The sequence below is a fragment of the Chionomys nivalis genome, chromosome 17, assembly GCF_950005125.1.
Source record: "Chionomys nivalis chromosome 17, mChiNiv1.1, whole genome shotgun sequence".
In the NCBI taxonomy this organism is placed as follows: domain Eukaryota; kingdom Metazoa; phylum Chordata; class Mammalia; order Rodentia; family Cricetidae; genus Chionomys; species Chionomys nivalis.
The window spans coordinates 59,452,302-59,522,668 of record NC_080102.1 but is presented as its reverse complement, the minus strand read 5'-3'; the positions used below and the strand labels follow the sequence as shown (position 1 = coordinate 59,522,668).

The 70,367-nt window shown below is 48.6% G+C and overlaps 2 protein-coding genes, 1 long non-coding RNA gene and 1 pseudogene across 3 annotated transcripts in view; 3 read left to right on the top strand and 1 right to left on the bottom strand.

The window, feature by feature from the left end:
• The first annotated feature begins 525 nt into the window (after nt 1–525).
• LOC130888448 (Y-box-binding protein 1-like) lies at nt 526–27,413 on the top strand (annotated as a pseudogene).
• Nucleotides 27,414–39,846: 12,433 nt separating this feature from the next.
• On the bottom strand, nt 39,847–43,460 carry Krt18 (keratin 18). The gene is made up of 7 exons (XM_057792186.1): nt 42,979–43,460; nt 42,108–42,190; nt 41,685–41,841; nt 40,993–41,157; nt 40,776–40,901; nt 40,307–40,530; nt 39,847–39,982 (listed from the first exon to the last, which is right to left on the bottom strand). The coding sequence occupies exons 1-7, from the start codon at nt 43,378–43,380 to the stop codon at nt 39,862–39,864; spliced, it is 1,278 nt and encodes a 425-aa protein (XP_057648169.1). The 5' UTR covers nt 43,381–43,460; the 3' UTR covers nt 39,847–39,861.
• A 10,004-nt stretch (nt 43,461–53,464) lies between these two features.
• LOC130889204 (uncharacterized) lies at nt 53,465–59,362 on the top strand. The gene is made up of 3 exons (XR_009058501.1): nt 53,465–53,511; nt 53,841–54,099; nt 58,928–59,362. It is a non-coding gene; the product is annotated as an uncharacterized LOC130889204 (long non-coding RNA).
• A 7,200-nt stretch (nt 59,363–66,562) lies between these two features.
• The window catches only part of Krt8 (keratin 8), a 7,303-nt gene continuing 3,498 nt past the window's right edge, over nt 66,563–70,367 (top strand). Inside the window, exons 1-3 of the mRNA XM_057791509.1 lie at nt 66,563–66,983; nt 69,134–69,342; nt 70,130–70,190. Coding sequence (XP_057647492.1) covers nt 66,642–66,983; nt 69,134–69,342; nt 70,130–70,190 — 612 coding nt within the window. The 5' untranslated portion in view covers nt 66,563–66,641. The remainder of the gene's footprint in view (nt 66,984–69,133; nt 69,343–70,129; nt 70,191–70,367) is intronic.

The window sequence follows — 70,367 nt, the reverse complement described above, 5'->3', positions numbered from 1 at the left end:
TAGTATACAACCTGAGCATCTGGACTCAGATCAGTGTATAGACAGCTTTTGAGTTCGGGCTAGGCGGTTTTGACCCCTGCTGTTGTGGGACCTTTCTTCTCCTTTGGGAGGTGAGAACAGGCACGTCACATCGTCACCTCGTGACACCAATACAATGTTCATTCAAATAACTGATGTCCTTGATAACAAGCTAAGGGTCGTGTCACCTGCCCGCTGTGAGGCCAGGCTCCCCAAGTGATAGAACAACCTCCCCCAGTGGGGCCAGAGCAGAAGAGGTGTCCGTGTGGAGGAGAAGAAAGCCCAGGAGCTGGAATTTACAGGGTGTGGGTGTGGGGGAGGAGGAGAATGTGGGCTGTGGAAAAGCAGTGGGAAGAAGTCCTGGCAGAAGCTGCTGTAGGCAGCGCTGTTTGGGGTGCAGAAGGCTCAAAGGGGACTGGGAGAATTACGGAAGGAGCCAAAAATGGGGGCAGGGGAGATGGAATGTGGGGATAAGATTAGCTTTTATGTTTTTAACTATGCGAAGCTATGAAGATGTTTACAGAGCTGGAAGGGAGTGGAGACAGAAGGTGCGGGGGGGGGGGGGGGGGGTTTAAAGATAACCCTAGGAGCACATTGTGGACTTTAATCAGCATAGGGCAGAGGTGAAAGGTCATACACTGATCTTCCCGCTCCTTGCTCTCAGTGGTCATCACTGCCCACCACAGCTTTGAGGCGCCTTGCGTGAGGACCAGGATGAGATACTCCCTCCTCCTCTCAGTCACGGGACTAGCCTCAGCCACTTGTTCACACTTCCATACTGGAGCTGGGTCCTAAAGCCCTTCCTGCCTCCCAGAGAACACAGGACAAAGTGAACTGTTCTGGGCTGGAGGATTTGGCACCTTCCGGGCACGGGTTGTCTTGTCTCGGTGCTGCGGGCTCCTGCGTACTCACCCCAACCTGTTCAAGGCTGGTGGGAGCAGAGAGCACAAAAGCTGGACGGTCGCCATTTGAGCAAAGAGGATGCTGGCCTGGCCTGTGGGGACATCCCAAGTCTCGGAGGCTCCCAGTGCTGCTTTTCTGTCACGTGATTGGCCCTCAGACCACCATGGCCTCACTAATTTTGACCCCAAATCACAGAAGTGAGGTTCTAGGGAGAGGCACCCAGGAGTGTAGGCCCATGCTGGCCTGAAGGCAGAAGGGTACAAGGGAACAAAGGCTCTGGAGACGGGCGCAGGGACGGCTGCAATGTTTCTCACGGTCATTTCTGTGACTGTTGAGAGAGAGATGGCTCCAGGAGCTGGGCCTGGGCTGTTTGTTGCCACTGTTTCAGGAATGGAGATAAAATCGAGTCTAACTACTGGAGTCCTCCCATCTGTCTCAGGGCAGTGGCAGGACCTTTATCCACCTCCCACATGCCCAGGTTCTTCTTCTCGACAGGACTGGAGTGGTGAGGGATGCCTCAGGGTCGGTTCACATGGGTGTGACGTGGGGCACATTGAAGGAGGGGGTACTCACAACACAAAGAAGGCATAAATACACTTACCTACAGGGCACGCAGTTTTGGGGCTTGTTATTTGGTCTGTGGCTCATGAACCACAAGTGTTTCCCATTATTTATTCATTTAACGGTGGTGGGAGGGTGGGGAGCCAGGGTGTGCACATGGAAGTGACCAGAAACTTTTCAGGAGACAGCACTCACCTTCCACCATGTGGGTTCTAGGAACTGAACTCAGGCCACCAGCTTGGTGGCAAGAACTTTTTATTTTTTATTTTTGGTTTTTCGAGACAGGATTTTCTGTGTAGTTTGGGAGCCTGTTCTGGAACTTGCCCTGTAGATCATTCTGGCCTCAAACTCACAGAGATCCTCCTGCCTCTGCCTCCCAAGTGCTAGGGTTAAAAGCATGCACCACCACCGCTCAGAGGTGGCTAGCACTTTTATTCACTGAGCTATTTTGCCGGCACAGACACCTGCTTATATAATTATGTGTATCATGCTTCTAAATGTGGAGAGAGGAAATTCTATATTTTTAAACCAACATTTCCACATTTCCCCTTCATAACATCTGCCCCCTCTAAAATGGCACCCACTTTAGTCCTGGAAAGGAAGTTCTGCTGGACCCAGCCAGATGACTTTGGGAGCTTCCATGGCACCTGGCCTTGCCCCCCCCCCCCCCCCCCGCCGCCTCTGTTGTACTTGCCTACTGGCCTGTTGCCCACCACCTACAGGAAGCCTCTCCCCTTCCTCTTCCCAGTGACCCTCCAACTCTGTAACGCTGGGCACAACCCTTTCTCCGGTGACAGAGCAGAGTTGATACCCAGCCTCCTGGTGTGTCCTGTGGGCAAGTCTGCCTGGGGTTTCCAGAGGCACTCAGAAAGCAAGGCTGCACCTCCTCCATAGGGCTTTGCCTATAGGAAAGGGGAAGGAGAGCTTGTGTTAGGGACCCAAATGAGCAAAGAGTCGTGTGCTTGTGTGTGTGTGTGTGTGTGTGTGTGTGTGTGAGAGAGAGAGAGAGAGAGAGAGAGAGAGAGAGAGAGAGAGATCTTGTTCCACTTGTCTAATAAAGCTGCCTGACCTGGACCTAGTCCTCCTACTGTGGCCCAGAGCACTTTTCTTTTTGCCCAAAATGTTTCCCCCCAGGTCAGCCTCTCCCCAGAAACTGCTCTAGTCTCCCTGGTCTGATTTGCTTGTATTTATCTGTGCACACCCTGCTGTCTTCTTTGAGCTCCTTGAGGCTGTCAGTCAAGTTGCCCACCGCGCACAGGTGCTATCTCACTCGTGGGCCTCACACACGGTCAGGAATCACTCCCTGGGTGAAGTGTGCACCACGTGTAATTCTGTCATCTGCACGGGTGCTGGGGGTGGGGGTGTCCTTCAAAAGCTAGGAAGCTCCACTGGGGCGGTGCGTGGTGCTCCGGGTGTGGCTACAGCAAGAGCTAGGCAAGGCCAAGGCTGCTGAGCAAGGGTCTGCTCTTGGGCATGCTGGTGAGAGCATACAGACACTGGCAACTCTGTGCCTGTGTGCCAGCTGCAGACGGCCCCTGTCCTGTGCGGTCCAGGTCCCCACCCTCGTCTTTCTCTGCCGTCATTCTTCTCCTCTTCAGCTCTGAGAATCTCCAGGCCCAGAAGGCATGTAAGATCCTAGACTCTAAACGTAAGCCTGGATCTTGGTTACACGTCCGCCGATCCTCAGAGGAGCCCTGGAGCCAAGCTGATACTGTGAAGTCAGAATTGTCTTGGTTTTAGAAAGGACATGTGATATATTAACATTTAATAATAAAACACCATAGTAAGCTTTGAGGTGACACTCGGGATCACAGAATTAGCCACACTTAATATTTCTGTGATTAGACACACGGAAGTCTGTAAGACACAGGACGTGCGCAACTGTAGTCACAATGACAGCTCTTACATGTGAGTCACCACGAGCTTTCTGGAACTTGTAATGTTTGCTTAAGAGACAGAATAAGGGCTGGAGGGATGGCTCTGCGGTTAAGAAATCTTCCTGCTCTTCAGGGGACCAGAGTTTGGTTCCTAACATCCACATCTGGTGGCCTACAACGACTACAGCTGCACTCCAGGGAGCCCAATCTCCTCTTATGGTCTCTGCGGAGAACTCTAGTCATGTTCAATTCACACACACAGACACACACTTATACACGTAATTAAAAACTAGAATAAATCTTCCAAAAAGAGCTTGGATAATAGTGTGATACCCTCCGTGTTGTGCGGCAGAAAGAACCTAGAGCCTCCTGCATGCTGGGCAAACACACTCTGAGCTGTGTCTCTAAGTTTACTGTGCTGTTTAAAGATGGTTTGGTATTCCTTAAAAGGGGCTTGAATGGCTGGAGAACTTGCTAGGAAGACCTGGGATGGGTGATAAATGCCAGAAATGAGGTAGATGAGAGCTGACTCCAGAAAAAATCAGGAAGCCTTCATTTGATCAGAGTTGGATTGACCAACCAAAAGACAGGCTTCAAAGGCCTCAAGAGTGCCCTGTGACTGGTTCTGAAGATACCTCATGGGCAGCAGGGCTCTGAGAGCTCACCTGGGCAGAGCCACATTCTTCAGGCAGATGCTATCCCTTGTCCAGGGCCAGGCCTGTGCAGCTGGAAGGTTAATATTCCCTGATAATGGTTGCAGGGACAAGACCCTTTTGTTAGTGCTCTTGGCTCAGCTTGGCCCCCCTGCACGACTGGCTGCTCCTGCTAGCTCAAGGTTATCTGCCTGGTGATGTACTGCCTGGGGCTTGGCATTTGCCTGCCCTGATCTCTTGCTACTGCTGCAGCCAAGAGCAAGGATTTAGTTTCTGGGACCCTACTCATACCTCTGAGCAAAGCCAGTGAACTTGTATTTATTGAGAAGCTGTGATGTACCAGACAAACGGTTCCATATCGAGAGTTCTGTTCCCTTTGTTTTCACCTGGAGCATGCACCTCTGTCCTTGCTGAAGTACCTCAGGTTCCCCTTCTACCATAAATCATGAGCGCCATCTTCCCCTGAGCATCCCCGTGCAGCCTTTGCTGCTGGGCTGGCTCTTGGCTGTGAATTAAACCTATAGACTTTGTTGTATTTTTGCCCTGTGTTTTGTTGCTTGAGCTTTTGGTTGAAGGCTCTGATTTGAATGAGGGCTGAAACCCAGGGGCTGACACTGGGGCCAAGCTGTTCCTCTGCTAGACACCAGCTTTTCCTTCCTTGAACAAGTAGAGAATGTGGACATGATCTCAGGAGCAAAGGAGAGATGTTAAGTGGTGCCTGGGGCCTATAAATGTTTGTATTGAGCCAATAGAAGACCACAAGATTTATGTTTGGAGCAATTAAAAGACTATTTGATGACTGAGAAACACCAGGGGATAGCCATACGTAGAAAACCACTCCATCTCCTAAGTGCTTGGATTGTAGGCAGGAGTCACTGTGCCCCGCATACCTGTTTAGGCTTTAATGTTCTCTCAGTAGCTTTCATAATACAAGGATCTTTTTTTCTGGTTGCAGTGACAGAGGCTGAGACCTGTTACCAGGCTTTCGGGGGTTCTGCAAGCTGAGGTATATAAAAGGAGGGTGTTACAGCTTGAGGAAACTCAAACCTTCTCCCACCAGGTTCTGCTTGTTGGGACACAGAGGAGTGGCGGATGTGGGAAGGAGCTGGGCGTTTGGAACACACGCTTAACTTCATCACTGAGAAGGCAGAGGCAGGGGGACTGGTGCAAGCTCAAAGCCAGACTGGTCTATACAGTGAGACTCTGTCTCAGAGACCAAAACAAAGCAAGCCAGGCACAGCGGCACACACCTTTAGTCCCAGCACTTGGGAGGCAGAGACAAGGGGATCTCTGAGTTTGAGGCCAGGCTGGTCTACAGGGTGACACAGAGAAACCCTGTCTCGAAAAACCAAAACAAAGGTCTGGAGAGCTGGCTCAGTGGTAAGAATGCTAGCTGCTTTTCCAGAGGACCCAGGTTTAATTTCTACATGGCAGCTCACAACTGTCTGTTACTTCAATTGCAAGTGATCCAATGGCACCTTTGCCTTTGGTGGGTGCTTCATGCATATGGCTCACAGGCATACACGAAGGCAAAACTTACCCATACATATAAAAAATAAAATAAAATAAATAAAATAAAATGAAAGAACAAAGCAAAACAAAGATAGAAGAGATGACACCAACAGTAAAGTTCCCCCCGTGGCTCAACCTCTGCAACCTGCCTGGTGGGAGAAAAGAAACAAGTGGAGTGGTGGCGCACGCCTTTAGTCCCAGCCCTCGGAGGCAGAGGCAGGAGGGTCTCTGTCTATAGAGTTTAGCCTGGTCTACAAAGTGAGTTCCAGATAGCCAGGGTTACACAGAGAAATCCTGTCTAGAAAAATCAAAAGGGGGAAAAAAAAAAGAAAGAAAAAGAACCAACTCTGACACACTGTGGTTGGCTTTCATTCCACACAAACAAGCACACAAAATTTGTGGTTTTGAGACACAGTCTCTATGTATCCCAGGTTGTCCTTGAACTCATAGATCAGGTTGGGCTCAAATTGAGCATGAAATAAATAAAAAATTTTAAAAGCAGTAAAACAGTCTTCCTTTTAAACTTAAAACACAAACAACAACAACAAACCAAAGTTAGAAGACTATTGATGTTTAAATCTTGTTTAGGGGATAGGGGTGGGTCTCGCTGTATAGCCTTGGCTGGTCTGAAACTTGCTGTATATACCAGGCTGACCTCAAATTCCTGGGTGAGGCTTCCTGCCTCTGCCTCCTGCCCGCTGGCATGCAAGCATGTACCAGCATCCCTGATCAACATCTAAACAAGCCTCTGCTTTTGTTCTGCCTGTTTTCCTTGGCTGTTTAGCTGCTGAGCCCCGTCGCAGCAGGCAGGCAGCCTCACTATTCATATACTCATCCACAAAAGCAAAGTTGGCAGGGGAAGACTGGCAAAAGCAGAAATTTCACTTGCAGTAATTAAGGCAAAAGAGCTTGAATCAGCCACGGAATACTTGTACTGTAGAAACTGGCAGACTCTACGGGCCAGGGCTGCCTTTTACAATTTTTTTTAGACGCTTGTAATCCTAGCAATTGAGGAGCAATAGGGCAGGAAGACCATCACAAGTTCAAGGCTGGCCTGGTCTACACAGAGAAACACAGTCTCAAAAGAGTTAAGACACAACCAAAAGAACCAAAACCACTCAAAACTAAAATACTAAAATCCTACTGCTTGTTGGTGACTTAACACAGTTGGGAATGAAGCGAAGTCGAGCGTGTGGCACTGAGCAAGCCCATCTCTGCTCACAGGAGCTCACAACCCTGAGCAAGCCCATCTCTGCTCACGGGAGCTCACAACCCTGAGCAAGCCCATCTCTGCTCACGGGAGCTCACAACCCTGAGCAAGCCCATCTCTGCTCACGGAAGCTCACAACCCGGAGCAGCACTGCATTACTTAACATAGTGATTATCAGCTCCTAGCTACTGACGTGCATGTTAAAATTTAGAGCAAATGACATTCTAAAATCGTCCCCTCGGTCGTAAGCCTCAGTGTAAGCCATATATGGTTAGTGACTGTGGAACAACACAAAATCCATTCATACGGAAGTTTCCAGTGGAGGCGGTGTGTGTGTGTGTATGTGTGTGTCTGTGTGTGTGTATATATGTGTATGTGTGTGTGTTTGTGTGTGTCTGTGTGTATATGTGTGTCTGTGTGTGTCTCTGTGTATGTGTGTGTCTGTGTGTGTGTCTGTGTGTGTGTGACGCCTAGGAGGGAGAGGAAGAACAGGTTTGGTAGATGGGCCAAGTGCCCTGATTCAGATTAGACCTAACAAACTCAGATGGCTGCCCCACAGCACTGCCCTGCCACGGTCGGGTGGAACCCAGGACCGTGAACACAAGTCTACCACGGAGCTGCACTTCCACCCTTCATTGCGGAGTCTAAATGTTTTAAAATTAGAATACACATACGTGGGGCTGGAGAGATAGTGCCATGGTTAAGAGCACTTGTTTTTGTAGAGGACTTGGGTTTGGCTCCTAGCGTCCACACAGTGGTTTATAATCATCTGGAACTCCAGCTTCAGGGGAGCTGACCCCCTCTTCTGACCTTTGTCGGGAGCCAGATGCTCATGCGATGCAGATACATATGCAGGCAAACACTCACACGTATATGTATGTATAATACACATCTATGTGTCTTTTCATAGAACGGAATAACAATATTTATTTTGTCATACAGGATGTATTCTGGTATATCTTACTTTATCATATGCTTTTTTACTGAAAACATAATTTTTATTTCATTTTTTCCATGTGTGTGCATGTTGTTTGGAGGTCAGAGGTCAATCTCAAACTTTGTTCCCCAGGATCCACCCTCTCTTTTTAAGATTTTCTTATTTTATTTTGTGTGTATGGATGTTTTGCATGCATGTATGTTATATGTAGCACATGGAGGTCAGAAGAGGGTGTCAGATCCCCTGGACCTGGAGTTATGGATGGAACTAAAGCCTGGGCCCTCTGCAAGGGCAGCAAGTGCTCTAGGCCCAGAGCCATCTTTACAGTCCCATTTATCTTGTCATTTTTGAGACAGGGTCTCACTGGCCTGGAGCTGACTGAATTGTGGGCTGACCAGGTAGGAAGCCCCAGAGATTTACTTGTCTCTGTCTGCAGTGCTGGAATTACAAGCGGGTGCTACCGTGCTGGCTTCTTACATAGGATCCGGGATCAAACTCAGGACTGTGTGCTTGTGTGGCAAGTACTTGACCAGCTGAGCCAAGTTCCCAGGCCCTGGAAAACATACTTTAGCATGCGCCTTTACCTACTGAGCCGTCCTGCTGGCCCACAAAAGCATGCACATACAGCCTACTCTTTTGGTATGCTCATCAGTTTGGAAAAAATTCTGCTTTAAAAAGGAGATAAAGGAAAACCAAACCAAAACACTGTTTTAGGAGCACATAAATGGGGCTGGACAGGGGATGCTTCCTGCGGGGAGGAGTAGTGTTCAGGAGGAGAAGGTGGGGAAAAGTGTGTAAGATGTCGGGGAAGGGAGCTAAAGGGGTGGGGGGAACCCCCTTGTACCACAGGGTTACTCTCTATACCTGGTGGTTTCTATGGCTCTGCCTTTCCCTCGCTCACCTACCTGGGCTGCCTAGCCCTTTAGTATGGCCTTGAGTATAAATCATTTATCTCTAGCAGAGGCGCTGAAAGGCCTCAGCTGCGGAAGTGTGTGGGAAGGGCTGGGAGATCTTTAGGCCTTCAGAAAGTGGGCCAGGGGAGAAGGCTGTCAGCCTGGCAGGGGTCTGTAGGCCTAGAGCAACGCACTGTGCTCTGTCATCAGGTGATCCACCTGAGGCGTCCTCAGCTGCAGAACCAGCTACATCAGCTGGTCCTCACCAGGCCTTCAGCAGAACAGCCCACCTGGGACCCGGGAGTTCTGCAGTTCTAATCTCTCTGCTCCAGGGCACAGTGTGCTCTCCTGGCTCACGCAGGCCTGCAAGGAACTTGTCCCCACACAGGTGCCAGAAAGGGGCGCTAACTCCTGGGACATGCTTGGGGCTTCTTCCACATGGGTTAGATTTGATTTTGACACCCCTTGTAAAAGAAATCTCTGGGGAGGGAACTCTGCTCCGCTCTAGTGGGAACCTCGTTGGAGGCTTCCTACAGACCAGGAGGCGTCTTTTTTGTTTGTTTGTTTCGTTGGTTGGTTGGTTTTTTTCGAGACAGGGTTTCGCTGTAGTTTTAGAGCCTGTCCTGGAACTACCTCTTGTAGACCGACCAGGCTGGCCTCGAACTCACAGAGATCACCTGCCTCTGCCTCCTGAGTGCTGGGATTAAAGCGTGCGCCCCCACTGCCCCGCAGGAAATGTCGTTTTTATGGAAATTACAGTGTCCAACGGGGCCTGCACTAAAATGAACTTCCTATTGAGGACGAATATATACCTTCTTTGTGGAAGGCCAGAAAGAGGGTGTATACTCGGAGAGGCCAAACTCGAACCATTCATCCGTTAATTTGGCACATATTAATGACAACTTCCTGTTGCCAGTATGCTAGATGGAATCACGTGTGAGGATGATGTATACAAAAATTCATTGTCACCATGGCCTGATCAGATGGAACCTCTCACTAGCCTCAACCTTGGCTGGCCACTGCCAAGACTAAAGCAGGATAGGAGGGGGCGCTGAGCGCAAGCTGAGCTTGACTCTACTGGAGTGAGGCAGTGGGGCTGGAAGGTCACCTTGCTTAAGAAGCAGCCAGGGAGCCGGGCGGTGGTGGCCCACGCCTTTAATCCCAGCACTTGGGAGGCAGAGGCAGGCAGATCTCTGTGAGTTCGAGACCAGCCTGATCTACAAGAGCTAGTTCCAGGACAGGCTCCAAAACCACAGAGAAACCCTGTCTCGAAAAAGAAAAAAAAAAAAAAAAAGAAGCAACCCGGGCTCTGCGCCACCCGCCCTCCCGACCGCTACCCCAGCAAACCGCGTGGGGAAGCCGCGTCCCTGCCCGTGACCTCTTTTAAAATCCTCGGACCTTAGCAACTGTGTGCACCGTGGACCCGCTGCTGAGCTGAGCTGCTCCGGCGTCAGCAGGTGGCGCCCGGACGCTCCATCCCTGGGTCCCAAGGAGGCCGCTGCTCAGCTACCCGAGGTCCCAGGTTTCTCTTGAGGCTACTGAAGCTCTGAAGCTCCCAATACAGGTTCTGAGCCTCCTTGGCTTCCCGGAAGCCCCTAACTGGAAGACTCTCCAGATAGCTCTTGTACTCGAACATTTATGGCGAGTCCCTGAGCCCACACGACCCCACTCCAATTTCCCAAGGAAAGATCGTGCTAACTCTTTTCCACGATTCCCAAAAGGAACAAAAAAATTGTAGAAGTGTGTGCTCATGTAAGGATTATTTAAAAAAAAAAAATCAATCTTATGACATATTACTGAAAATCTCCTTCGCCCCCACGCCAGGCATGTGGAGCAAGGAGGATAGGTTCTGGGTCATTATGGCTATATAGCCAGTTCAAGGCCAGCCTAGGCAACCAGATATCCAGTCTCAAAAGCAAATTCTGTTTTAGTTTGGCAAGGGCTGTGAGTTTGAGAATCTGAAGCTGGGGGTACAGTATGAACAGAAAATATTTATACACTTTCATTTTTTAAGTTTGAATTTTATTATTAAAATTTTAAATTACATTTTATCTGTGTGTGTCCATGGAGGTCAAGAGGGCCTCACATCCTCTGGAGCTGAAGTTACAGGCAATTGTGAGCCACCTGAAGTGCTGGGAATCTAATTCAGGTCTTAACACAAGTTAAGAGCAAGTGCTTTTAACTCTCCTTCTCTGGTGCTAGCATCCTGGAAAATTACAATACAATATCGCAGGCTATTGACATGGATAAGGATTTCAACATTCAGGCCAGGTGTGGCAGAACATATCGATAATCTCAGCACTTAGTAGGCAGAGGCAGGTGGATCTCTGAGTTCAAGGCCAGCATTGGTTTACACACCCAGTTCCAAGGCAACACAGTGAGACCCTGTCTCAAAAAGAACAAAAGACCCAAACACTCCCATTACCACAAGGACCTCACTGTTGGCCCTGTATAAGGAAGGGCACACACTTTTCTGACCCTGTCTCCTGGCGGTGACCAATTATTTGTTTCCATTTCAAGACTGTTACCTAAATGCAGCATGCAGACTTTGGAAGCTGGCTTTTTTTCAATCAGCTAATTCTCTCGAGGTTTACCCAGGCTCTCGCATATATCAATAGTTCATTTCTTTTCATTGTTGAGTATTTCACAGAATGGATGGATCCAGTTTGTTTAACTATTTGCCCATTGGGGGACATGTGGATTCGCTCTGGTGTTTACTTGGAGTAAAGCTGTTACTCTTGTAGAGGGTTTGTGTGTGTGCGTGTGTATGTGTGTGTATATATATGTGTGTGTATGTGTGTGTATGTGTACGTGTGTGTATTGTGTGTATGTATGTGCGTATGTGTGTGTATATATGTGTGTGTATATGTGTATGTATGTGTGTATGTGTGTGTGCATGTGTGTGTATGTGTGTATATATGTGTGTGCATATGTGTGTATGTGTGCGTGCATGTGTGTGTATGTGTGTGTGTGTGTGAGAGAGAGAGAGAGAGAGAGAGAGAGAGAGAGAGAGAGAGAGAGAGAATGTTTTTGTTTGTCTAGGATAAATGCCCAGAAATACAACTGTTGTGTTGTATATCTGGTTTTGAAGGAGCTGCCAAGTCATTTCCCACAATGACTGGGCCACTTTACATCTGAACTGTGATGTTATAAGGGATTCAGTCTTTCCACATTTTCTCCAGAATTTGCTGTTTCTTTATTTTTTAAATTTTTATTTTCTACGTATGTGTTTTTTACCCGTGCGTATGTCGGAAGGCAGAAGAGAGCACTGGATTCCCCGGAACTGAAGTTGCAGACTACTGCTTTTGATGATGGACTGTGAGTGAAATCAACTCTCTCCTCCTCAAGTTGCTTTTTTCATGGTGTTTCATTGCAGCAGTAGTGGCCCTGATTAGGACAAATCGGTACTGGGGTTGTAGGGCATGGCTGTGACAGGTCTGACCAGGTTTTCAGAGGACTTCGTTGTGGGAGAACTTTGGGTTAGAAAAGCCATTGAGTGTTAAGAGCTCAAAGAGCTGACCTGTGGGAGCCTGGAAGGTGGCAGGTGTGGAGCAGTGCGGACAGGGCCGGGCTGGTGGGGTTTCAGAAGGTTTAAAGACTCGAACAGGACTGTTCGCTATTTTAAATTTAGTCTGTCCTTCTGGTCAGCTGGGGCTGAAGAGTTGGCCATGATTAACAAGAGACCAGCAGCCGGACGGTGGTGGCGCACGCCTTTAATCCCAGCACTTGGGAGGCAGAGGCAGGCGGATCTCTGTGAGTTCGAGACCAGCCTGGTCTACAGAGCTAGTTCCAGGACAGGCTCCAAAACCACAGAGAAACCCTGTCTTGAAAAACCAAAAAAAAAAAAAAAAACAAAACAAACAACAAAAAAAAAAAAAAACAAGAGACCAGCACCAGTGAAGTGTAACCTTTGTATTACTGGGACAATTGATGCAGGTTAGCTGGAGCTAAGACGTTAGTGGTGATTAAGAAGGGACCGAAATCACTCAGAGTCAGCGCGCAGAAGCTGCGTTCCAGAAGGGACTGAGGTGGTACTTCGTGCTGGCAGCTGAACTTGGTACTGTAAGAGTCACCCTGCCAGCGTTGGTTTTGAAGGTGTAAAGGGGGCATTGGAGAGCAGCTGGGGTTTGGCACTATCTGGCAGGGCCGGAGTTCCTGAAGAGAGCCCAGGAGGCTGTTGGTGGCAGAGCAGCTCAGTTGCGGCCAGGGAACCCAGCAATTTTGGAGATGCCAGTGCCGTGGGAGGACCCCGAAAAACAGCGGCAGGGATGGAGGGAGCCAGCCGGAGCCTAGAAGACAAGCTGTGTGTGCAGCCGGGAGCAGAGCCAGAGAAGTGGCCCAAGTCCTTTGGAGGAGGCTAGAAGACAGCGCGTGAATCCCAGACAACTGTACGTGTTGGAGTTTAGTTTGCTTTGTTCAGATTGTGACTTTGCTCTGGGTCTCCTCTCTTGAAGAAAGTATTTAATTAATTTTTATTTTTACAGAAACCCACATCTAAAAAGACTTTGAGACTTTGAGTGTTTATAAGAGAGTTTGGATTTTTTAAAAGATTGAATATTTTAAGTTATTATTTTTATTTTATGTGGAGGTGTTTTGCCTGCATGTTTGCCTTGTAGTGTGTGCATGCAGTGCATACAGAGCCCAGATCCCCTGGAACTGGAGTTACAGACCATTATTAGCTGTCTTGTAGGTGCTGAGAATTCCTGGGTCCTCTGGAAGAGCAACCAGTGCTCTTAACCACTAATCCATCTCTTTAGCCCCAAGAGTGGATATTTTAAAGAGACTGAAGTTTTGATGCGTTTGAATTTGTAAGAACTGGGATTTTAAAAGCTATTTACGTCTTATATTGTGATAGTAATATTAATACTCCATCTTGGGGGTAAGTGAGAAAGGAAAGGTTCTAATGGAAAAGTGATGTGTGTGTCAGGCTGACATAGGGCCAGCTGGACTGGCAAGCTTTAAGTCAACTTGATACAAGCTGGAGAAAACAGAGGAGGGAGTCTCGATGCAGAAAATGTCTTTCTAAGATCGGGCTGTAAGGAATTTCTTAATTAGTGATCAATGAAGGTGGGGTCCAGTCATTGTGGGTGATGCCACCCCTGGCTGGTGACTCTGGGTCTATAAGAAAGCAGACTAAGCAAGCCAAGGGCAGCCACCCAGTAAGCAGCTCCCTTCCATGGTCTCTGCATCAGCCCCTGCCTTAGGCTCCTGCCCTGCTTGAGTTCCTGTCCTCACTGCTTTTGACTGTTGTATGGAACCGTGAGTCCCCAGGTTACTTTGGGTCACGGTGTTTATCAAAGCAGCAGAAACCCTAACAAAGACAGATTTTACGCTTCGTCAACTTTCTAGTTGGATGATTTCGCTGCTGAGTTTTGGAGTCCTGCATGAGTTCTAGATAGTTGTTATCCTTGGAAGGTTTGCAAACCTGCTCTCCCCTTCTGTGGCCTGCTCACACCCACGTTTGTAGCCTGCTCAAACCCATGCTTGTGGCACACTCACACCCACGCTTGTGGCATGCTCACACCCATGCTTGTGGTATGCTCACACCCATGCTTGTGGCCTGCTCACACCCACGTTTGTGGCCTGTTCATACTCATGCATGTGGCCTGCTCACACCCACACTGTGGTGCACTCGCACCCATGCTTGTGACCTGCTCACACCCATGCTTGTAGCCTGCTCACACCCACACTTGTGGCATGCTCACACCCATGTTTGTGGCCTACTCACACCCATGCTTGTGACCTGCTCACACCCACGCTTGTAGCCTGCTCACACCCACACTTGTGGCATGCTCACACCCACGCTTGTGGCGTGCTCACACCCACGCTTGTGGCGTGCTCACACCCACACTTGCATTCCCTCTGCGACCCTCTTCATTCCCTCCTCCCCTCTTCCCTTCTGTTACACCAGAGACTGAACCCAGAGCCCCACAAATCTAACCAAGCTTTCTATCACTGAGCCATATCCCTTGTCATTTTTGTATTTTTTTGAGGCAGGTCTCACTAAATTGTATAGGTTGTCCTTTAACTCATTCAGTAACCTTGGATGTTTGAGCCTCTGCCTCAGCCTTGGAGTACCAGGCTATTTTTAATGTTTTTAATTTAAGTAACTTACCAAGTTTTGTTTCTATGAGGTTATGCTATGACTGGTCTAAGAACTCTGCCTGACTGGAGATTCCCAAAGATTTTTCTCCTATTTTATTTTCCCCTAAAAGTCCTATAGATTTACATTTTGTTTTTCTTTTTGTTTATTTGTTGGTTTTTTTTTAACTTAAATTTGTGATCAATTTTGAGTCAATGTTTGTATGAGGTTGTGGGAAGGATCAGGACCATCGTCCATTGCCTGCATACCTCCAGCTTCTTTAGCACCATTTGTTTAAGAGGCCATACTATTTCTGTTGAATTACATCAACACCTTGGTCAAAAACGAGCTGAGCAAAGACAGGTGTGTGTGACCCAGCACTGCAGAGGCCGAGTTGGGGGGAGGGCAAGTTTGAGGCCAGCCTGGGCAACATAAGATTCTCTCAAAGCAAAAGTAAGTTGGGTATCTTTGTGTGAGTGTGTTTTCTGGGCTCCTCACAGTGTTCTGTTGGTGGAGGTGTCTGGTATCTGTTGTCCTTCTGTCAGGACGACATGCAGTTTGAGTTTCTATACAATGACTTCACATTGTAAAGTGTCTCAGTGATCCTTCCACCTTTCCTAACTGTGTCAGCTCTCCCAGCTCATTTACATTGCCAACGTTTAGAGTAATCTTGGAATCTATATCTAAAAAATTGTTTAGGCCGTGTGCATAGCAGGTATCTGCCTATAGTCCTAGCACTCTGGGAGACAGAAGCAGGAGCATCTGGAGCCCCGCAATTCAAGGTCACTTAGTGAGTTGTAGGCTAGCCTGGGCTACATGAGACCTTGCCTCAGAAAAGCAAAATCCCATTTTATTTGCTGCTTTGGATTGCTTGTCTCCTCTCTCTTTAAATTTGCCAGTCTTATTGTCAATTTTCTTGGTATTTTCAAAGTAAGTAGTTCTTTTTTAAGGATGGGGTGAAGTTCTGTGGTAGAATTGCTTGGTTTGCATTCCCAAGACCCTGAGTTCAGTATCCAGCATGGAAAACTAGTTTTTTGTTGTTGTTGTTGTTGTTTGCTTCATTGACCCCCCCCCACATTTCTCTGTTTTTACCTTAGTTACTTATTGTTTATTTTTGTTTGCTTGAGACAAGGTCTTGTTATATAGAACAGGCAGGCCTTGAACTTGACAGTTGTCTTGGCTTGGTCTCCCAAGTGCTAGGATTACAGACATACCTCACTACAATGACGTATCCCTATTTAAAATATGAATTTTTGGTGGGCGGTGGGAATGCATGCCTGTAATTCCAGCACTTGGGAGCCAGAGGCAGGCGGATCTCTATGAGTTAGAGACCAGCCTGGTCTACAGAATTACTTCCAGGATAGCACAGAGAAACCCCGTCTCAAAAACCAAAAGACAAACAAAAAAGTGATTTTTTTTTTTTTTTTTGGTAGACAGCATGTAATTGAGTCATGCATTGTGAATCTGGGGTTTGGTTTGCTGTTGTTTGTTTTGAGACAGATATATGCAGACTGGCTTCAAAATCGCTTTGCAACTGAGAACGATCTTGAACTTCTGATCCCCTTGCCTCTGCTTCATGAACGCTAGAAGTACATTCATAGACCACAGCATATTTTATGTGGAGCTGTGGATGGAACCCAGAGTTTATGCTAAGCAAGCACTCTCCTGCAGGTGGAGACTGCTGGTTTGTCTCCTGGATGCCCAGACCCGAATAATAACACAGAAACCATATTAATTACAACACTCTTTGGTCAATAGCTTATGTATATTTCTAGCTAACTCTTCCATCTTGAATTAACCCATTTCTAGTAATCTATGTATCGCCATGAGGCTTGTGATTTACTGGTGAGGTTCTCTGGTGTCTGTCTCCATCAGCAGCTACATGGTGTCTCCTCTACTCAGCCTGCTCTCTCTCTCCGTCTCTGTTCAGATTTTCCACCTGACTTTACTCTGTTAATTCAGTGGCCGAAAGCAGCTTCTTTATTAACCAGTAGCAATAAAACTATTCACAGCATCCAGAGGGAATTTCCACGTCACTACCCATTTTCTGTCTAATTAAAAGGAAGGTTTTAACTTTAACATAGCAAGATTACATACAAGAAAACAGTTATCAAGCAGAATTACAGTTACAATATTTGGTCCATTTACATTTGGCAAATTAAGGAAAATACTCTATCATCTATCCTATCTTCATGAGTCTAAAGTTTTGTATCTAATTTATCCTTAATCATAATTAAGGAAAACTATAACTATCTATCTTCAACTCTTTAAAGACTCCAGGAAGATACAATATTAACTAAGAAAACAGGAAGTATATTGTAAGCAACTTCTGTCCAGGTAGCAAGATGTCTCTGTCAATTCTAGAGTTTTGGAAGTCTGAGACCTGGGTTTGAGACCCAACAGAATACAAGAATTTTGAAATTGCTATTTGAAGGGCTGGAGAGATGGCTCAGTGGTTAAGAATACTGACTGCTCTTCCTGAGGTCCTGGGTTCAATTCCCAGTATGTGCCTTGCAACCATCTGTAACTCCAGTTCTAAGGGATCTAGCATTCTCTTCTGACCTCCGCAGGAAATAGCATGCACATGGTGCCCATGCATACACACACGAAAATCATACACATAAAAATAAATAAATCTTAAAAAAGTTCTTCAGCTGGGCATGGTGGTGCACACCTTTGATTCCAGCACTAGGGGGGCAGAGGTAGGCAGATCTCTGAGTTGGGGGCCAGCCTGAACTACAGAATGAGTTCCAGGACAGCCAGGGCAACAGAGAGAAACCCTGTCTCAAAAGAGCCAAAAATTTTTTTTAATTACTATTTGAGTTGCTGACATGAGTTTTATAAAAAAATTGTTAGATAAATTTTGATTTGGAATTAGAACAAAAATTTCACAATTCATGCAATGACATTAAGCATATGTGTGTGGTCATATGTCTGTGAAATGTCGTCAGCACGGATGTATAAAATCACAGTGCCGATTGGCTCTGGAAGCCGCTGAAATGCTCTGATCCCTTCATTGCTACGTCTTCAGCCGAGATTCATGTTTATGTAAAAATGAACAAGCAGTAGCCAGTTGTGGTTTACAGATGTGTGCACATGGGAGGCACAAGCCGGGCGGTGGTGGCGCACACCTTTAATCCCAGCACTCAGGAGGCAGAGGCAGGCGGATCTCTGTGAGTTTGAGGCCAGCCTGGTCTACAGAGCTAGTTCCAGGACAGTCAGGGCTACACAGAGAAACCCTGTCTTGAAAAACAAAAAGCAAACAAACAAGAGTTGAAGTCCAGCTACTGTAACCTTGTCTCAAAAACCAAAACACAAGTATGAGTAAACCAGGCTGGCCTCGAACTCACGGAGATCCGCCTGACTCTGTTTCCCAAGTGCTGGGTTTAAAGGCGTGTGCCACCACAATTGGCTATGAATGGGAATTTCATAAAGCCTTGCCCTATGCTACTTTCTTCAGAGATATTTGTTCTTTCATGAAATTTTAGTGTTTGTTTGTTTTTGAGATGGGGTTTTTCTGTGTAGTTCTGACTGACCTGGAACTCACTATGTAGCCTAGGCTGGCTCGGAACTCACTATATTAGCCCAGGCTGGCCTGAACTGGCTAGTATTCTTCCCGACTTTTCATCCTAGATACTGGAATTACAAGTGTACATCTCCATGCCCAGTTAATGGTTTTTACTTCTTTGTTTAGATGGAGTCTTCTATAGCCCAGGCTGGCCTCAGATTTACTATGTAGGTATGGATGACCTTGAACACCTCCTGGGTGCTCAGATTCCAAATGTGAACCACCACGCAAGGTTTGTGCTGTGCTGGGATCCAACAGAGATTCATTCCCAGCCCCACTTTAGTCTGCCTGTTGCACAGCGCACTACCTCATACATGGTCCTCAGTCTGTTTCTACCTCTGTTCCTTTAGCCACAAGCACATTGTCTGCGTCAACTGGAGCTGAGTGGCCTCCATTTCCTGCTACCATTGTGACAAGTCATCTCAACCTTCAAGCAAAACAGATTTTTCATCTTTCAGTTCTGTAGGTCAGAAGCCTGACCCGTGACTCACAGGACTGTAATCAAAGTGAGCATCTGGATTCCTTCTGTCTGGATTCTCCGTGAGACTGTCCAGAAGCAAGGCTATCCGAGAGCTATGACGGCAAGCACAGTGTTTGCCATCTAAGGACACAGTGAGCGTCATCTGAGTCCAGAGTATCTCGGTCAGAGAGGACAAAGCACTGTATCTCTCATGATAAAAACACGTAGTAGTCTCCGTCCTTGTTACCATGGTTACTCTGTTCATCCCATGGGAGCAGAGCCAGAGGTGGCTGAGCAAGGAGCTTGCTGATAACACCAGATCAGCACATCTGATGCCCAGGTTATTAAATTCTTTGTCTCCCGTGGAGACCTCGCTTGGTGAACATTCATAATACAAGAGCATAATCTGATATTTTGACCTCATTTGAGACTTCAATCCATGCCCCCATTTCCCAGACCTCTTGGTCACCAATCTACCAGTCTTCCCAGTCCACAAACGTTGAAAGGAAGGGCCATGAGGCCTACTGGTTGCTGCACTGTGGTCTGAACTGGCTATAACTCATACGTCAAAGCTCTCTGTCTTTTTGGTTTCTTGTCAACTGTGCACAGCAGGGTTTTCTTTGTCTTGTACTTCTTTCTTAGCGGTAGGGATTCTAAAGTCCACAATATACAGAGCTGGCTGGTATTCTCCACGTCTGAACTCCGGAATCTTACTAGACTTTAAGTCTTTGAGTTTTCCCAGGGCTTATTCCCCCTCTAGCATGTTATTTATCTAGCCAAGACATCTAGGCCCTGTTAGCATGCTACCATCAATGTAGGTGCCAGAGTATATAGTTCCTTTTTTAATGATTTATTTTTATTTTATGTGCATTGGTATTTTGCCTACATGTATGTCTGACTTGTGAGAGTGTCAGATACCCTGAAACCAGAGTTACAGACAGTTGTGAGCTGCTATGTGGGTGCTGGGATTTGAATCCAGGTCCTCTGGAAGAGCAGCCAGTGCCCTTAATCTCTGAGACATCTCTCCAGCACTAAAGATTCCCCCCCCCCCCAAAAAAAAGAAAACAAGGTTTCTCTGTGTAGCTCTGGCTGTCCTGGAACTCACTCTGTAGATCAGGCTGCTGTTGTGGACAATTCTCTGGCACACTGTCAAGATTTGTCATTCATATTAGTTTAATAAAACACTGATTGGCCAGTAACCAGGCAGGAAGTATAGGCGGGGTGAGCAGAATTCTGGGAAGAGAAAAGGCAGAGATGCAGTCACCAGCCAGATGCACAGAAAACAGGATGAGAATGCCTCATTGTGACATCAAGTCATGTGGCTAAACATAGGTGAGAATTATGGGTAAATTTAAGTTTAAGAGCTAGTTAAGAATTAGCCTGAGCTAATAGGTCAAACAGTTTATAATTAATATAAGCCTCTGTATGTTTCTTTGGGATTGAATGGCTGTGGAACCAGGTGGGACAGGAACTTCCATCTACAAATGGTGCCCAACATTTGGCGACTGCATCCACATAAAATCTGAGAGAGCTTGGGAAGGGATTCTAGACACAAAAGAACAGAGGCAAGCACAGCTTTTTGGTAACAACATTTACTCGGATGGGCTCTGTTTGCTAGAGGCAAGCAGAGGTGCGGCTCAGTGTTAGCGACAGAAACTGGCCCCAGTCACCACCACCGCAACCGTGAGCAGCAAGGCCCAGACCCAGCAGCCGCCTGCCGCCCCCGCTACCGCCCCCGCTGCTGTCCTCAGCGCCACCGACACTAAGCCTGGCTCCAGGGGCAGCGGCGCTGGGAGTGGCGGAGTGTTGCCCCGGGGCGGCCTCACAGCGGCAGCGCCCGCCGGCCAGGACAAGAAGGTTATCACAGCCGGGCGGTGGTGGCGCACGCCTTTAATCCCAGCACTTGGGAGGCAGAGGCAGGCGGATCTTTGTGAGTTCGAGACCAGCCTCGTCTACAAGAGCTAGTTCCAGGACAGGCTCCAAAACCACAGAGAAACCCTGTCTCAAAAAACCAAAAAAAAAAAAAAAAAAAAAAAAAAGAAGGTTATCACAACGAAGGTTTTTTTTTTTTTTTTTTTTTTTTTTAGGGGTGCAATGAACTTTATTGATGGTATTCAAGAGAGTAGGGCTCTCTAAGCCCCTCCTGCTATTCTGGGGGTCTGGGATGGAAACTGTGAGGGAGATGCTCAGTGTCAAGGGTTGAGTTAGGACAGGGACTGCTCAGCAGCCGAGGGCCTCTCTCTTGCTGTGTCCTTGCTGGGATGGGTGGTCCAGGGTGGGCTTCTTACTCCTTGGAGGCCATGTAGGCCATGAGGTCCACCACTCTGTTGCTGTAGCCAAATTCATTGTCGTACCAGGAAATGAGCTTTGCAAAGTTGTCATTGAGAGCAATGCCAGCCCCAGCATCGAAGGTGGAAGAGTGGGAGTCACTGTTAAAGTCACAGGAGACAACCTGGTCCTCAGTGTAGCCCAGGATGCCCTTTAGTGGGCCCTCGGATGCCTGCTTCACCACCTTCTTGATGTCGTCATACTTGGCAGCTTTCTCCAGGCGGCATGTCAGATCGACGACGGACACATTGGGGGTAGGAACACGGAAGGCCATGCCCGTGAGCTTCCTGTTCAGCTCTGGGATGACTTTGCCCACAGCCTTGGCAGCGCCAGTGGACGCAGGGATGATGTTCTGGGCAGCGCCACGGCCGTCTCGCCAGAGCTTCCCAGAGGGGCCATCCACAGTCTTCTGGGTGGCCGTGATGGCATGGACTGTGGTCATGAGTCCTTCCACGATGCCAAAGTTGTCATGGATGACCTTGGCCAAGGGGGCTAAGCAGTTGGTGGTGCAGGAAGCGTTGCTGACAATCTTGAGGGAATTGTCATACTTGTCATGGTTCACACCCATCACAAACATGGGGGCATCGGCAGAAGGGGCGGAGATGATGACCCTTTTGGCCCCACCCTTCAAGTGGGCCCCAACCTACAACGAAGGTTTTGGGAATAGTAAAATGGTTCAATGTAAGGAACGGATACGGTTTCATCAATAGGAATGACACCAGGCGGCCGTAAAGAAGAATAACCCCAGGAAGTACCTTCGCAGACGACTGTGGAGTTTGATGTTATTGAAGGAGAAAAGGGTGCGGAGGCAGCAAATATTACAGGCCCTGGTGGAGTTCCAGTTCAAGGCAGTAAATACGCAGCAGACTGTAACCATTATAAGACGCTATCCAAGTCGCAGGGGTCCTTCACGTAATTACCAGCAGAATTACCAGAATAGTGAGAGTGGGGAAAAGAACGAGGGATCAGAAAGCGCTCCTGAAGGCCAAGCCCAACAACACCAGCCCTATTGCAGACTAAGGTTCCCACCGTATTATTTGCGGAGACCGTATGGGCGTCGACCACAGTATTCCAACCCTCCTGTGCAAGGAGAAGTGATGGAGGGTGCTGACAAACAGGATGCGGGAGAGCAAGGTAGACAAGAGAGACAGAATATGTACCGGGTTTACAGACCACGATTTTGCAGGGGCCCTCCTCGCCAAAGACAGCCTAGAGAGGACGGCAATGAAGAGGACAAGGAAAATCAAGGAGACGAGACTCAAGGTCAGCAGCCACCTCTTCATCGCCACAACTTCAGTTACCTATGCAGACGCCCAGAGAACCCTAAACCACAAGATGGCAAAGAGACAAAAGCAGCCGATCCACCAGCTGAGAATTCGTCCGCTCCGAGGCTGAGCAGGTCGGGGCTGAGTAAATGCGGGCTTAACATCTCTACCACCATCCGGTTTGGTCATCCAACAAGAAGAAACAAATATGAAATTTCAGCAATAAGAAATGAACAAAGAGGGGCTGGAGAGATGGCTCAGCGGTTAAGAGCAGTGACTGTTCTTCCGGAGGACCTGAGTTCAATTCCCAGCAACCACATGGTGGCTCACAACCATCTGTAATGAGATCTGGAGTCCTCTGGCCTGCAGGCATCCATGGAGGCAGAATGTTGTATACATAATAAATAAATAAAATCTTAAAAAAAAAAAAAAAAAAGAAATGAACAAAGAGGGGCTGGAGAAATGGCTCAGTGGTTAAGAGCACTGGCTGCTCTTCCAGAGGTCTGAGTTCAATTCCCAGCAACCACATGGTGGCTCACAACCATCTGTAATGAGATATGGCGCCCTCTTCTGGCATGCGGGCATACATGGAGGCAGAATGTTGTATACAGAATAAATAAAAAAAAAAAAAAGAAATGAACAAAGATTGGAGCTGAAGCCCTTAAGTGCTTGCTTTTTGCCCGTTGACCAGGTACACTAGAACTATCTGCATTATTTATGCAGCATGGGGTTTTTATTATTTTTATGTAAAGATGTCTCTTTTTGGTAATGACAAATGTGCTTTTTTTCTTTAAAAAAAAAAAAAAAGTCAGCCGGGCGGTGGTGGCACACGCCTTTAATCCCAGCACTCGGGAGGCAGAGGCAGGCGGATCTCTGTGAGTTTGAGGCCAGCCTGGTCTACAAGAGCTAGTTCCAGAACAGGAACCAAAAGCTACGGAGAAACTCTGTCTCGGGGGGGGGGGGGGGGGGTCTGGTGTTTCTCAATACACCTTTAATGGTTTTTACATTGTTTCATACCTGGTCAAGTTAAGATTTTTAAGAACTTCATTTTTGGGCTGGAGAGATGTCTCAGAGGTTAAGAGCACTGCCTGCTCTTCCAAAGGTCCTGAGTTCAATTCCTGCAACCACATGGTGGCTCACAACCATCTGTAATGAGGTCTGGTGCCCTCTTCTGGCCTGCAGGCATACAGACAGAATATTGTATACATAATAAATAAATATTAAAAACAAAACAAAAAAAGTGAAAAGAACTTCATTTTTAATTTGTAATAAAAAGTTTACAACTTGTTTTTTTCAAAAAAAAGTAAACAAACTGCAAGCACCTGTTAATAAAGGTTTTAAATAAAAAAAAAAGAAACAGAGAAACACACCTTTAATCCCAGCACTTGGGAGGCAGAGGCAGGCGGATCTCTGTGAGTTTGAGGCCAGCCTGATCCACAGAATGAGTTCCAGGACAGCCAAAGCTATACAGAGAAAGCCTGTCTCAAAAAATCAAAAAATCAAAATAAAAATAAAAGAAATAGAGTTTTAAAAAGCCATGTAAAGATGGAAAATACACAGAGAATCTGGATACTGTTATTGTGTTGTCTTTGAATTGTTTGCCTGCTGAGGAAGGAGCAACAGCTGCTAAAAGACATTTGATTATAAATGCTGCTGGATTAATTCAATCTATATATTTTGAAAATGCCTTGACTTCAAAATTTAAGTCAAAAGATATGTTACTTTGGAGAAAAGGTTTTGATTTTGTTTCTACAGGAAATGAGGAGACTGTGGATTCATTCTGGGTTAAGAAAAATAAAGTTTGATCAAGGAAAACCCCCTGAAAAATCTCCAATGGGAATGGATGGCCCAGATGAACCTAACCTGAGCTCTCTGCAAGAGCAGTAAGTACTCTTGACAACTGACCCATCTCTTCAGTCTCTACATCTGGCTTTTTCATGGTTCTGGGGGTTTAAACTGAGGTCCTCTTACCAGCACAGCAAGACTTTTTACCCACTGAGCAATCTCCCCAACCCTATTTATTTTTTGTTTCTTCAATAGTGAACAGTGTCTTGTTATACAGTGCAGACTCTTAGAACACACTGTGTAGCCCCAAAGGCATCCCAGCCTCCTGAGTGTTGCCAATAGCCTGTAAGAGTCTCTGGGAGTCAGGTATGGCAGCCGATACTGATCTAGTAGCACTTGGAAGAGTGTTAGAAGCCAAAAGTCATCTGACCTACATAGTAAGTTCAGGATCAACCTGGTATGGACAAAACTTTATCATAAAGATAAATAAAATTAAAGTTTTGGGGACACCTTTGATCTGCTCCAGAAAGTAGATACATCTGGAACAGCAGTTACAACTGAAGTTGGGGGCCAAGCCTATTTGGGCATACATTTGTAATCCCAGCACTCTGGAGGTGAAAGCTGGTGTCATAGCAAGTTTGAGATACTATCCTGCCTCAAAAACAAAACAATTAGCACAGCAAAGCCAACTTTGCAATCTTTGTCTGCTTGGGTTTACATTGTGAGTTAGCAGGCTAGAGAGCTGATTTTATCAGGAGCACAGCAGATAAGGCCATCCCTGTTCTGTTCCTGTCTGGGTTGGTGGCATCACTTACTTTTTTAGAGTAGAAGGTGAGTTTCAGGTAGGGCAGTTCTGTTGCTTTTTCCATGATAGTCTCCTTTCTATGGGTCAGAGAGACGAAATGAGCTTCTGAAGTCATCTATCTGTTTCAGTAAGCACCAGGAGAGATGGAAATGGCACAAGGATATACTGATGGCTTCTATCTGATGTTGTAGGATTAACCAACATTGCCTTTAGCAGCCAATAACCCTTCTGTGATAGCCTCCCATTCTCACTGGGGTGGCCTTAGTTCTTTTTTTTTTTTTTTTTTTTTGGTTTTTCGAGACAGGGTTTCTCTGTGGTTTTGGAGCCTATCCTGGAACTAGCTCTTGTAGACCAGGCTGGTCTCGAACTCACAGAGATCCGCCTGCCTCTGCCTCCCAAGTGCTGGGATTAAAGGCGTGCGCCACCACCGCCCGGCTTGCGTTAGTTCTGGAAGAGTTAACTTAGACCCGTCCCCCAGTGATGCACCTCCTCAACAAGGCCACACCTCCTAATCCTTCCTAAACAGTTTACCAACTAGAAACCAAACATTCAAATATGTGAGTCTCTGGGGGCCATCCTCATTCAAACCACCATATCTTCCTAATCACATGATAGCTAGCTTGAGGTACTTTGTAAAATGAGGAGGAGAATTACAATATATACCAGTGGCATCTTCCCAATAGAATTAGAGTTCCCTACCTAACTCCATCCCCCTTTTAAGGGGCTCTTGATGTGGGATTCCCCTCTGTATGCTGTGAATATCATTGGTTAGTAAAAGAACTGCTTTGGGCCTATAGCAGAGCTATAGGGGAACAGAGCAAGGTGGGGAAAACTAAACTGAATGCTGGGAGAAAGGAGGCAGAGTCAGAGAGAAGCCATGTAGCCCTGCGGGAGACAGATGCCAGAACTTTAACTGGTAAGCCACAGCCATGTGGCGATACACGGATTAATAGAAATGGGTTAAATTAATATGTAAGAGTTAGCCAATAAGAAGCTAGAGCTAATGGGCCAAGCAGTGATTTAATTAATACAGTTTCTGTGTGATTATTTCGGAGCTAAACAGCCAGGAACCAACAAGCAGCCTCCCTCCAACAGGCTCTGGGTTTGGGAATAAAAGACGGTACATCCTATCCAAAAGTGACTCAACAGGACTCCACCTCATTATACCTGGAATTACTTTGGTTTGATCAAAGTTTTGTTGTTGTGTTGCTGTTGTGTTATTAGAGACAGGCTTTTATATAGGCCAGGCTGGTCGCAAAGTTGCTATGTAGTTAAGGCTGGCCTGGAGCTCCTGACCTTCCTTCCTGACTCTCATGGACTTACAGTACAGTCATACATCAGCATGCCCAGCTATGGCTCGTCTGTTCATGATCCTGAGGATACGCCTTTTAAAGCAACCACATTCACCTTGTCTCTAGTGGTCAGTTCTTGCCAGCTCTCTGCTGTGATGCTGGGATCACAACCTGTTATTAAAAACTAGGACACCCATTTCTATGGTATCACAGAGACACCATTTGCATTCCCAAGCATGTAGAGAAGTATGAGCACAGTAATTTTATTTGTTTAACATTTACTTATTGTTTGTGTGTGTGTACAAGCTTGTGGGAGCTCAGTATACTTGTCGGGGTCAGAGGTCAACTTGTGGGAGTTATTTCTCTCCTCCTTCCCACCATGTGCGCACCAGGGTTCCAGCTTCAGTTGTCATCAGCTTTGTGTGATGAGCCATCTGGATAGACCTATTTGTTTTCTGTGCTGAGTCTTGCACAGGTCAGACTGGCCTCAAACACTTTACATAATGGAGATATCTTGAACTCCCAATCCTCTACCTCCTCCTCCTGAGTGCTTGAGGTGTGTGCCACCACTCCTATCAGCACAGCACTTTAAAAAGTATTTGTGTATTTGAGGCAGGGTCTCACTAGGTAGCCCTGGTTGGGCTGGTACTTGCTATGTAGCTCAGAATAGCCTTGAATTCATAGAGATCCACCTGCCTCTGATTCCTGAGTGTTGGGATTAAAGGCATTTACCAACATACTTGGATTTTATTTTATTGATTTTTATTGAGCTCTACATTTTTCTCTGCTCCACTCCCTTCCTCTCCCCTCCCCTTCAGCCCTCTCCCAAGGTCCTCATGCTCCCAATTTACTCAGGAGAGCTTGCCTTTATCTGCTTCTTCATACTTAGATATTTTTAAGTTTTATATGGTGTGTGTGAGTGTGTGAGCATGTATGTGTACATTTGAGTAAATCACCAGAGGAGATTCAAGGAAGACACCTGATCCCCCGGTTCTGGAGTTACAACTGAGCCATAGCTGTGGCCCAGGATTTGTTGTAAATTGGAGGCCAGCCTGGGCTAGAAAGTAAGATCTTGTCTCAAAAACAAACAGGCAAATGCTTCTATTGCTAGTGTATTTGTTAGTGTCTCAGTGAAGGTAACGTCATCTAGATCCCCTTGGGAGGAATGATTTAGGGTGTGTGTGGGGTGGACTGGAGAACCCTTAATCTTCTCTGATATTCTTCTCTCCCCAGGTTTTTGGATTCTACCCTCCACGTTCTGTAATGACATTTCTGCCATCTCTGTTTCACTGTTTTAAGTCTACTGAGTCCATGTGTGGTGGTTTGAGTGTAATTGGCCCCATAATCCCAAAGGGAGGCGTGGACTTGTTGAAGTAGGTGTGGCCTCGTTGGAGGAAGTGTGTCACTGTGGAGGCGGGCTTTCAGGTCTCTTTTACTGAAGCTTCACTCAGTGTCACAGTTGTCCTGATGTCTTCTGATCAAGATGTAGCGAACATCATGTCTGTCTTGCTTCCCTTCCTGATCATAATAGACTGATCCTCTGAAACTGTAAGTGAGCCATCCAATCATGGCTATTGCTGTGAAGAGACAACACAACTATGGAAACTCTTAAGACATCGTGATTTTGGGGACCGGACCTAAGTCAGGGACGTCTGTGGGAACAGGCCTGAGGCAGCAACCCCCACAGGAGTAGGCCTGAACCAGCGACTTCCACTGGACAAGGCCTGAGCCAATGACCTCCACTGGAGCAGGACAGCAGGACTGAGACAGTGACTTCCACAGGATCAGGTACAAGGGAGTGACCGCCAAGGGAGCAGGCCTGAGCCAGAGACCTCTGCAGGACAGGGCAGTGACCTCCGGGGTGACTAGAACCATGACCCTTACTACACTGTGAGGAGCAAACATCTGAGCCTTGGATCCACTGGCACCTGGAAGACTGATCACCAGAAACACAGCCCCAACTACACCAATCAGAAAAAAAATGGGAAGACAAGGTAAGAACACGCTCAACACCATAAAGAGCATCAGAGAAATGCAAATCAAAACAAGTATGAGATTCCATCTTATACCTATAAGAATGGCCAAATCAAAAACACTGATGACAACTTATGCTGGAGAGGTTGTGGGGTAAAGGGAACATTCCTGCATTGCTGGTGGGAATGCAAGCTGGTACAACCCCTTTGGATATCGGTATGGTGATTTCTCAGAAAATTAGGAAGCAACCTTCCTCAAGATTCTGCAATATCACTTTTGGGTATATATCCAAAGGATGCTCAATCATGCCACAAGGACATGTGCTCAACTATGTTCATAACAGCATTGTTTGTCATAGCCAGAACCTGGAAACAACCTAAATGCCCCTCTATCAAAGAATGGATAAGGAAAATGTGGTACATTTACACGATGGAGTACTACACAGCAGAAAAAAATAACGACAGCTTGAAAACTAGAAAACATCATATTGAGTGAGGGAAACCAGACCCAGAAAGACATATATAATATGTAATCACTCTTAAGTGGCTTTTAGACATAAAACAAAGAAAAACCAGGCTATAATTCACAATCCCAGAGAACCTAGACAACAAAGGAAACCCTAAGAGAGCCATACATGGATTTAATCTATATGGGAATTAGAAAAAGACAAGATGTCCTGAGCAAATTGGGAGCACAGGGACCATGGGAGAAGGTAGAAGGGAGAGGAAGGAAAGGGAGCAGAGAAAAATATAGAGCTTAATAAAAACAATTTAAAAATAGACACCATGATTTCCTCAATTAGCCAAGCAAAGAGATGAGAGTGATCCCCAACTGCTGGACTCTGAACCCCTAATAATAGCTGCAGCTCCATCTCAAACTGTGGTCCTTCTTGTCCAGTTTGGCACTCTTAGGACCCAGCCCAACACAGTTCCCAATTTTGTGCTGTATAAACTATCCTTGTGATTATTTGTGCTTGTCTTCCCTAGGCTTAGCTCTCATGCTTGTCACCATCATCATACATTTGGGGCATCCTCTGCACGCTGGCCCTCTCAGGTGATGCTGCAGAGAACCTTTAACTTATGAAGGACCAGCCTCCTTTGGTGGAAAATAGGTGATCGTTGCCAGCCAGTGAGATTTGGTAGGTTCAGCTCACACAGCATCCAAGAGTCTATTCCAAAACGTTACTCTTAGGATATCTGTCTTCAATAAATGTCCTGGGGTTCCTTTAAGATCCACATCTGATTCAGCAGCCCATAGGTCCGGCTTTAGCTGGATTAGCCATAGGAGTTGACACATTCTCTTAGAAAGTCTCAGAAGCACCTGGCCAAGCATTTGGAGCTGTCGGCTCCCTGTATTCTCTCTCTAGACTCACTGGTGCAGCCTGAGCTTCCAGACCATTCTAGAATAATTGGTTTCCTTTTCCCACCGTAACAGTCTGTGTCAACAGATACAGAATCTCCCTTTCAAAGGCCACTTTTCCCAGGGAGCTAACTGTACCAGATGGAGACTCCAGTTTGGCCAGTTACTTGGAGGTAAGTAGTACCTCTCTGCTTTTAAGCCCAGGCAAGCCAGGTCTCTTAAAGAGTTCACAACTGATTCCAGTTGTGGTATGCATAAACCATCCCAGTGGCTGAGAGTTTGGAAGCCAATGCTTTACTGTAGCTGCTAACTATGGGTCAGAACTCCTGTCGTTTCCCTCCCCTGCCCCTGACACTCTGCTGTCACAGAGGGAAAGGCTGGCTGATGAACATGGCTCCACAACCATCTGAGAGCCCCCCCGGCCAGCTTGCTACCAGTAGCAATCTAGTTGGCAGGAAGTGGGCTCCGCCTCATCTTTCCCTTTCAGGTACCATGTCTCTGGGTCTGATCTCATCTTAGCTGCAGGAATGACCGAGAAACGAAACTTTTAGTATTTTGGTCTCAAGTAGAAAGGTACAGATTTAAATGCCAACTGATCCCTTTTACTTCCTTTGATTTTGCCACCAGAAAGCCTGGGTTTTGTTTTTTTTTTTTTTTTTTTTTTTTTTTTTGTTTTTTTTTTTTTTTTTTTGGTTTTTCGAGACAGGGTTTCTCTGTGGCTTTGGAGCCTGTCCTGGAACTAGGTCTTGTAGACCAGGCTGGTCTCGAACTCACAGAGATTCACCTGTCTCTGCCTCCCAAGTGCTGGGATTAAAGGCGTGCGCCACCACCGCCCGGCTTGAAAGCCTGGGTTTGAATTCTGTCTTCGCCTCATCCTTAGCTGTAAGCCGTTGGGAAAGATACGTGGGAGCTGCAGCGAGTGCGTATTGTTCTTGAAGAGGACCCCGTTCAATAGCACCCACATCAGGAGCTCACAAGTGCCTGTGACTCCAGTTACAGGGATCTGAAAGCCCTCTAACATCCTTGAATACATGCACACTAATAATAATAACTTTAAAAAACTTAAAAAAAAAACAGGTATTTTAGCTAGCATTTGGGGGATACACCAGTAATCTGTGATCTTGGGAGTCTAAGGCAGGAGGATTCTAAGTTTGAGGCCAGCCTGGGCTATATAGTGAGATTCTATATCAAAAAAGAAAGAAAAGAAGCCCACTGTGGTGGTACATGGCACATACCTTTAATCCTTTAATACCCAGGAGTCAGATCTTTACATAGCAAGTTCCAGACCAGACCTACATCGTAAGCCCTGTCTCAAAAGAAAAAAAAAGGCATATGTAATTCCCACATTTTGAAGAGGAATGGGAGGCAGAGCCAGAAGACTTGCCTGGAAGCTTGCCAGAGGCTGGCAAGCCAAGAATGGGGCAGCACAGAGGTACAGCCATGAGAGAGATGCTGCCCTAACAAGGTAGGAGAGAACTGATTCCTGAAAGTGGACCTTTGACCTCCAGTTACACACTGTGTTACACACCATCAAATGTGCATGCACTAATGATAAATGCAATGCTTTATATCTATTTAATTTATTTTATGTGTCTGGATATTTTGCCTGTATGTGTACCAGTACATGCCTGGAGCCTGTGGAGGCTAGAGAAGAGTTAGTGATCCTGGAGCTAGAGTTACAGACTATTGTGAGCTGCCAGGTAGCTGCTGGGGACTGAACCCAGGTCTTCTGCAAGAGCAGTGAGTGCTCTTAACTGCGGAGCCACCTCTCTAGCACCTAAACATTTTTCTTTTAAAGACTGTCAGTGGCAGCACGTGCTTTTAATCCAAACGCTCAGGGGACAGAGACAGGTGGGTGTCTGAGTTCAAGGCCAGCCTGAGATGATCATATTGCCACTTTCCAGGGTTGTTAGAACCGAGCAAATTAACATAGCACATGTCAAGCACTTGGCGCAGTAACTGACACAGAGAGTGCTCACTTGATGCCGCCTATTGTGATTTCACTTATATGATTACTACAGTTATTGCCACTGCTATAACCTTTCCAGGATGATAAAAGGATGAGTAACACGCTATTTATCTTCACGGTGTCTATAATCTCATGGGAGAGGTGACATAAATAGCTAAGTGTGTCATGTTGCAGAATAAAACCAAAGCAGCTAAAAAGTACAAATCAAGAACTAGAGGTGGAGGGATGGAGTTATGACTTTTCTCAGAGGTTAAGAACTCCTGTCACTCTTACGCAGGTCTAGAATTTGAATCCAGCACCTTTGTCAAGTGACTTATAGCTCTCGGGCGATTCAGAACCCTCCTCTGGCCTCTGTACACACACACACACACACACATGCACACACACACACGCATACACACAATATATAATAAATAAAAAGCTATAAGACCTGAACATAAACTGTTACCCAGGGAGAAGGATGGCTAAAACAGCCTGTGAAGCCAGGGTTCGGAGGGCTAACCAAGGAGGCAGACAAGCAGAGGTGGGGACCCCGAATGAAGTAACGCTGGTGCTCAGAGAAGAAGGGTCCAGGGTCATGGAAGCCGAAAGAGACACAGGAAGCTGCTAGTCTTCCATGGTGTCCCCTGGGCCATTCAGGAGAGATAGGACTTTGGGGTAAGGTATGCAGAAAGATACCATTTCTTTAGAATGTCTGAGGGTCCCAAGGAAGAAGGAGCATGGTGTACCAGGCAGGGATAATGGTAGGGGATGCTAGCTTACACCCAGGATCACGCTCTTTCTTACTGCCCTGTCAGGCCTACACTCCTACCTCCTCTAGTCTTGACTCAAATGTCACCTTTTACCCAGTCTACCCTGCCTAATGGTCTCCTCCCCCAAGATATCAGTGCCCTAATCCCTGGAGCCTGCGAATATGTTACGTGACCTGGCAAAAGAGACTGTGCCATGCAAACCAAACATCTTGAGGTGCAAATATTATTCTGGGTGGTTATGGCACATGCCTATAAACCTAGCTCTTGGGAGGTGGACTCAATAGGATCAGAAGTTCAAGGTCAGCCTCCATATAGACTGAGAGCAAATTTGGAGTTTGAAGTCAGCTTGGGCTACTTGAGACCTTGTCTTAAAACATTCCTTCCGAAAAATTCTAGGTTTTCTAGATGGATCAGAGGTAATCAAAAGATTCCATCCCTAATCATCCGGGATAAACACAATTACAGCCACATTAACCAACATTTAGTGTGTACTATCTGTGTAGAAAACCTCTCCAAGTGCTTTGCATGTCCTGTGTTATTTCACTTCATTCTAACAACCCTGTGAACTGATAGTATTATTATTTTTTTTTTTTTTGGTTTTTTTTTTTTTTTGGTTTTTCGAGACAGGGTTTCTCTGTAGCTTTGGTGCCTGTCCCGGAACTAGCTCTTGTAGACCAGGCTGGCCTCGAACTCCCAGAGATCCGCCTGCCTCTCCCTCCCGAGTGCTGGGATTAAAGGCGTGCGCCACCACCGCCCGGCTGATAGTATTATTATAAACTGGTTGTATTATAATTTAGAACTCAGGCTAGGTTGTGGTGGACACCTTTAATCCCAGCACTTAGGAGGCAGAGGCAGGTGGATCTCTGAGTTCAAGGCCAGCCCAGTCTATGGAGCAAGTTCCAGGATGGCCAGGCTCCACAGAGAAACTCTGTCTTAAAAATCAAACAAAGTACTGCTGCTCCTAGTACTGTAAAACCCATGTCACAGAAGAAAAAGCTGGGCTCAGAGAGATAAAGTACCTTATTCTTTTCTGCCCTCCCCATTGAAGTTGTTGCTGCTTTGGAAATGTAGCTCAGCATGCTTGCCTAGGGTGCCAAAGCCCTGCATCCACCCCAAGTCTGTATACACACGCGAGCCAGATGCGGAGAAATCTACCATAAGGCCTGGCTCAGGTAGTGCCCTCCTCGTCGCTCCCCACTGGGAGGCGACCCGGACCACCAAAGCCCTGGTGAGTTTGAGGCCAACCTGGACTATGAGAGACTATGAGACCCTGTCTTTCTCTCTTTCATACACATACATACTAAAACAAAAAACAAAAACAAGGGGCTGGAGAGATGGCTCAGCAGTTAAGAACACCGGCTGCTCTTCCAGAGGATCTGGGTTCACTTCCCATCAACCACACAACAGTAACTCCATTTCCAAAGGATCTGACAGCATCGCACAGACATACTTGCAGGCAAAACATCAATGCACATGAAATAAAAAACAACAAAAACAGAAACAACAACAACAACAACAAAAACCTTATAGAAAGGAAAGAGGGTAGAGACAGGGAAGGAAGTGTGGTGACAGGAGGGACGAGGAGAGACTGAAGAACTTAACAATACTGTGACTTGGGGGACTCAGGGATATAGATCAGTGGTAAAGCATTCACCTAGTATGCACAAGGCTCTTGGTTCAAATCCCAGCACCACCCAAAACCTAAAAACATATCATGTTATTGATGGTTGCAGATGGAAGCTGGACCCTTGAGCAAAGGCTCTCACCTCAAACCTCAGAGCATCATAGACCTGGGGACACCTTACGGGTCTGGTGATGGGAATATCAAGTGTTGGTTCAAGTCACCACTTTGATTTTATTTTATTTATTTTATTTTTTGGTTTTACAAGACAGAATTTCTCTCTGTATAGCCTTGGCTGTCCTGGAACTCGCTCAGTAGAGCAGGTTGGCCTCGAACTCAGAGATTCATCTGCCTCTGCCTCCGAAGTGCTGGGATTAAAGGTGTATGCCACCACCACCCAGCTTCAGTTACTACTTTTATGGTAAGCTTTTTTGTTTGTGGTTAATTTTTTGTGTTTTTGAAGCAGTCCTTGCTATGTAACCCTGGAAGACCTAGAACTTACTGTATGTTCTGGGTGGGTCTCAAACTTTTAGTCATTCTCCTGACTCTTCAGCCATACTCTCTTCCTGAATGCTGGCATTACAGATGTGGCACCACCACACCTGGATTTTGGCAATGTTTTACCACAGTGACTGCTAACTCCTGTCAGCCACAGTTCCTTCTTGCCTAGGCTTGCTCCACTTTTCTCCACACACTCACCTTCCTAACACACTAACGGCTCATTCAGTTCATTTATCTTGTATTATATCCCTATCTGGTAGGATGCGAGGTCCATACTAGCTATACATGTATACTATATATTCATGTTTTCTTCAGCTCTGTATCCCTAGTGCCTGAAGCAGTTCTTAGTGGGTGGTCAGTGCTTGCTGTGTGCCATGTCGGGTGGAGGGGAAGGGCAGAGTCGCTGCAGCATTCCTTTTCCTGCACGCTAGGAGTTCCTGTACCTTTACAAAACTTAGCAAGGCTGGCTTTGGGGACTGTTTGGGTGGCTAAGGCAGGGAGATCACAAGTTCAAGACTTACCTGGGCTACAGGGTAAGTTCATGGATGAGCTGGGTAACTTATGCAAGACTCCAGTTCAAACAAAAATTGGAAAAATAAAAGAATTGGTAACAGAGCTCAGTGGTATTGTGTTGACCTGGCATGTAGGAGTCCCTAGGCCCAGCAGTGCTTATGTTTGCTTGCTTATTTTGAGACAGGGTCTCACTATGTAGACCAGGCTGGGCTAAAGCTCACAGAGATCTTTGCCTCTGTCTTCCAAGTGCTGGGATTAAAAGCAAACACCACTGTACCCAGTATCTATCTATCTATCTATCTATCTATCTATCTATCTATCTATCTATCTATCTATCTATCTTTCTATGCATGTGTGTATTTTATTTAAAGTATATATGTATTACACATTGTATATAGATGTGTATATATATATACACATACACACACATATATGCAGAAAACTCTACAACCCCCCCATCTTTAAAAAAAATTGTATTAGAAGCCGGGTGTGATGGTGCATGCCTTTAATTCCAGTACTCAGGAGGCAGAGGCAGGCTGATATCTGTGAGTTCCAGGACAGTCAGGACTGTTGCCCAGAGAAACCCTGTCTCGAAAAACAAAAATAACAAATAAACAAATAGATAAATAAATAAAATTGTATTAATAATAACTGATTTGAAAGATGTTGGCAGACACAGATTTGGAAATAAGTCCCTACCTTTGTTACTCCCTACACCAATTTCCCTCTCATATGCAATCATTAATTCCAGTTTCTTGTGTATCCTTTGGGAGATCTTTCCATAGAAATATAAATTAATTTAGCTATGTATTTTTTGTTTTACCCAAGGGGCTTTATATGATACGTGCTGCTTGTAACTTTCAGCTATTTGTTGGTTTATTAACTGGGCTGGATGAACTGGGACAAGCACCTACAGCTTGGACAGGTGATTGATGGACCGGGATAGGTACCTACAGTTTGGGACAGGTGACTGATGAACTGGGACAAGTACCTACAGCTTGGACAGGTGATTGATGGACAGGGATAGGTACCTACAGTTTGGGACAGGTGACTGATGGACTAGGATAGGTACCTACAGTTTGGGACAGGTGATGATGGACTGGGATAGGTACCTACAGTTTGGGACAGGTGATGATGGACTGGGATAGGTACCCTACAGTTTGGGACAGGTGATGATGGACTGGGATAGGTACCCTACAGTTTGGGACAGGTGATGATGGACTGGGACACGTAGCTACAGCTTGGGACAGGTGACTCCTTTTCCCCTTTGATGCTCCAGGCATCAAACAGGCTGTCCACAGGCATTCCTGCTGGGGAGTGAGGAGAATTGCCAAGTGGCTTTGGGCTTCTGCAGCAGGGTGTCGTTTAATTAAAATAGGCACAGCTCGACCTGCAGCAGGAAAGAATGCCATGATACTGGCCCTAGGGACCACATGGGCCTGCCTCTCAACCTTGGCTCCCTGTTAGGATCATCAAGGGAGATTTTCAAATATTTCCCCTGAGCCCTGGGGCCTCACCCTTGAACAACTGAGTTAGAATCTCTGAGTCTGATGACTCAAGCCTCAGGAGTGTGTGTAGGGTTCCCTGGTCAGCCAACCATTAAGTCAGAGTACAAGATCTAGGTGTTGTGGCACATAACACCATTCCAATCTTGGTACAATCTTGGTAGTAGGGAGGCAGAAACTGGAAGGTACAGCAAAGTCAAGGCCATGCAGGGCTACACAGAGAGATTGTAAAGCCACACAACACACACACACACACACACACACACACAAATATACCCACCGAACAAAACAAAACAGAATCAAAATCAAGTGAGACATTCCAGAAAGAACACAGAGACGTGACTTCACTCCCGCCTCAATTCCTATCTCTGCACACTCGGGGGAGGGGTCACATAATGTCCGTGTACTTCAGTGCGCGACTCTGATCCTGAGCCAGCAGGAGCCGCTGCCTTGCATACCTCACGGGGTTGTAATGAGGATCAAATGCGTAAGAGCCCTGGGAACTGTGAAGCCCTGTCTGTGTGGGGAGGGATAATCGGATCAGGTGCCTTGGCTCGGGTTTCTCGGATCAGCTGGATTCGGCTGCAGGCACCCATCGGGCTCTGCCAGGGACTTTCTGTTTAGCTTTGGTCAGGTTGGCATCTTGGTCTGAGAAAACACATTCAGTCTCACACCTGTGTATGTGGAAGACAGTGAAGAAGGAAACCACCTCAACTGCTTTTCCGACACAAACCTCAGAAAGTAGAGCTCAGCCATCCCTCCCAACAGATCTGTCTCCTGCAGACCTCTGCAGTGGGGCCAGGCAAAGCAACGGTGGGGGAAGCCAAAACGATCAATGGGACGATGATTGACAGCTGTGTAAAGAGTGTGAGTCACCGGCCCTTGCTCTCAGGTAGAATGTTTTCTCTCAAAGTCTGATGGCAGGGGCCCTTCTACAGAAACTTCCAGTTAACCTCTTGTGTAACTCAGACCTTGCTCAGCAGGACTGGCCCTGTGTCTGTCCACTGAACATCCTCCCCTGACTCTTCTTGTCTCGGGGCCTGCTCTCCTGTATTCCTGGACTGGAGGCTCATGCCAGGGGTTTTCCAAGCTAGTACCATCCTCTGGGTCTCATGACCTTTAGCTTTTCCACCTAGGACGCCCTAAACACGCTGCTCTTCTCAGGCAAACACTTTTCCCTCCTAGTTGTGACCCTTTCTCTCTCTTTCCTGAGACTCCACTTCCAAGGCTCCTTGCCTGCTTTACCCCAGCCTGTAAGGCTCAGCCCCTCTGATGTGCTGTGTACCTAGGCTTCTTTTTTTTTTTTTTTTTTTTTTATTTATTTATTATGTATACAATATTCTGTTTTGCATGTATGCCTGCAGGCCAGAAGAGGGCACCAGACCTCATTACAGATGGCTGTGAGCCACCATGTGGTTGCTGGGAATTGAACTCAGGAACTCTGGAACAGCAGTCAGTGCTCTTAACCTCTGAGCCATCTCTCCAGCCCGTACCTAGGCTTCTTATCGTCTTTATTGGCTTTTGTGCTTTCCCATCACCATAATGTAATTTCCACAGCGATAAGGGTTCTGTCCATTGTATCCTAAGAAGTCACCTTTGTATGGGTACTAACAGAAATTTTATTCACCATGTATATCCTGAAGCCTAGCACAGGGCCTAGTCCAAGGAAGTCTTTCGGTTGTGTTTATAAGGTGCCGTTTTTATTAATGCACAGAAATGCTCATGGAGCACAGACGTACACATGGACATTAACTGCAGCCTTTGTTAAAACAAAGCTTTGGAGACCATGACATCTCTAGCAACTCCGATATCTGGGTTGAGTAACTTCGTACTCCACACTGTAGCTGTAGCGTGAGACAAGGCCTTACTTTGTAACCAGGCTGCTCTAAATCTCAGGGTTCTCTTCCTACTTTAGCCTCCAGAGCGTTGGGATTACAGACCTGAGCCACCACACATAGCTCCCATCTTCCCTCTCCCCCCTCCAAGACACATTGTTAAACGAAGAATGCAGAATTGAAGCACTTATAGTGCAGAATTTTGTATAACCTGCATTTATAAAGAAAGATGAATATTTGTATTTGCTTTTCCTAAAGAAGTATTTAACTGTGGGAAGTTAACTGAGTGTAGAGCTGTGGTGTTTCCAATTTTATTTTCCTCTTTCCTTTTGGACTATATGTTAACTTCCACAATTTTTTAAACTAAGAAATATACATTGTCCCCCCAATCAAAACAGATTGGTATTTATTTTATTTTATTATTATTTGAGACAGGGCTGCTCTATATAGCATTGGTTGTTGTGAACTGGCTGTGTAGACCAGGCTGGCCTCAGACTCACAGATTCACCTGCCCGGCCTCCTGAGTGCTGGGGTTATAGGTGTGCACCACCACACCTGGCCAGATTATTTTAGACGTGTGGTGCTTCCATCCTTGGTCATATAGTTCCAATACAATGGTGCCATAAGATCCCCAGGTCCTGCACAGTGTCTACTTGCCTAGCTAGGACCCCCATGTACATTTTGGCTTCATTATTCTGTAATCACGTCTCCTCACTTCTGGCCATACCGCCATTCTCAGAAGAGCATGACTCCACTGAGTGACTGAGCAGGGCCTAGGGGATCATGGGTAATGAGTGTGGGATGGGGTTTAGGATCTTTGGGCGGGAAGCTCTGGGCTTTGGGCAAAGAGTGGCAGAGCAGGGAAGGGCCGGTTTTCTCTGGACTCTGTTGGGGTCTTACAAGCATAAGTTGTTTCTCTCTCTCTCTCTCTCTCTCTCTCTCTCTCTCTCTCTCTCTCTCTCTCTCTCTCTCTCTCTTTTCCCCAGAGAGAGTGGAAATATCTCAGGTTGGCTTTGAACTCATGATGCTCCTGCCTCTGTCACCATGCTTGGGTTTCCCAAGCTCTTCCCAAGGTCTCACATAACCAAGGTTGGCTTCAGATTTGCTCTGTAGCAGATGATGACACTGAGTTCTTGCCACTACCGAGCTATGGGATGTCAGACACGCACCACCACACCCAGCTGTTGCTTTTGTTTTCGTGGGACACTGGCACATGACGTAGGCTGCCCTGGAATTTGTGATATAGCCCAGACTGGTCTTGAACATGAATCAAGATCACATGTACACACCATGCCTGACTTCTCCACCAGGTCTCTTGAACAGGAGATACCAGTTTTATTATGCTTTCGCCTGTGCCTAGGACAGTCCTATCTCCCCCTTCATCATCTTTTAGGTATTTTAAGCACCCAGACTCTTCCTCGACCACTGCCCCATCCATGTGAAACCCCTTAGGTCAAGAGACATCTGTCTGACCCAAGATGGGGTGGTAGACTCAACATCATGTGCACAAGCAGGAAGACTGCCAAGGAAGACACAAACTTTTATTGGTTCCTTGGTCCCCAGGGGTAGCTTCCTTCTCAGCCTTAGTGCCTCAGAACCCTGGTGTCATTGGGGGGTAGCTTCCTTCTCAGCCTTAGTGCCTCAGAACCCTGGTGTCATTGGGGGGTAGCTTCCTTCTCAGCCTTAGTGCCTCAGAACCCTGGTATCATTGGTCTCGGACACCACTTTGCCATCCACGACCTTGCGGGTGGTTGTCCTCTGGACGGTTTGCATGGAGTTACTGGAGTCCAGGGCATCGCTGAGACTGTAACAGATGATGAAGCCTTAGTTATAAGCAGCCCCACAGAGTAGAAAGGAGACTGGAAATTCAGAAGTTTTCACTGATCCGTGTCTTTACTTCCAAACTCTCCCCAGCCATTTCTTCCAGAAAAGGGAAACTCAAGGCTGAATGATCCCAAACACAGCTAGGGGCAATACTTAGTCACTCTTTCTCACGAGACAGTACCTTCACTGTCCTGAAGCCACTGCTCAGGAGTTACCAATAAACAGACAAACCTTGGGACTTCCCAGAGTTCCGGAAGTGGAGAAAAGACCCTCACTTGTGTGAGGCTAGGAAAATCCCACTCACCTGAAGTCTTCGCCATCTTCCAGCAAGCGGCGGTAGGTGGCTATCTCAGACTCAAGCTTGACCTTGATGTTCAACAGGGCTTCGTATTCCTGGGTCTGGCGCTGCCCCTCTGCCCGGGTTTGTGCCAGCTCTGACTCCAGGTGCAGAAGGACGCCATTGAGCTGCTCCATCTGCATGTTGTATCGGGCCTCCACATCCCTAAGGCTGTTCTCCAAGCTGATCTTCTGCAGGGCAAAGAAAGATATGAGGATGAGTCCTAAGTGCTAGCTCGCTCAGCCTTTCCTTCCGACAGGGCCATCAGGACCACTTGTCTGTCAATACTAGGTTCCAGTGCAGGAGGAAATGGGATGCACAGAGAAGTGATTCATCTTAGTGGGGAGAAGGATTGGGGGCAAGACAGTGGGGCCGAGGCCAAGTGTCAGAGGTCTGGGTCCAGAGGAACTTCAGAAGGTGACTGGGAGACTCTCACCTGATTTTTCATGGCATCTAGGTCAATCTCCAAGGCCTGGAAGGTGCGCCTCAGGTCTGTGAGTGTGGTCTCAGCATCTCTGATTTCCGCAGACTGGGTAGTGACCACTGTGGTGCTCTCCTCAATCTGCAGGGTCCCCGGGGAGGGTCAGTCAAGACCTGCCTTCCTTGGCAGCCTCCCCCTCACACCCTGGCAACCAGCCTTTCCTCTTGCATACCTGCTGGGACCAGTACTTGTCTAGTTCCTCACGGTTCTTCTGAGCCAGCTCCTCATACTGGGCCCGGATATCAGCCATGATCTTGCTGAGGTCCTGAGATTTGGGGGCATCCACTTCCACGGTTAATCCAGAACTGGCAATCTGGGCTTCCAGTCCTTTGACTTCCTGAAGAAGGCAGAAACGGGGGAGAGGGCACCTAAAGGGGGGCACTGAAGGTCAGAGTTCCTCACTGAGGGTCTGTTTCTAGGAGTGGAGGAAACCTTGGACTTGCACCTGGCAAGGCTAGCTCAGGGCTTCTGCTCCTTCATTGTCAGAACCTGCCCATTTCCTCTTCATCTTACCGCCCTCCTCCCTCACACCTTATCTTAAACCTCTTCCAGAAGCCCTACCAGCTCCACCATCTGCCCCTGCCCTGACCGGCAACTTCTGCCTTCCTCTCCATCTCCTCTCGCTCACACGGGCTGGCAATGAATCAACTCTCCTGCCTCAGCTTTCCAAGTGGTAGGGTTGCAAGGTCAGGCATACTATTACGAGGTCAAGATAATGTGGGTTAACTTGGGTGAGACACAGAACATGTGTGATCCATTGGGTTTGCTCTGAATCAGAGCAGGCTGATAACCCAGGCTCGTGGTTCTCATTTCCATGCGAGGCTGCTTTTTGGGGCAGCCTGGCCTCACAGCAGCCCCACTCGCCTCCTCATGGTTCTTCTTCATGAACAGCAGTTCCTCCTTGAGGGCTTCGATTTCTGTCTCCAGCTGCAGCCTCGTGATGTTGGTATCATCCACCACCTTTCGGAGTCCGTGGATGTCACTCTCCACAGACTGGCGCATGGTCAGTTCTGTCTCATACCTGAAGGGGTGGAGGTGATCAGTGGGCCCCAGCCGACAGTGCCACCTCCCTAGACTAGCCTTGCACCCATCGCAAACCAGTTGCCTGGGTCAGGCATCATTCTTGACTGTGAGGAGCAGTAGGCTTAAACTGGGCTACATGAATTAATAGTTGAATGACCACTCAATGGACCCTCACCTGAATAAGCCTCTGCAAGGAACCCCCACCCACCCCACTTAGGCCCTGGAGCAGACCATTCTTCGCTCTAGCTGCAGCCTTAGACTTACTTGACTCTGAAGTCATCAGCAGCAAGACGAGCATTGTCGATCTGCAGGACGATGCGGGCATTGTCCACAGAATTCCCAAAGATCTGGATGGATTAAAGCATAAGATTGCGGTGAGAGTGCCAGGTTGTGTGTGTGTGTGTGTGTGTGTGTGTGTGTGTGTGTGTGAGAGAGAGAGAGAGAGAGAGAGAGAGAGAGAGAGAGAGAGAGAGAGAGAGAGAGAGAGACTCCTTCCGTTTCAGTGAATCCGTCCCAGTCTCCGGAACCGCCAGAGGCTAGGGCTCCCAGCTACCCTTTCCACCTGTGCCTCCGCTCCCTTCCTGGATTCTTAGATCCTGGCACCTTGCCCCTCTGCCTGGGCCTGTTCTATCCGGCCTACAAAGGGGCAGCTTCTAACAACTCTCCCCTCCCACCCTTTCCCAGCTTTTTCTCCAGGTGCACCTGTTAAGCCCCTGTTCTGGGCCTCCCACCCCACCCCACCCCCGATTGGCCCCTCCCACAGGTAGCCTCCTGTTTACCTCTAGATGACTCAGCCTTAGCTACATCCGTTTAACCCTGTAACTGTCCCCACTAAAAAAGAAATGAGTGTCTGGGTCCAATTTATGGCTCTTTTTTTTTTCTTTTTCTTTTTTTGAGATTCTCAATACTGTTCCCTTCCCACTACACCCTGTGGGGGAAGCCAACTCCCGTGTGTAGCCACTACCCTTGGAATTCCTAGGTTGTGGGTGGGAATCCGAAGTACTCCTAACTTCGTCCCAGAGTGGGAACGGATGTGAAAAGAGCGGAAGGGGTCAACCACTCACACACATTAAATTTTTTTTTCGGGGTGGGGGGCACTGGATGACCAGAATGGCTCCTCCCCCCATGCCCTTACCTGAGCCCTCAGGTCCTCGATGGTCTTGAAATAGTGGCCCCAGTCCCTGGCGCCCTGGGACCCCTTCTTCTCCAGATGTTCCCGGATTTTGCTCTCCAGTCTCCTGTTCTCGGTCTCCAGGCTCTTCACCCTGTCCAGGTAGCTGGCCAGGCGGTCGTTCAGGTCTTGCATGGTCTCCTTCTCGGTCTGGATGCCACCCATCCCAACCAGACCTGCAGACCCCACGGAGCCACCCCAGACGCTTGAGGAGCGGGCCACGGAGATCCGGGAACCGGAGCCCCCAGCACCTGCATAGACGCTGGCCGCGCTGCTGGCAGGCCGGACCCGCTGGCTGGGCGTCCGCACAGATCCCAGGGACCTGTAGTTGGTGGAAAACGTGGTGGAGCGGGTGGTGAAGCTCATGTTGTCTGGAGAGGAGAGCGAAGCAAGAGACCGGGACAGGGGTTCCGACGGCCGTAGAGAGTGGCAGCCCTCGACCGGTTATATCGCTGAAGGAAAAGAGGAGGGGACCTTCTTTGCAGGCCCCGCCCCCGCCCCCGGAGCCGCGGGCGCCAAGAGCGCGCGACTCCTGTGACCTACCTGGTCGCAGCCCTTCTTGGCCCCATCACGTGCTGGGAAGCACTGTATGCTGCCCTCAGCGCCCAGGAAGGGGGTGGCTCATTAGGGGCACGAAGGATAACAGGTGGTGTTAGCCTTTGCTTTTTTAGGGTAGGATATAGCGCTTTTAATACCTTCGTACAGTTAGAAGAGATGTCCACTAGGGCGAAGATTTTGTAGAGTGTTCTTAGCTTAAGTCGGAGGACAGCCTTGGAGCCCCAGGAGTCCTGGGGAAGAAAAGCTGGGAGCTCAAGAAGAGGAAGAGAGTGGCTGGAGGGCTGGTTCAATGATTGAGAACATTGATTGTTCCTCTAAGAGGACCAGGGTTCAATTCCCAGCACCCACATGGCAGCTCACAACTGTCTGAAACTCTAGTTCTAGGGTACCCGACACCCTCACACAGACACACATGCAGGCAAAGCACCCCGTTCACATAAAAAAATGATAAATAAATAAAGAGGAAGAGAAATACGATCCTGAGCGCTCCAGGTCTCTTGGTTTTCACATTCTGGTCTCACGGTCCTGGGTTTCCAGACAGTGCTGTGGCTCTGTCCATTGCTAAACACGTGTATGTGTGGAACTATGGAAATTTATATTCTCAAAACACAGGAACGCACTTCCTCGGAACACATTTCCTTAATTAGCTCCTGTACTGTCTCTGAACACCCTTTGTAGCTCAGGCTGGTCTTGAACTTTCTATGTAGCCAAGGATGGCCTTCAGCCCCTGATCCTCCTGTTCCTGTGATCACAGGCATGAGATATCACACAGAGTTTATGGGGTGCAGAGGATCAAACTCAAGGCCTCATATTTGACATCAGCACTCTCCTTTCTGAGTACACCCCCAGCCCAATAGCACTTACAATTTAACCAGTATTTGCTGGACACTGACTGTGTGTCACGCCCTTTCTAGTAGCCATGGGGAAAAAAGCAGGGAAAAGAGAGCACTGTCTGTCCTACAGACCACACTGTGTCTGGATAGGCTGGGATCTGAGAAGACAGATGCATAGAAACACCTGGCTAGGCTTGAACCAGATGGCTTTTCTCTCTATTCCCCCACCCCCCCTGCTCACACTGGCCCCTCCTCCTGCTCCCTGGGCCTTCTATCTTTCCTGGTCAGTCTTCATAACGATCTCCAAATTTCCATCTTGTTCCTTGGAGAAACCCCCAAACTTGTGCAACACCCCAGCCCCCACCAGCTGCGTGACCACCCCTGAATGAAGATGGACAAACCCCGAGGGCCCTGGGATCTGTCACACAAACGGCCGTGCTCTTTGCTCTGGAGTGGACTTATTGATCCTTATCGAGCGACCAGCTGAACTGACTCTGTGGGCAGAAGGAAAGTAAAACAGGGAGAGACAGGGGCCTAGAATGAGCCCAGGTCAGCAGATCAGGCGGAGGCAGGGTGTGAACGGATTGTTCCAAGCCTACCTCCTCTGGACGGGAAAACCCTGGAGGACCCCGGGAGCTGGCTGTGGAGGCTGGGCGTTGCCAGAGACAGCCAGGCAAATGGAATGCAAACTAACATACAAATGCCCACTGGCTTTGCATGAAGGCTTCTTGGGGGTTGGAGATTCCAGCCAGTGAAAGGGGCTTTTAATTTTACAAATTCTCCCACTGAGTTCCACAACTGTTCTATGAACAGGTTCTGCTGTTTTATTTTTTAAGCTTCAAGTTGTCCATCTTGGGCACTTTGCGGGTTGGGTGACCTCAGAAAGTCACTTAACTGAGCTTTTTTTTTTTTTTTTTCACTTCTTTGGGGAGGGCAAAAGCCAACAACTGCCTGTCTAGTCTTCTTGTAGGCGAAGCATGGGATTGTTAATCACAATGCTCCTTAAACAAATAGGATTTACTTACTGCAAAGTAAGGCCTCACTCAGGAGGGTATAAGGAGGGACTCCAGGAGGCCTCAAATCATGGAGGACCACTGGGGAACTTTTGAGTTTTTTCAGTAGTGACTCCAGGACCCTAGGATTTTTCTCTAAGCCCCTTGGTAAATCCTGCTCTGATCTTGCCCCACCCCTGAAGCGCTGGCCCTTCTGTGGTGGGTAAGTTTGCACTGGGGCCGGAGAGCTGCAACGTCTCCTCGTCTCACTTAGCTAACGTAGCCGGTTGCATTCCTGACCTCTTGCAGCATGGGGCAAATACCGACCGCAGGAGTCCAGTGCGAGCTTGCCCCTTCCCCGCAGTTCCGGATTCCTCTGTGATCGGGCCTAAAAACTCAGCCTGACAGTGGGCGCGCTGGGGAGAGGGGCGCGTGGGGCGGGGGTGGGGTGTGTGTGTGTGGGGGGACATAGTTTCCTTCCAAGATCCCTAGGGCTGGGCCTCTGGCCTGTGGGTGGGGTCAAGGAGAGAAGGGACTGGGGTAGCAGCGGAACCAAGCTGGGGAGAGGGAGAGGCGTGAGCGGTCAGCCGAGAAGCGCTGAGAACAAAGAGTGAAAAGAGAGGGGTTGAGCGGTGGGGTGAGGGGGGGAGAGGGGAGGAGGGTAAAGGAAGTGGTTCCCTCCCCCAGGCCCTACATTCCCTTGTCCCGCCGGGGGGGGGGGGTGTGAGGGGGAGGAAACCTGCAATGCAAGTTTAACTGGGAGAAAGCTCGGTGGTGACTGTGGGGTGGGCGGGGTCGTCCTCCTCGCACGTAGGCACACTCTCCTTTTAAGGGCTAGAGCCACGCTCTGTGCAGACTAGATAGTGGGAGATTAGAGGATTAGCGTTGTGAGGGTCTGGAGTCAGAATGCCTAGAGATTGTTATCAGTCTGGGTATTTCCCTGGCCCAGCCCTGAGAGGAGCTGGGGTGGAGGATGAGGGGAATGGGGGTGGAGGGTCTTCAGAATGTCATTCCAGGTCTGTGTGGTGGGGTCTCTACTGTGAGTGCAAGGCTGGTTCCATCATCTTTCTTCAACTCAGGGATCAGCCTGTGGGCCTCTGGGAGAGCTGGGATCAAAGGAGTGTGTCCTATGATTATTTATTCCGTTTGAGACAGTTTCAAACTGTAGCCCAGGCTGGCCCCAAATTTATGATCCTCTTAGAGTGCTGGGATTGCAGGTGACGTCACACCCAACCTGAGCCTCTCCTTGAAGTGACTCAGCGTTGGGGGAAAATGGTGTTAGAGGGGCAAGGCGATCCGGTTTCCTTAGAGGAAGGGGTTTTGGCAACACTCCGAGACCTGGAGCAAGGAGGTGGAACTTTGGGTAAAATGCGTTTGGTGTAGAATGGACTTGGAGGGGGAACTCAGTAGATGATTTGGGCTTTAAACCGTTATTGAAAAGGATGAGCTGGGCATGGTGGCACGAACCTGTGATGCCAGCGCAGAAAGAGGTGATGGCGAGAGGATTTGGAGTTTCAGGCTAGCCTCGGCTGTGTGAGTACCCGCCTAACAAAACAAACAAGTACAATCACGGCTGGGTGTAGCTGGGATGGCAGAATGCTTGGTTAGCTGTCGGGAAGCCCTGAGTGACGGATGCAGGAGGATCAGGCATCCAAAATACATAGGGAACTTGAAGCCAGCCTAGGCCACCAGGATATCTTGTCTATAATAACATAAAGTAGGGTTCTAGAGAGTCAGGAAGTATAGTTGGGTAGACTGGAGAGAGCCTGGGGGGACAGGAAGGCAAAATGTGCAGCCTCAAGTGCAGCTGGGGAGCAGGGGCACTGAGGAAGGACCTTCAGAACTCTCTAGGGCTGCCCTCCCTGTTGAAGTCCTAGGGCAGTTTGTGGGCAGCAGAGTTGGGGTGGGGTTCTGAGGGCTCCATTTGGGCATGCTCCCCTTTAGTGGGAGTGTGGGGGCACTTTCAGTATTATTGCCTCGGTTGTTCGTATCAGAGGAGTTAATGCTGAGGAGTACCTGCGTGCCTGCTAGAGTTTTCCAGGTGCTGAGGAGTACCTGCATGCCTGCTAGAGTTTTCCAGGTGCTGAGGAGTACCTGCATGCCTGCTAGAGTTCTCTGGGTGCTGAAGCTGAGAGAAGACATTCTAGGAGCTTCCATGGCCTCTGCTCTCCACTCCAGCCCCCTTCACTAGGGTGACTTTGCCAGATCTCATGTTCTCTTCTTCCCCTCCCTTCCTGAACTCCAGTGAACTTGTCCTGAAACTCACTCTGTAGACCTGGCTGGCCTCACTCCCGGAGATCCACCTGTCTCTGCCTCCTGAGTGCTGGGATTAAAGACATACTCCACCACACCAAGAAATGACATACTCTAAAGCAAACTGTCTTAGCTTTGGTGTCCATCACTGGCAATGTGGTACTAAGATTGAGTCTGCAGAGAAGAGGATGAAAAGGGACAGTGGAATGGCCAAGGAGCCGTTCTTAAAATTGTGTAGTAAATTTGCCGTGACTGATACTTTTTCCTGCTGCCTCTAGATCTGGCAGAACTACAGGCAAACCTGGAGAGATTGCCTTTTAAGTACCTAGAAAACCAGAGCTGGCGCTTGGAAGAACATGCAGTAGCAGCAGGTGTGACTGGCCTTCATGCAAGCTGGAAAGAGGCAGTGTCTCCCGTGTCCTTGGTTGGGGGTCCTAGAACTCTGCACAGCACCATGCATAGCCCTTTCTGCAACCAATAGCTGAGAAGATTGGGATAGAACCTAAGTGTGATGCAAAGGAAAGAAACAGGAGTGACAGAGACTGGCCTGTGAGCTGACGCATCTGTAAAACAGGAGTGACAGAGACTGACCGGTGAGCTGACGCATCTGTAAAACAGGGGTGATGGAGACTGGCCTCTGAGCTGATGCACGTGTACAATAGGAGTGACGAGATTGGCCGGTGAGCTGGAGTGACAGAGACTGGCCGGTGAGCTGACACATTTGTAGAACAGGGGTGACGGAGACTGGCCTGTGAGCTGACGCATTTGTAAAACAGGAGAAAAGAAGACTGGCCTGTGAGCTGCTTGCTGCTAAGACTAAAGACCTGAGTTCAATCCCTGGAACTCACATAGCAGAAGATGTTAGCAAACTCTGCAAATTGTCTTCTGACCTCCATATTTGTGTGCACTCACAAATACATATATAATATAAATATAAAAATGATTACGTGCTGGCCTGGCGGTATATACCTTTGATTCCAGCACACGGAAGGAAGAGACAGGAGGATTTCTGTGAGTTCAAGACCAGTCTGGCCTGCGTAGTGAAACCCTATCTCAAAATCAATCCATCAATCAAGTCTTAATAAAAGAAGGTCGTAAAGGGATAGGGGATGATGGAGAGCTTGCCTATATAAGGCCCTGGGCTTCATTCCTCGTACCACAACAGGACAAAACATCAGATTGTTGAGAAGGAAACAGTAGACATCCATGCCCCTGCAGGTGGCAGGGTGAGTGGAAGGTTTCCCCGGAGAGTGTGGCAATGCGCAGCGAGGCTGCTCAGCCATCACAGAGAGCAGTGCACTGAGGCTTGCTGCTATTCTAAGTGAGTCTAGAGGTAATGGAAGTTGGTAGCAGTAACCCCTGATTCCAGGTAAGGGTCTTGAGGGAGTGACAGCACTGGTAGGTGGCAGAGCTGGGACTCAGGTAACCTGCCATGTTTCTGCCCCTCCTCTAATAGGAAGCATGAGGGAGGTTGACATGGCAGCTGCCACCTGCTGGGTAAAAACCAGGGGAAGGAGCCAGGTGTAGTGGTGCCTGTCTGCAATCCCAGCACTGGAGAGGCAGAGGCAGGTGCATCTCCGAATTCAAGGCCAGCCTGGTCTACATAGAGAGTTCCAGGACAGGCTACGCAGAGAGACCCCGACTCAAAAAAAAAAAAAAAAAAAAAGGAGGATCATGAGTTCAGGGCCAGTCTCGACTCCATTGCAAGCCTGAGACTAGCCTAGACTACAGGAAACTCTGTTTCAGGGGCTGGAGAGAGGGCTCAACAGTTAAAGGCAGAGACTGCTCTTCCAGAAGAAGAGGTTCAATTCCTCGCACCAGCACCCATAAGGCATCTGGAACCCCAGTTCCAGGGGATCTGGCACCTTCACACAGATATACACACAGGTAAAACACCAATGCACATAAAAATATTAATAAATAAATCTTAAAAAAATAAAAACCCAAGTCAAAACAGTAGCAAAAAAAGCAGTGCTACTATGGAAAGTTGGAGGGACCTGTGGGGGAGGGGGAGGGGGATTATCAGAAGACTCTGGGATCTGAACAGGGTGACTGGAAAACACAGAAGGGACATAGTTGGGTAGCTCAGGCTGTCCTGTTTCAGGTTACAGGTGTGTACACCACCAAGCTTGAGTTAAGCATTTCTCAAGTACTGGTTTGTGATTTACGTATCTTCTTATTATTATTCTCTTCTTCTTTTAAAATCTTATTTATTAATTTATGAATGAAATAGAGTTCTGATCCATAATAAAAAATGATTTACCATACAACCCAGCCGGTCTGAAACTTTGAGACAATTCTCTTGTCCCAGCTTCTCAAATGCTAGAATTGTAGATATGAACTACCATGCCCAGGAAGTATTTCTTCCTTGATCTTACCACTCAACTCTTTGGCCCATCATAGAAAATTATGTGCTTAAAATTATGAAAATTTGAGGCTTTTTAATATATGTATGTGTTATTTGTATATATAAAATAGGTTATATGTTTGTATATTAATGTGTATGTAAATATTAACATTTTTTTTTTCCGAGACAGGGTTTTTCCGTAGCTTTTGGTTCCTGTCCTGGAACTAGCTCTTGTAGACCAGGCTGGCCTCGAACTCACAGAGGTCCGCCTGCCTCTGCTTCCCAAGTGCTGGGATTAAAGGCGTGTGCCACCACCGCCCGGCTAACATTCTTTATAATATATGATTTACAATGTTTTTCCTCCCACTCAGTAATATCTTTTTATTCTTTTTGTTTGTTTGTTGTTTTTCAAGGCAGGTTCTCACTATGTAGCCCTAGCTGTACTGGAACTCACTATGCAGATTAGGTAGGTCTAAATAAAACTCACAGAGTTTTCTGTCTGTGCCTCCCGATGGGACTGAAGGTCTGTGGTTTATGCCCAGCTACTTTCTTCAAGTTTTATCATATTAATTAGTTAGGTGTCTCGGAGTACTGTGATGGGCACCCTCTGTAGAGAACCTGTGGAGGTCAAAGGACAGCTTTCAAGGACGGTTTATTTCTTTTCGTCACGTGGATCATCGGGCTTGGAGGCAAGCGCCATTATCGCCGGAGTCATCTTGCTAGCCCAATCCTTTTCTTCTCTTAACAATGATTTTTAATAAGAAGTTCTTAATTTTTGTTGTCCCTTTGGTTTTTGAGACAAGGTCTCATGTATCCCAGGCTGGCTTTGAATTTACTACGTAGCTGAGGATGACCTTGAACGTCTAATCTTCCTTCCTCCACTTCCACTACCAACAAAACAATAAACACCTCTTAAATGACAGTAGCGCATCTTGAACGTGTAAGGTGGACCAGTCACCGCACGTCACAGGGGTCACATTGCTTGATCTAGATTGCGGAAGCACGTTCTTGTGCCTGGACGTCCACAAGGCAAGGGTCAAGGGAGGCGATAAGGCTTAGACAGTGGTGTTACAGCGATTTCAGTTTGGAACTGTTCTGTGATGAGATGCCATGACCAACTTGGAGAGGAAAGGATTTATTTTATCTTACACTTCCACATCAGAGACTATCATCGAAGGAAGTCAGAGCAGGAACTCAAAGCAGGAACTGAAGCAGAAGCTATAGAGGAATGGTCCTTACTGGCATCTTGCTTGGCCTTAGTCACTGGCTGTTAGCCTGTGTGTGTGTGTGTGTGTGTGTGTGTGTGTGTGTGTGTGTAGTGGGTTCCTGAGTCACTAGCTGTTAGCCTCTGTGTGTGTGTGTGTAGGGGGGTTCCTGAGTCACTAGCTGTTAGCCTGTGTGTGTGGTGTGTGTGTGTAGGGGGGTTCCTGAGTCACTAGCTGTTAGCCTGTGTGTGTGGTGTGTGTGTGTAGGGGGGTCCCTGAGTCACGAGCTGTTAGCCTGTGTGTGTGTGTGTAGTGGGTTCCTGAGTCACTAGCTGTTAGCCTGTGTGTGTGTGTAGGGGGTTCCTGAGTCACTAGCTGTTAGCCTGTGTGTGTGGTATGTGTGTGTAGGGGGGTCCCTGAGTCACTAGCTGTTAGCCTGTGTGTGTGTGTGTGTAGGGGTGTTCCTGAGTCACTAGCTGTTAGCCTGTGTGTGTGTGTGTGGGGGGGTTCTTGAGTCACTGTTAGCCTCTGTGTGTGTGTGTGTGTAGGGGGGTTCCTGAGTTACTAGCTGTTAGCCTGTGTGTGTGTGTGTGTGTGTAGGGGGGTCCTGAGTCACTACCTGTTAGCCTGTGTGTGTGTGTGTAGGGGGGTCCCTGAGTCACTAGCTGTTAGCCTGTGTGTATGTGTGTGTGTGTAAGGGGGTTCCCGAGTCACTAGCTGTTAGCCTGTGTGTGTGTGGTGTGTATGTGTGTGTGTGTGTAGGGGGGTTCCTAAGTCACTAGCTGTTAGCCTGTGTGTGGTGTGTGTGTGTGTGTAGGGGGGTTCCTGAGTCACTAGCTGTTAGCCTGTGTGTGTGTGTAGGGGGGTTCCTGAGTCACTAGCTGTAAGCCTGTGTGTGTGTATGGTGTGTGTGTGTGTAGGGGTGTTCCTGAGTTACTAGCTGTTAGCCTGTGTGTGTGTGTGGTGTGTATGTGTGTGTGTGTGTAGGGGGGTTCCTGAGTCACTAGCTGTTAGCCTGTGTGTGTGTGTGTAAGGGGGTTCCCGAGTTACTAGCTGGTGGGAGCTGGTGGGGACTGCAGACCCAGACCCTGAGTTTCCTGTAAACAACCTGTGTTCCTCTGCTCTGAGCAGACTCTGATGGCAGGGGAGTGGTTTCTGATGGGTCTGCAGCTGAAAGATCCCCAGAGCTGGGGCGTGGCCAGAGCCCTATATAAACTGCCCCTGAGCTCCATAAAAGTTGGCATTCTTGTGTCAAGGATGACCCATGTTTGTCTCTCTCTGTCTGTCTCTGTCTCTGTGTTTGTCTGTGTGTTTTTAAGTCTCCAGGCCAGTTCCCAGCTTTAGTGAAGGGCTACAGGACCGGCAGTTTTGCAGGCAGGTTTTTACAACCAGCTGTTCGTGGTGCATGCCAGAGTTTTAAAGGGCACGTGGTCTGCCAAAAAGTGCATTATTAAGAATGATGGTTGGGGCCGGGCGGTGGTGGTGCACCTCTTTAATTCCAGCACTCGGGAGACAGAGGCAGGTGAATTTCTGTAAGTTCGAGGCCAGCATGGTCTACAGAGAGTTCCAGGACAGCTAGGGCTACACAGAGAAACCCTGTCTTGAAAAAACAAAACAAAAGAAAACAGAAGAATGATGGTTGGGGCCGGAGAGATGGCTCAGTGGTTAAGAGCACTGGCTGTCTTTCCAGAGGACCCACATTCAGTTCCTGACACACATAGTGGCTCATAACCATCAATTCTAGTTCCAAGAGACCTGATACCTTCTTCTGAACTTCATGGGCACCTGTTAACACATATATACAGGCAGGTCAAACACTCATACACAAAAGGTAAAATTAAAAAAAAAAATCTTAAAAAAAAATGAATGGTGGTAGCCCTAGGGGTTCCAGGAGAAAGGAGTGAGGGTGTTGCCACCTCACCCAGTGTTCTGGGCTCTCCTCCATCTAAGAAGCCATCTCTTTGGCTCTGAAGGTTTTGCTATTTTTCCTCCTTGATGCTACCCACCAGACTCCCTTCTCCTTGGCAGTTAGCTCAGTTCCTCATTCCTATCTTAGTGTCCGGAAGAAGCGGGAGGGGGGACGTGTTTTTAGAAGATGGGTGGTTCCTACTTGGCCACAAGGGGGTGCTGGGTTAGAGCAGGCCCAGCGGCACACAGGTGGCCGGCTGGCAGCAGAACTCTGAGGCTAGGTACGTTTGGCTCCACCCCTTTTATCCAGAACCTTTGCTCCCAGCCCTAAAGGCACTGGCCCTGGGTTGCCATGGCAGGCTCTTAGTTTGGATAAACAGAGTCGTCCTCGTGCTGTCCAGGTAACTGACATCTAAGTGTCTCCCAGGGATTGGCTGGAATTTAAGAGTCCCGCCCCTAAACCCCCTAGGGAGGACAAAGGAGGGTGAGTCATTCCATTTTGGCCCCTTACCTTTTTTTTTCTGTCTTGCCTGCTGCCCCCTCGCCCAACCTGTGTCCTAATAGAGTTGGGAAGGGCGGGAGAGAAGAGCTGGAGCTCACTTGGGGGCCATCAGAACAGGCAGTGGGTGGGGGCAAAGGCTTCTGCCCTGCTACCCAGACTTTAGCTGTTATTCCTGGGATCCACGAGGGGCGGTCATTGCTCACTTCTTCCCTGTCCTCCACTTTCTAGGATCCAGAGCAAGGGCGACAAGGTTGGGAGGAAAACAGAGAACAGGAGTTGTCTGGGTAGAACTGCTCACACCTCGCTCCGCTGAAGGAAACACGGAGGGCCCTGTGCTGAGGACGGTGCTGGGGTCTGCAGTGTGGGAGCTGTGGACATGGAACCCAACCCCCTGCACGAACCCTACCCACCATTCACAGCGCGAACTGCTCCGCCAAGTCCTGGCTTCCTCACGTGTAAATAAGGATAATAATACTGAACTCTCAAGGTCAACAATGACCTTGAGAATCTGACGGGACAAATAAAGAACACCACGGTCCACACATAGATCAGGCTTACAATCAGACGCAGAGCGCAGCTATGCAAACAGCAAGCAAAACCCATCCAGGGGTGTGACAGGCCTGTCAGGAGGGTCCCAGGGGTGGCCTCTGCCGGCTGCTGGAAGGAGGGGCTGTTATGGCGTGTTCCTTCAGCAAATGTTTGCAGTGTATGGGACTGGCAGGGAGGGTCAGGCTTCAGCTGCAGGTGGCCAGGAGGCACTGTATGAGGGAGGGCACAGCCCTGAGAGGAGGCTCAGAGTGGCAGTCAGTGCCAGCGGACAGATGAGAGACCTGACCTTTATTCAGAATGTGATGGGAAGCTCGGGGCTGGGGAGTGACTGGATCAGAGCAGTGTTTGTAGAAGATTGGCCTCCCTGAGCACTGGCAGAGGACAACTGGGGGGGGGGGGGGACAGGAACATTTCCTTACCTGGCAAGAGAAAGTGTGGTTCCAGAGAGGACGGTGATGTCATCGATACCACCTGCAGAGAGGGGGCCTAGTGAGCTCTGTCTCCCTGACTGGCCACACTGGCCTGTGAGGAGGGAAGAGGCGCTTGGCAGGGGGCTGGGGAATTTCTCAGGGACACCAGGAACCAGAGAACAGAGCCTCTTTTCTCTCCCTTCTCTCCTCCCAGGTCTGCTTAGAATGGAGGCGTGACAGGGGGCACAGCCCTGGCAGCAGGCTGTCCCTTTGTTTCCCAACCCTGCTTCTGTCTAAGTTGGATCTTAGGTTTTATAACACACAGAAAGAGAAACCACTGGGTCCCATTAACAACTGGGTGTCAACTCTAGATCTTAGAACGAGGAAAAATTGAGGGACAGTTTGTACCTAGCTTTGCTGGGAGAGGAATTTTTGGCTTAGGGCTGGCTGGTAAGACTCTGGCCTTCCTGAGAATCAATCACCTGGTCCACCTCTGTGCAGAGAGGCGGGTCCCCTCTGTTCCCGTTTCATTTCCGAAGGATCACACATCCGGCAGTGAGTCAGGTGTGCCTCAGGCCCCAGCCCTGGGCTCTGACTCAGCCTGAGCTCCGGGAACCTCAGAAGAGCCTGGGAGATAAGGTTTATAGCTCCTACAGCACTTATTTGGGTAAAGCTCTGCATGCAGGCCACCCAGCCGCATTCCACCAGCGGGGCAGGGGGATGACACACAGGCTACCCCAGGAATTCAGACTGTCTGACAGCTCTGCTTTCAGAAGCCCACTGAGCTTCTCAGTCTCTGGAGGTCATCTCTCTAGGTCCCCAGGCCTTGTCCTGCGGAGGCTTGTCCCACCCACCGTGTGTTTGGCTTCTGGGCAGGCCTGGCCCTGACAAGACTCTCCCTTCCTTTCCAGGTCACTCCTCTCAGTTCCAACAGAGTTTGGTTAGGGAGGCCTTTCGTTATTCTAGCCTTTTGCTCCTTTTCGGTGCTTTGTAGGAGAAAAGACTCTGCTGAGGGCACAGGATGCCAGTGCACTGAGAAATGAAACTGAGGCAGACTATAGAGCTCTGCTGAGCCTGGACCTTTTTAGTTGAGGGGAGTTAGACAGTAGTAAGTAGGCAGCGGTGGGTGTGAGGGGGTGGACCACAGAGGAAAAAAAAATATATAATTTATGTATTTATTTGAAACAGAGTCTCACAGAATGGTCCTGGCTGTCCTGGAACTTGCTCTGTAGACCAGGATGTCCATAAACTCCCAGAAATTCCTCCCTCCCCCACATTGTGCTGGGACGAAAGGCATGCTGTACAACTATCTGACTGAAAAAACTTCTTTTAAAAAATAATTTATTTACTTTTATTTCGTTTGCATTGATATTTTGCCTGCATGTATGTCTGTGTGAAGGTGTCAGATCTTAGCATTAGACAGTTGTGAGCCGCCACGTGGGTGCTGGGAGTTGAACCTGGGTCATCTAGAGGAGCAGCCAGTGCTTGTAACTGCTGAGCCATCTCTCCAGCCCCTGAACAAAACCTTCTAATGTGAAATTTGTTTTACACAAGAGAGCACATGTGCGATGGGCCCAGCAAAAGCTGATGCTTTCTCCATGGTGTCTGCTGTAGGCCTGAAAGGAGACGGAACTCTTTCAGCATAACTCAGCAACTTAGAGACTCGCTGGGACTAGAACACAGGTCATTTCATTCCCAAGACGAATTTTCTTGCTAGTTTACGTTGTTCTATATATTAGGATAATTCTAAAAGCAAAAATTGTACTGAAGTTTGGTTAAAGTTAAAAAAAAAACAACAGCTTTTTTTTTTGGACTGGGTCTCACTATGTAGCTCTGGCTAGCCTGCACTCTCTATAGACCAGGCTGGCCTATGCCTCCCTGTTGCTGGGACTAAAGGCATGTACTACCACTCCTGGCACTATATTTTAATTAACATGTGTATACACACCAACATCATGGTGTCCTTGTGAAGAAGGTCTGAGGACGAGGGACCAAACTCGGGTCGTCAGGCTTGGTGGCCATACTTTACCCGCTGAGTCATCTTCCTGCCTAGAATTTTGTTTGATTTGAGTCACAACCCCTAAAACAAGTGGATTTTAACCACAAATCCTAGTGTTCTTTGGAAGTGTGTGGTGGGGGTTTTTGAACAGGGCCCAATTCTGGCTTTTGCTAGCTCCTAGATTTAACCACCATGTTCAGATTCCTCAGCTCCAAAGTGCATGTTTTGCTTATTTCTCATTTTCTGTACAGATTACCACCTTAAGGGAACCCTAGGCCATGGGGTGCCTGGACCCATGTCCAGGCCTGTAATGTCCTGTGGAAATGAGACTACGTGGAAGCTCAGGGCTGGAGGACTAGAGGGAGTCCATGCTGGAGGCTTCCTGGAGGAGGTTGTGGGCAGGGCCAAGCTAGAGGGATGGGGGGGGGGGTGCAAGGAGGCTGGTGAGAGGGTAGAACTCCAGAGGTAGAGAGGTTTCCTGAGGAGCTGTCAGTCAAAAGGCACAGGGTCAGGCCAGGGGGGAATACGGAATGACCGGGGGTTGAGTCCCCTGCCTTCTCTTCTTGGGGCTTTCCCTACGGGTTCTGGGTTCCTCAAACTGCTTTTCCGTCACTAGCAACTCTTAAGTGTTCCCTGGATGTCGCCTGGGAAACCAGGAGAGGCCAGAAGGAAGAGAGAGGGTGGGTTATGGGGACTGGATGTCGAAGGTCTGTCAGGAATGCAGAAGCTGCATAGTGACTTGTGTTGCCATGGGAGCATGTCTAACAAGTCCTAGAGGCTAAACTGGTTCAGGCTGGTCCTAATGCAGTCCAATCTCACTGTCTAAGTCAACAGATTTTTCTTTAAGACCTATGAATGGGCCACTGTGTGTGGATTTGGAGTTATCTCCACCCGTAGAGAATCTGAAAGATAGGTGGGTTAAAGGGCAGTAGGTAGCAGGTCAGGTCTTTCTTTAGTTAAACCCCTCTTGCATTCTTTCTCCCTCCCTTCTCCTTTCTTCTCTCCATCCTTCCAGGTAGGGATGAAACCCATCTTCAGGCTAGGAAGCATTCCACCACTGGGCTTTATTCCTGGCTTGTTTTATCATGGTAGAGAAGGCCAAGTCAGCTTTTGGATTTACTTGGTCAGCGTGTTCTGGAGTTCAGCGAGGCGTTTTCTCATGTTGTAGGTATGCAGTTTGCAAGGTAGTCATGGTTTCTGCTGTATGTCACATTCCAGAGCACTGGACAGAGGTCCCTCAAGTCTGCTGGAACCTTTAGTGGGCAGAAGAGTTTTGAGGCTCACGAGACAGTGGTTGTATGAGTAGATGGGCTCTATACCACTTTGGGTTTGAGAGTGTTTCTTTTGCTCTACTGACAAGTATTGCATTTTCCCCCTATTGCTTTATTTTTCAAATTACATTTATTTCTATGTGTGTATATGTGTGTGAGAGAAGGCACATGCACCATGGGACTTGTGGAATTAGTTCTCCTTTTCTACCATGTAGACCCTTCTTGGCAGCAGGCATCTTTACCCGCTGTACCCACTGAGCCATTCTGCCAACCCCACTATTATTTCTTTTCTTTTCAGTTCCAGGCTGTCCTAGAACTCGCTCTGTAGACCAGGCTGGCCTTGAACTCAGAGAGATCCTCCTGCTTCTGCTTGGGATTAAAGGTGTGAGCCACTACTGCCCAGTGATTACAGCTTCTTTTTTTAAAAATTTCTTTATTTTATGTACATTGGTGTTTTTGCTTGCATGTAGCTTGCATGTAGGTGTGAGGGTGTCAGTTCTTATAGCCAGTGATTAGCTGTCGTGTGGGTGCTGAGAATTGAACTCAGGTCCTCTGGATGAGTAGCCAGTGCTCCTACCACTGTGCCATCTCTCCAGACCTGACTATTGCTTCTTCTCATGGAGATAGTTGGACAGGTGTCTGAAGTGGGACCCCTGAAGAGAGCAACGTAGCCTCTGGAAGCCTGGGTGTGGCCCAGGATCGGACCGACCGCACTGCTTTGGCAGGAGGAGTCTTGAACTTTACTGTTCCTATTTGCAAGTGGGAATGCGGCCTTCCTCGCTGGCTGTTTTCAGGTTCTACGTCGTGTATGTAAGAAACAACACCTGTGACACTCAGAAGAGAGCCATCATTGTCACTTTCCTGCCACCTTCACTATTGGCAGGGACAAGGGTCAGCAGGCAGGGCACTGTTTGCATGGCTCACTCCCTGGGAACTGGATTTGCAAGCGTGGATTTTGCATGGAGGCAGATTTTTGCCTGTTATCTCTTTGTTACAGCCCTATAGAACCCTCCTTATCACCCCTTTTAGGTACTCTCAATCCTCACTGCAAAGGCTTTTCTTCAGTCATCTCTTGTTGCCCAGCAGGTGCTGCAGAGGAGACGCTGGACTACTCAAAGAAGCTGTTTCTGCAGAGGCACTGACAGTTCAGCTGCTGAGAGTTGAGACGACTGTTGTGCCCATTGTTCTCATTTGCTCTCTGAAGGACGCGCTCTGCTCATTTCGGGAGCACCAAAAGGAATCCCAGAGAGGTTAAGTAACCTGCTCAACTTCACACAAGAAGTTCTTCAGATGGCTCCTGTTCTGGGGTCTTAGCCCTAGACACAGCAGAACTTTTGAGAAAAGCCAGGGACATTCCCCTGTCTCAGTTATGTGAGCTTTATTTGTGTCCTAGACGCCCTTTCTCTCGCTGCTGCACTTCTTCAGATCAGTTGTAGAGATTAGATTAGAGCTGGGGGACTAGGGACATAGCTCTGCTGTAGAGCCCAGCATCCCCGACCCCAAAGTGCTGCTGTTTTCGAGTGTGGCATGATCAGCAGGGGAGAAATAGGTCACCGCATTGGCCTCTGTGAACTACTGAGTATACACTAGCCTTTGACACACTATGCAGCTGCTCCACTCTTCCTTAGGGAGTTTTGTGCTTGCCTGGTGGCTTTTTACATTTCCAGATCTTTCCATCCATCTTACTTTCGGGTTTTTGTTCGTTTGGTTTTTATACATAACCCTGGCTGTTAGGAACCTCACTATGTAGACCAAGCTGGCCTCAAATTCACTTGCCTCTGCCTCCAGAGCGCTGAGATTAAAAATATATGTCACCCTGAGTTCTGTTTTTGTTTTTATGGTGCTGGGGATTGAGCCTAGGACTTCACAATGAAGACAAGTACTTTACCACCAAGCTTTCTCTCCAGTCTTCACACCTTACTTCTCTAAATTGGGTGTGGTGGTTCCTGGGAGAGGAAGCTGAGGCTGGGGCATTGCTATGTGTTCAAGGCCAGCATGGACTATGTTATAGAGTCTGTCTTTTATTCTAAATCCAGCTTGCTCAAGGGTCCCCTTGCCCCCAAAGTTCTAGGGAACATGTCTTAATCCTTTATTTATCTAAAGTCAATATTTTGTTGACAAGGCACCAGAGGCTGGCTCACTGTGTAGCTTCCACGTCTTTATCTGTGTACATTTAGGTTGGTGAACATCTGCTGTTTTTGCCTGCTGTGCCCAGCATCCCCCGCCCCCTTTTTGGTGAATCATCTCTTTTCCCTCCTGCCATTAGTTTGGGTAGGCCTGACTCCCTCCCCCTTTCCCAGGAACTCTAGCTCAAATGACAGCATTTTATTATTCTCCTGACTGAAGTGTTGGTTCAGCGACAGGCCTGTGACCTGCCAGCCCAAGGAGAGAGTCCCTTGGAACTTCAGCTGGAAGCATCTGGAAATGAGCACTCCCTTGGTGGTATCCACCCTTATCACAGCCTGGAGATGGCCCGCTGGGAAGGAGGCCAAAAGAGAAGGAAGCGGCCATTGAGTCCCTTTGGCTAGAGTGCAAGTCTAATGCACCCTTTCCCAATTGCGAGAGCACATGAAGGACCGTATATGCTGGAGCTGTCATGTGCTGCCAAGAGCCTAGAGCTATAGCTCGTGTTGTGTGTTGGACATATGCTTTATGTGTTGCTGCACATGTGCAGTATTTATGTGTCTGAGATGATGAGGGGTGGTGCTCATGCTCGTATGCATCATGGAGATGCAAGGTGGCCGCCCTCCTTGGGATATGTGCACGGGCCACATGTATGGGAAAGGGCAGAACTTGTGTGTGTGTGTGTGTGTGTGTGTGTGCACGTGTGTGTGCATATGAGGGATAGAGGAGCTCTGAGGTAAATTGAGATTGTGTGGTATGTGAGTTGCTTTTCTGGGAGAGAACCGAGGTCCTGCCCAGCTTTGCATTCATCTGTATACATACTCCCAAAAGCACTTGCTCTGCCAGGCCAGCAGGATGGCTCAGCCACAAAAGCCATTGCTGCACAGGCATGGTGACCTCAGTTTGATCTCCAGAACCCGCCTTCAGCAGCTTACCCACATGCTGTGCAACCTCAGCTTGACCACACACACACACACACACACACACACACACACACACACACACCCCTTACACGAATACTACTAATAATTAAAAACAACAGCCTGTCAATTAGCATCAGTTCTACCCAACTAGAACTCCTCATTGCTTTCCAATGACCAAAGCCAAACTCCTTAGATATCCAAATTCTACACAGACTCATGAAACTTGGGTTGATGTTGGTGAAGCTGTAAGTGTCAGACGCAGTTTAGACACACCCATGAGTATCACAGGAGGAAACTGACAGGTGGGACCTAAGGGGCACAGGAAGATCAAGGCAAATAGACGGACTGGTGGGCGGGGCTGGCCTTGGGCACTCCCTTTCCTGGGCTCCCTTGGCCTTTCCTCTCCAAGACCGCAGTTGCTTTTATGGCTGGTGATTTACTAAGGCTCTGTCATATATGAGTATCTGTGGCCTCCAGCTCTGACCTGTCTCCAAGGCAGCCCTGGCTGTGCCTGTTTCTTTGCTCTCTGATGCTTCTTGTTCCTCCTTCTGTGCCTCACTACACAAACCAGAGCGATCTCCCTAAGCCAGTCCCTGGCCAGGGTGTCTGATGGCATGGTCGTGCAGGGTGGGCTCTGACCACATTGGCCATTAAGTGTGTGTCCATAGCGCCCTATCTTCTTACCCTCTGGTCCCTATACTCCCCTCTCCCTACACCCAGTATCAAAACCCTTCTGTTCTCCATCCTGCCACACAGAAATGGCCATTTTGTGTATGACACTACTGTGCAGAAGGTTGGTGATGGCCTCAGTCATAGTGGACTGAGACACCTCCCAAAGGCCACCCTTTGGACACTGTCTTCTCCTTTATATCTGATTTGGATGTGTCACTGACCCTGTGCCCCCGGAAAGCAGGAAAGGACCCTTCTCTTTACCTGGGGACAGGCCATTGGTTCTGAGCTTACCATATAGTCCAGGCTGACCCTGAACTTGCTATATTGCTGAAGGTGACCTTGAACTTCTGATACTCTTGCACCTACCTCCAAGAGGTAAGATTACAGGTTCACTGCCACGCTTACTGTCTTACTGTATGTGGTACTGGGAGTGGGGCTTCTGTACATGCTGGCCAGGCACTTTTCCAACTGAACAGCCCTGGCCCCAATTGTCTCTTTCTTGAATAGCCCAGAACATCCAGGGCCACAGGCATTTGCATCTGATTTGTTAGCTTCCTTGTCCTGCCCTGGCAAGTTATGGGGCATCTGGGCATTCAGAGATCCCTAGCCAGCCCCGTGAATCACAGGCATTTAGGGGTGTGATTGGAAGATGTTTTTCGAACTACAAAAGACTTCCCCTAAAGGACGGGCCTAGGATATTCCAAGGGAAGGGAAAGAAAGGAGGAGAAGGTCAAATGGAAACTTGGAAGTTTTCATTGTAGACCAGGTGGGCTTCAAACGTCAGTGGTGTAAAGAAGGACACTTGGCCGCCTCACCCAACACAGGGTTCTCCAGTTTTCTTGGGCCCAATGGCACTGTTCTTCCCATCAACTATAGCTGTTCACAGTCTCTCTTAGACTCCGTCTTTCTGGGCGCCCATCTCGCACTGTTAAACTCTTGTTCTTCATCGCCCTATGGAGAGCCCATCACAGTCCTAAGCAGGGAGACAGAGCCATGCAGCTGTATGACTTTGGCCATGTTTCATTCATTCATTCATTCATTCATTCATTCATTCATTCATTCTTGTGTGTGTGCATGCACATGCCATGGTGTGCCTGTGAAGGACAGAGGACAACTTGTGAGAGTCAGTTCTGTCCTTCTACCTACTTTATAGCATTCTTATGAGTGGTTTTCGAGACGGTGTTTTCCCCTGTGTTGCTCTGGCTGTTCTGGAACTCGCTCTGTAGACCAGGCTGGTCTAGAACTCAGAGATCCGCCTGCCTCTGCCTCCTAGGTTTTGGGATTAAAGGCATGCGCCACCACTGCTCAGCTATTACAAGGCATTTATAATACTCACAAGGCGTCTCCTGATGCCATATACGTGTCATGTGACTGTGCTAGAATGAACACTTCCTGGGCTTGCTTACTCTCTTTTGGGTAGTCAGTCCATTTCCATCCTGGGGTTTTATCATCAGAGCCATGACCCACCATGAAAAAAAATATCCATCAGCTAAGCCTGGTGGCCCCAGTCTGTGATCCCTCCCATCTGTCTAGAAGATTGAGGCAGGAGGTGACAAGAGCGACCTGGATGACAGACTGAGTTCAGGCCGGCAAGGGCAATTTAGTGAGACTGTCTCAAAATGCAAGATGGAAGAGATGCTGGGGTCTAGCTCTGTGATGGGACTGAAGAGATGCTGGGGGTCTAGCTCCGTGATGGGACTGAAGAGATGCTGGGGGTCTAGCTCTGTGATGGGACACTTGCCCGCCATACACTTCTCTGTTTGTTAGGCATGGCAATGAGTGACTTCACCTTGAGGCTCGCAGTACACACGGAGCCAGCAATCTTCATTACTAATTCTGTGGCTTACAGATGGCTGTCCACGCCATCTGTGGCTTCCTATTTAAATTGTTCAGCTGCCTCAGTGAACCCCCGGCTATTTATATGCTGCTGCCTATCAATATTTAAAATCGTTCCATTGTTCAAAGTGATTTGACTGCCTTTAGGACACCATCCTCAGGCAGGGACGGCTTTTGCTTTCCCTCCTGTTTCTCGTCCCAGGTCTGGTCTACAAACTTAACTATTCCTTATATGGAACTCATTCATGCTTCTGAGTCCCCCCTCTCTCCTTCCCTCCTCTGAGACAGCAAGGTCCTTGTATCTCAGGTTGGCCTTAAACTCAAAATGTAGCTGAGGATGACCCTGAACTTCTGTTCCTCCTGCCTTACCTCCCTAATGCTGGAATTATAGGCGTGGACTGCCACACCCCATTTATGTGGGCTGGCACCAAACCCAGGGTTTGTGGTGTGCAAGGCAAGCAGCTGAGCTACCTTCTTAGCCACTAATCTTTTCCTCTTTTTTTCAAAAATTGTATTTTTAAAATTACACTTATTTGTGTGTGGGTGTGCAGAGACTGGAGGGAGCTCCGTCTTAACAGAGGGAGAATGCGTCCTCCTTTCCCCCATAGCTCTGGGGACAAAAGAGCAGAGCAGGACAGAGCTGTCTGCACAGGGGACACTCACCTCATCACAAGCATGTGCGTCACTTCTGCTGTGACCACAGTGGCCAGAGACTGCCTTACAAGGAGCTGTACCTGTGGCTGCCCCAGGCTGGTTCTTTCTCCCCTGACCACTTGGCCCTAGTCCCTGGGGCTTTCCCTCCTACCTCTGCCCCGGAGAAGTTCTAGGCAGAAGCCATTGGAGAGAGCAGCTCTGGTCTCTCTTGATGAGCAGGGGTCATGCTGGGAGGGGTTGGTTGGGGTCTCTGGACACTAACAGGAAGCTGACAAGTGATATGCAATTTTTTTCTGGCCCAGGAATGAGGGGCGCCTCCTCCGTGAGCTTTGGGTTGATGCTCTAGTCTACACAGCTTGGGGACTTTGCCATTATGTCCCCTTGTCCTCACCTTAAGAGACACTCCTAGGACCAAGGAGTCAGGTGGCTAGTGTGGAGGAAGCTGAGATTTCAGGAAGGGTGCTGGGTGGCTAGCTTTTGTGTCCAAATCAATTCTTTAGGAGCATTTCCCCTTCTGGTCCCTCCAAAAGTGTGGGGGAAGGGACGAAAGGGAGAGCTAGCTGGCTGTCCCTCCTCAGGGCTGCCATACCTGTCTGACCAGCCCTCCTTTTCTCCTTCCGTTTTCTCTCACTGCTTTGGCACCAGCCCCAGTTCCCTCCCTTCAGTTTGCTGGAAAAAAGTCTCCAGTCTTGCTGGGTGTGGGCCTGTATTGAGAACGGGTGGTGAAGACACACCCAAATCGCTTTCCACCTTCAAATGGAGTGCTGTTTCAGGGGCTGTGAGAGGTGGCCTGGTGTAATAGGCTCGAACTGGATTTCCCTCTTCCTAGCATGCTGGAAAGCTAAGATGGGGGATTGAGGGCTGGGCTAGAGGCAGAAGGCATGCAAGGAAGCCGCATGGTCATTGCATGCCCTTTGGAATTTCTAGAATGGCCTTTCTGGAAGTGACCTCAGGGGTGTGTGTGTGTGTGTGTGGTGTAGTGTACTGTGAAAGGAACTTGTCTGTGTGTGTCTAGGAGTGGATTTCTGGGTCTCTGTCCCTTTTGGTAGGGGCCTATATGTGCCTGCATATGGTGGACTTCTGGGATCTTGGGTGTTTTCCTGGAGAAGGGGCGCGATCCATAGACTGCTCTCCTAGAGAGGCTGTTTGCCCCCTTTCACTGTTTTGTGTTTTAAGGGTTCTGCCATCTACCCTGTCCCCTAGGATATTTGGATCTTCTGGTTTCCCGAGTTAGGACCCACCCAATCCCCACACACACCCTGCAATACCTTCCAGAGGGCCCAATCCATCTGGTAATTTAATTGCAGGTGGAATCTTTGCCTTGGGGACCCAAACCTCTTGCCTTCCACCCACAACCTGCCACAGCCTGCCCCACCCAGGCCTGCAGGGCAGCCTCCCACAGGTGCACGCTGTGCCCCAACTTGCTCTCCTGACTCACCCTGATAATGAGTTCAGAGAGACAGGTGCCACAGAGGATACTTCCCTCATCATACCACGCCATTGGGGGCTGGGGAAGAGGCCGAGGGTCCAGGTGGCTGGAGAATGACTCACCTGCAGGGCCATCCCGGTCCACTTTCCACCTCCTCACTTCCGGTGACTCACTGCCCTGGGAGCCTCGGGAAGGTGTCCCCAAAGGAGCAACAACAAAGACCCCCATACCTCTTCTCCGTTCTCGGGTTCTTTTTTTCTGTCTTGGCCTCTGTTCTTCATTCTTTGTTATTTCCTGAGGCCTGCAGTGCTCTGCCTATTCCAGGGAATTCTGGGGTCTGTAGGAGAGGACAGTACTGGGCTGTGTCCAGAAAAAGAGCTGGGTTTGATTTCTCTTTACCTTGCACTCAGAGAGAGGACAGTTATAGCATGGGTTTGGTCATTCATTATCCCTCTAATACTTAGCACCCTTTGGCAGCCTGTGGTTTGCAGGATGTGGTGTAGGAAGGCGGGGTGGTGGTATAACCTGGACAGACCAGGCAAATAGGATCCTGGGAATGGAAGGGTCCTGCTGGCCAGACTGGTTAGCCCATCTAACCGTGTGTTTCTTTGAAGCCAGATGTGGTAGGGTACTCCCACAAACCCAGAACTTCCGTGCCGGGGTGGTAAAAGCAGGTACCAGCTTTGGTGATCTAGTGAGTTCAATCAGCCTGGTTGACCTGATACTCTGTTTTCTTTATTTTTTAAAGACCCCAAATGCCAGGGAACCCTTTTCACCCAGATTTCCCAGAACAGTTCTCACAGAAGGGCAGGAGACAAGACGCCTAGATTCCAGTGCTGGGGGACCCCAGGCTTACTTCCTGATCTCACAGGAGCTCAACTGCTCTCTCCTGCATTTTAGGGTGGGGTTGGAGAGAGATCCCGGGTGGGAACAGCTCTCTACTGCCCTCACCTGAGTCCTGCCTGGAGGTAGCAGGCGTTGGCTTAGGCCCTGCCCTCTCAGTGTCTAGCCACTCAGGTAAGAGGTCTTTTTCCCTCCCCTGGGGCTGGGCCTTCTTTTATAAAGGGCCTTTGCTGGGCGCTGTCCCACGGCCTAGCAGCAGCTGCTCCCCTTGCTCTTGAACCTCTGTCTTTGGCTCACCGCCTTCACTCCAGACTTCACCATGTCCATCAGGGTGACCCAGAAGACCTACAAGGTGTCCACCTCCGGCCCCCGGGCCTTCAGCAGCCGTTCGTACACGAGTGGACCCGGTGCGCGCATCAGCTCGTCCAGCTTTTCCCGGGTGGGCAGCGGCAGCAGCTTCCGGGGCGGCCTGGGCACCGGCATGGGTCTGGGCGGCTTCAGCGGGGCTGGTGTAGGAGGCGGCATCACAGCAGTCACGGTGAACCAGAGCCTGCTGAGCCCCTTGAAGCTGGAGGTGGACCCCAACATCCAGGCCGTGCGCACCCAGGAGAAGGAGCAGATTAAATCTCTTAACAACAAGTTCGCCTCCTTCATTGACAAGGTGAGAACCTTCTCTGCTCTATTAACTGTTCTACGTCCTTTCTTTTTCCGTCACAGAGGATGGGTACATCTCTAGCCCTCCAAGAACTCCTGTTGTGCCCCACCCATACTGGCCACACTCCCTTCTAGCTTCTCTCAATACACTTTGGTTTGGGACTAGAGAGTCTGAAGTGCTCCTACTAAATCCTGGGGCGTCTTCCTCTTGCACTCCCTCACCGGAATCCCGCGCTCTGACCTGCCTATCCACTGGCAGGCCTGGCGCCTTCACTGTCGCTCAGCTCTCTGGTGTCAGGGAAACCTCCCCCCTCGCACTGCCCCAAGATTTCCTATTGGTGCCCTGGTGCATTTTTCTTTCTTCCTGTTAAATAATGAAGGGTTGGGTAGGATTTTAGAAGGTCGCAGGTGTCTTGATTGAACCCGGCAAACGTAGATGGAGGTTTTTGGTGCCCAGAAGCAAAAACTGCTCAGGCTGAGTCACTGCTTGGCCCCTGCCTTGCTCGCCCGGTGTGGGCGGGGCCGCTGCTGAGCCGGGGCGGAGGTCGGTGTCTTGGGTCTGCCCTTCCACCAGGAGGAGCTCCAGCGTCCGGGGGGGGGGGGGGAAGGAGGGGAGTCGCGGGGCTCCGCCTCGGGAAAGCCAGTGCGAGATCCAAAGTCTGCGGGCGTTGGACACTCCACCCCGGTTTCATGACCTGTTAAAACCGGAGTTTATGGCCTCAGATAGCATCGGCCTACCAACGCCCATCTGTCTGCTTGGCCCTTGTACCCCTTTTATGCTTCCTACCCTGACTCCGCCCCAATCGCCTGGTTCCTTCGCAAGCCCAGAGGCAGGCCAGATTTTGCAGTTCTGTAGCTAGGTGGCCTTCGTGGCCCTGGGACGATTGGCCCTTTCTGCTGACTGGCTCCTAAGTGGCTGTGTGGGAACGGGAGGAGGGAAAACACCATGCAGAGGAGCCCATGGAGTAGGAGGCCTCAGGAGCACCTGCACCCCCCCCCCCCCCCCCCGCTTTTTAACCAGGGTTTGCTAGTTGCTGTCCATGGGCCCTTAGCTTCTTGTCCATGGGCCCCTAGCTTCTCCCCTGAAGGAGAGCAGTTGGTGCAGGTGTGGAGTGAGACTTCTGACTTCTGGTTACGGGGACCCACAGTTTCCGCGGATAGGCCATGTTGTCAAATTTGACTTCCTCATTCGTCAAATGGATGAGTCCTAAATCAGTTCTTGCCTGCTCAGCTCACAGGGGAGTTTCGCAGCGCCTGGCCCGAATTCAGCATTCCATTAGGATGAAATGCTAGAATTACTAGGGCTATTGGTTTATTTTTTAGTAATTATGGGAAGAAAGGTTCTATAGTATGGGTTGTGGGAAGGAAATCTGACTGTACTCTCTTTCTGGTTCCCCCAGCTTAGAGCTACAGCGTTCTCTCCTTTGGAGCACTCTATTATCCGCATGAAAAAGTTTCTCCTGTACCATGTCTTGGACTACATGTTCTAAGATGTGAATTCTGTGTTTGTGGTAGGAGGGGAGGGTTGTGGATACTGGGCAAGAGAGTGAGGAGACTCCAGAGTCTGTGAATCTCAAAGGTTGCTGTGGCGGGTGGGAAGAAGATAGACCTGCCTTCTCGTGCTTCTTCCTGTGCTAAAAGTGGGCTATGTGTGGAGAAGGGACTCCCCAGAGGGCCTGTCTGCGCTTCCGGAGGCTTCTTCAAGGGTGGGGAGACCCAGACCAAGTTATACAGCTCGCATTAGAAGCACTATTGACACAGAAGCCTTAGCAAGCATTCTGGACCTTAGGGAGAAAGTTCCCTAAAATTTTCAGGGCCTTTCTTCAGAGTCCCCCCAGTGATGGTTGAGAGTGTTGGGTGTGACTGATCTGCACCGTTCTCAATCTTATATAAAAGGTAATCAGTGCCTTTAGAAAACGGGGCTGTTTTTATTGATCTGTGGTGTGTAGTCCATGTAAATAAAATGTATGCTGCGGGCACCCGCTAGCTTTCCCCCCTGCCAAGTGCTGCAGGGACGCGGCTCCTGACGCCACCGTCTCACTGTGCTATCCCCCCACTTAGAGGTGACCGGAGCTCAGGGGAACAAACTGCGGTTGTGTTCCTCTGGACCTCGGCACTAACCTGACGAGGACCTTTCGCTGTGCCCTCCCTGTGCAGGTGCGCTTCTTGGAGCAGCAGAACAAGATGCTGGAGACCAAGTGGAGCCTGTTGCAGCAGCAGAAGACATCGAGGAGCAACATGGACAACATGTTTGAGAGCTACATCAACAACCTTCGACGGCAGCTGGAAGCCCTGGGCCAGGAGAAGCTGAAGCTGGAGGCAGAGCTTGGCAACATGCAGGGCCTGGTGGAGGACTTCAAGAACAAGTGAGCCCCTCTCCAAATGAAGTCATATTACCTTGCCCCACGTTTTGGGACAGAGGCCTAAGTCCCCACTGCCCTCTGTTTATGGGCAGTTTGGTCCTGTGGCCGTGTGATTGGTTTGTTTGCAGCAATCTGTTTTATGTTCGCCATTCAAGAATAGCGTTAGCCTGCTTTCCATCTCAGCATTGCCTAGATTTGGGAAACAAACTTCCTGTTTAAATAGAGTACCTACACTGGGTGTGCTGACATACATTTGTAATATTCTACCCAGGAGACAGAGGCAAGAGGATTATGCAAACACAGTCTGATCTTCATAGTGAGTTCTAGGACAGCCAGAGCTACATAGCAAGATTTGTTTTGCACTTAAATGAGAGAGGCAGCTAGCAGTCCTCACGTTTACACTAGCAGCCATGATCTCTGCAAGCTCCAGAGAGTGCTCTGAGGTCTCACATCAGCCCCATGCTAACTCTCTTAACAGTCCAAAACTAGTGTGTATTTGGAGCGCGCGTTCCTGCTCTTGGCCTCTCCACTGGCTGAGAATAAGGTTGGGTGGGGAGAGGAACACGGTAGCGAGGGCAGAAAGACCAGCCTCTCATGCCTTGTATCTCTGAACTAAACTTTCTAGATATTCATTTCCCGCATCAGAAAACAAGGTGGGTAGGAGTGAAGGTCTCTGCATGCTTGTGTTTAGCTATGCATGCATGTATGCTGCATTGGACTCCATCCCTGGCAGCAGCAGACCTGGGCAGCCTTCACCTTCACCCACTGACTCCAAGTCTTTTCTTACTAGGTATGAGGATGAGATCAACAAGCGTACAGAGATGGAGAACGAATTTGTCCTCATCAAGAAGGTGAGGGACTGGGGGCTACACAGATGGCTTAGTGGTTAAGAGCACTTGCCTCTCTTCAGAGGACCCGAGTTCAGTTCCTAGCACCCACATCAAATGGCTCACAACTGCCTGTAACTGCTGCTCCAGGGGATCTGATGCCTCGGGCCTCTGAGGGCACCTGAACGCACGTGTACATCA

Coding starts and splice junctions, on each gene's coding strand:
- Krt18 (XM_057792186.1), bottom strand. CDS start 43,380: ATGAGCTTCACCACCCGCTCCACCACGTTTTCCACCAACTACAGGTCC. Junction 41,842..42,107: donor GCTGATGACTTCAGAGTCAA/GTAAGTCTAAGG, acceptor CCACCCCTTCAG/GTATGAGACAGAACTGACCA. Junction 40,902..40,992: donor ACAAGTACTGGTCCCAGCAG/GTATGCAAGAGG, acceptor GGGACCCTGCAG/ATTGAGGAGAGCACCACAGT.